This window comes from Arachis hypogaea, chromosome 15 (genome assembly GCF_003086295.3).
Source record: "Arachis hypogaea cultivar Tifrunner chromosome 15, arahy.Tifrunner.gnm2.J5K5, whole genome shotgun sequence".
Taxonomy (NCBI): Eukaryota; Viridiplantae; Streptophyta; class Magnoliopsida; order Fabales; family Fabaceae; genus Arachis; species Arachis hypogaea.
In genome coordinates this window covers 58,708,980-58,781,068 of record NC_092050.1, presented here as the reverse complement: position 1 = coordinate 58,781,068, position 72,089 = coordinate 58,708,980, and the positions used below count along the sequence as shown (strand labels likewise).

The following is a 72,089-nucleotide window of genomic DNA, read 5'->3' as shown; positions in this document are numbered from 1 at the left end:
CTCTCTTTTGCCTTTATGCTTACATTGACAAAATTCTACTTGCCTACTTGCTTTCCTACTTTCGTTCTTCAATTATATCCTGCTACTTCTGCTTTTCAGGATGTCTGATCCCAAAAGTAAGGGAAAAGGCAAGGCAACTACAGGCAAACAGAAAAGAGGAGAATCTTCTACCTCTATCTTGGATCTCCTTCACGACGATTCCTGGCGGGAAAAGAACTTTACCCCGCAGGAAAAGGCCGACCAGCTCCTCACTGCCACAGATCCAGTCAAGTTTGCAAACAAATACTGTGAGCTTAAGTATCCAGTGTTTGCCACTTCCAGGAACCTCTACCTGGAAAGAACTCTTAAAATTCCAGAAGAACTCAACCAGTATACTTCCGAACAGATTAAACAAAGAGGCTGGTTCTTGTTGGAAAGGAACTTGACAGAGGTCAATGCATCCTGGGTCCGAGAATTTTACTGTAACTATTTCAAGACTTCCCTGGATGTAGTGCACCTCAGAGGGAAACAGATTTTAGTCACTGAGGAAGCTATTGAGGATATCCTCCAGCTTCAGCCTAAATCAGATCAGCCTGACGGTTACCAAAAGGCTAAAGAGGATATGAGATACATGAGATTTGACTGGGATGTAGTCAAGCAGAGAATAGCCCTTGATCCTACTGCCCCATGGGTCATGGAAAAGAATACAGTGATGCCTAAGGGAATCAAGCTGATATATTTGAATGATGAGGCTCGACTTTGGCAGCAGATCCTGAGTAACTACGTGATGTCGAGCACTCATGAGACAGAGGTGCCCGCTGCTATGATCACCCTCATCTGGTGTGTGATGGAGGGTAAGGACCTGTATCTTCCACGTTTCATCAGGTATTATATGGCCAGGGTCCATGTCAGAGGCACTCTCCTTTTCCCTTATCTGATCACCCAGCTTGGCCGCCGAGTTGACGTGCCTTGAGAACTTGCTGATGAGAAGCCAACTGCTGCAGACTACAAGAAGATCATACCTCACAGCAGGAAGTTCTAAGCCTTGGGTTATAGGCCACCTTTCCTTATTGACTCTGGTGAGGCAGCCACATCCTCTGCTACTCCTTCTTCATCCACTGCTGCACCAGCTACCACCACTGCACCTCCACCTGCATCAGAGCCCATTTACCACCTCGTGCACCGCCTATTTCAGCAGCTAGACCAGATGGAGTGCCACAACCAGTGGCGATATGAGAGATCTGAGCGTCGTAACAAGTGACGCTATGAGCACTTAAAGTTGATGATTCGATCTGACCACCACGACATCCCCTCTGAGCCTGACACCCCTTCTGAGCCATCTGAGGAGGAGGCGAATGATCATGAGGAGGAGGCCCATGCCCAGGATGCGCAAGTAGGACAGGAGCAGGCTGCGCCACAGCATGAGGAGCAACAGCAGATACAGACCGCAGACCTGGCGATCCCTCTACAGACAGAGCCTCCGCTTTAGCAGTCAGACCCTCCGACACTTATCCAGACTGCAGATCCTCAGATCACCACCGAGACACCTACTGCACACCCTTCTGGAGACGACACTTCTCACACCCAGCTTGAGTAAGCATCGAGGACGATGCTATTATTTAAGTGTGGGGAGGTCGCCATCTCCGGCGTACTCTATTTTGGTGAACCACTTTTCAGACTCTTTTTATTCTATTTTGCTTATTTTTTTGTATTTTTATTTTTTATTTTTATCTTTCAGTACTTGCACACTTCTCTTTTGCTATATTTTTACTGTATTTCCGTATTTTGCACTTTAGTTTATATATTAGATATTTAGTTTAGTCTAGTTGCAATTTTAGTTATTAAGTTGTGATATAGAATATATAGATTAATTAGTTTAGTTTACCCTTTTAACATATGATAATTTGGATTAATCGAAAATAAAAAGAGTAAACTAGAAACTTTAGTATAACAGAATCACAACAATCCACACACTGTATATATATAGCAATAAATGATTGGTTAATTTACACAATATTTTTCAAGGAAGAACACTAAGATTTTAAGAGCCACCCTAAGATTCACATTGAGAATAATGGGAACTCTTGATTTTTACTTGCATGACATACATAACTGATATATGGTTTTTGAGCCAAAGAACACACAACCTGTGAGTCTTTGAGCTTAATTATGTGGTTACATTATTTAACCATAATTAGTTCATTCTTGTGTGTTCGCCCTTCTTTTTTATTCTGGTGATCTTTACTTTGTTTCAATCTATATGTCCAATATAGAATATAGATACATACCAAGAGATGATTGAGGCCATTGTTTAAATTGCTCACTTGTCCCAAATTAGCCTACCTTTTACATCACCTTTGTTAGCCCCTTGAGCTTTTAATCCCCTCTTGTTCTATAACCACATTACTAGCCTTAAGAAGAAAAAAAAACAAATTAAAAATTCCAAGTTGAATCCTTGATTAGCTTAAGATAGAGATTGTGTATCTACTAAGTGTGGGGAAACATGGGAACATGGGTTGATGGGAAAGGATTAATTCAATAAAATAATAAGGATTTTTGAGAGCATGCTCATGTGAAACAAATTTAAATTAAAAATACCATGTGCATTGATATATGTTCTGTTTATAATTAAAAAAAATTGAAAATGCTTTTAGTTAAATGAGTAAATAAGGGGATAAAATTACCCCAATAATAAGCTTAGTGAAGAAATCAATGCACACAAGGTGAAAATCAAAGTAAAGTTAGTACATGAGTATGTAATAAAGTGGAAAACTTTGGGTAGCTAGGTAAAGCATTTTAAAAAGTATATGTTAGGTGAGATCTTAGACTAATCAAGGATTCACTTTGTTAGCTCACTTAGCCTTATATATACCCTTACCCTTACCTTAGCCCCATTACAACCTTGAGAAAGACCTCATGATTTTTGTATGTCTATATTCAATATTTGTTGATTGGTTAGATGAAGAACTAAGTTTTAGAAAGCAAGAATAGAAAAGAATAGAGTGATTAACCCAATAAATACTGAGTGACTAGAGAGTAAACACAAAATCCATTGAGGGTTCAATAGCTCATCGCCATATATCTCTGCTTAATTATTTAAATTGTCTTGCAAGTTTGTGAATTATGTTTACCCAACTCAATTGTGAAAGTGCTTTAACATGATTTAGGTTTGGCTATACATATATGATTCCTTGAAAATATGAATCAAATTAACCACATGTAAGCTCTATATATATAGGTGGATAATAATTAAAATTGCATGATTCATGTAGGTAGTTTGCATTTAGAATAGATTGCATTGCATGAGATTCCACCATTCTAATTTTACCCTTTCTCTTGGATTTAGCATGAGGACATGCTATTATTTAAGTGTGGGGAGGTTGATAAACCCATATTTCATGATGTATTTTGTGCTTAATTTAAGTGATTTATTCAACCCTTCACCCACTTATTCATGTAAATTACATGGTTTTACTTTCCCTTCCTTATTTTATGTTATATGTGAAAAAAAAATATGTTTCCTATGCTTTAAAAATATTAATTTTAATTACCCTTTTATTACCATTCGATGCCGTGATTTGTGTGTTAAGTATTTTCAGGTTTCAAAGGACAAGAATGGCTTAGGGGACGAAAAGGAAACATACAAAAATAGAAGAAAAACACAAAAATGGAGTTTTGAAGAAAAGAGCAGCGACGCGAATGCATGGACGACACGAATGCGTGCCTAGCGCGAAAAGGCATCGACGCGCACACGTGACTGACGCGGACGCGCGCCTTGAGCAGAACGCAAATGACGCGTACGCGTGACCCACGTGAACGCGTGACAGACGCCACGTACAGGAATCTGCAGAAAATGCTCCCAGCGATTTCTGGACCCTTTTTCGACCCAATTCTGAATCCAGAAACACAGAATATAAGCCAGAGAATGGAGGATCAACAACGCATCATACATTCATAATATAGAATTTTAGGAGTAGATGTAGTTTTTAGAGATAGAGGTTCTCTCATCTCTCTTAGGATTTAGGATTAGGATTAGGATTTAGGATTAGAATTTCTCTTAAGATTAGGATTTCATCTTCTCCAATTACAGGTTCAATATTCCTTTTATATTTTTATTTATTCTAATGCTTTTATTCGTATCTGACTTATGTTACCAATTTGGCTTATGAACTCTTTATGTTTAGATTGATTCTCTTTTATTAATGCAATTGAGGTATTTCAAATTTATTATTTTTATTTAGCTTTTTATATTCTTGGCTTTAATTGATTAATTAGAGACTCTTGAGTTATTAAACTCATCGTGATTGATAACTGTTATTTTTGCTAATTGATTTGAATTCCAATAACTCTAGTCTTTTCTTAAGAATTGGCTAGGACCTGAGGATCAAATTAATTAGTCCACTTGACTCTCCTTTGTTGAGCAAGGGTTAATTAAAGTGGGATTAAAATCCAATTCTCATCACAATTGATAAGGATAACTAGGATAGGACTTCTAATTCTCATACCTTGCCAAGAGTTTTATTAATTATTAATTTATTTTTCTTGTCAATTAAATTACTTGTTCAAACCTTTTAAAAACCCCAAAATATACCTTTTCATAACCAATAATAAGAACACCTCCCTGCAATTTCTTGAGAAGACGACCCGAGGTTTAAATACTTTGATTATCAATTTTAAGGGGTTTGTTACTTGTGACAACCAAAACTTTTGTACGAAAGGATTCTCTATTGGTTTAGAAGCTATACTTACAACGCGATTATATTTGTGAATTTCTTTACCGATAGAAAATCCGTTCGTCAATAGGGGCTTAAAAAGAAACTTATTATTTTTCAACCAAGTAGAACATACATGCAAACACTTATTACTATACAATTTATCCTATTTAACAAAAGAAAAACTAAAAAAAAAAAAACCTATTGGTGTTAAGTAAAAGCAATTACCTCCGGAAGTTAGGTACTGACCGACCTCCCCACACTTAAAGCTTGGCACCGTCCTTAGTGCCATCAGTCAGAAACAAATGGGGGCTGGTAACAGCATCTCCACAGTCGGGGCCGTCATGGCTCCCAGTGCTGGTAGGTAAGGTGGAGTTCGGAGTGTCTTGGTCTTCCTCAGGTGGGTGGTTGCCAACAATCAACTCCTTGAGGTATGTAAATCGGTGCTTGTTACAGCGCTTTATTCGCTTTGCCTGCCGGTCCAGCCGGTCCAACCTCTAAAGTATCTAAAGGAGCAGCTGATTTGTGGAAGGTGCTTGTGCTTTTCGTTCCTCTCCTCGCCGGTGGCTTGTTAGAGGCTTTCTCTTTACCTTTCCTGGTGGCCATCCTGAAAAGGGATAAAAGAAAGGGACATAAAATCAAATAGCAATAACCGGGGAGATGGAAAGTACAAGTGATAATCAATGCCAAGGTAAAGAAGAATGTCGTAAACACATGGTCGCGACTCCATGTAATTAGGACATCAATGGAAATATAGCATGATATATTGAGGCAATTAGATGCAAGATGTTTATTAGCATGCCGGTAAAGGCATGTGTAGCATAGATCAAGCATTAATAGCTCAATTTGATTATCAAATGTAACAAACTAACAATCACGTTTGTGTTGACAATTATATTTAATCAATAAAAGATTGCGAGACTTTTGTGAAAAACAGGCGGTAGAGTAGAAGAATAGAATAAGTAAGAATTCACAATGCCATACGGTCTTTTCACAAACACTTGGTATGCATGTAAAATATGTGAGGGAAGGTAGGAACTCCAAACATGCATACAATCCAAAAATTAAAATTAATTATCAAATCACTCTTGATGATATCCACAAGCTCAAGTATAATAATCTAAGACCCAAATAAAGCTCCAACACCAACATAAAAAATGCATGAAGAAAAAGAAAAGAATGGAAAAGAAACCATAAATAACTAAGCATGAAAGAGAAAAATTTTTGAAGAAAGAAAAGTAATTAAATGCAATAAGAATGAAGAAAGAAAGGAGGAGGGGATGAAAAATCGGGACGCGACGCGCTCGCGTGCATCACGCGTACACGTGAAAACTGCACTAACCATGTGACGCATACGCGTCGCCCATGCGTATGCGTGGGTGGTCAGAAGGCGAAAGGACGCGCACGCGTCGGGGACGCGTACGCGTGAGTACCCGCGCGGCTCCAGTACCATGGCATCAAAACTCTTTGTTCAAGTACCTTGTTACGCCGATTTGCAATCCCATGCGTACGCGTCAGGGACGCTTATGCGTCGATTGTCAAAAACGCTGGTGACGCGTACGCGTGCAGCACACGTATGCGTGGGTTGGCTTGTGCGCCAGGCACACCTCCCGTGCGTCTCTCGCGCAACTCTCTGTTCCATTGCGTACACACATACGACGCGCGCGTGTCATAGACGCTTGCACGTCGATTCCCCCTTTTTTTTTGAAAATTGCAGAATGCAGAATACAGATGCTGATGCAGACATTATGAATGAACACTAAGAAAAATAGAATAGAATAAAACTAAGAATAAAACAAAATAAAATAAAACTAAGACTGAAAAAGAACGATCATACCATGGTGGGTTGTCTCCCACCTAGCACTTTTTGTTAGAGTCCTTAAGTTAGACATTCGGTGAGCCCCTTGTTATGGTGGCTTGTGCTTGAACTCATCCAGGAATCTCCACCAATGTTTGCAATTCCAGTAGCCTCCGGGATCCTAAACTAGGCACCTAAAGCCTTCAAGCAAGTTAAAGCAAGTGACAAGGGCCCAAGAGTGTTGATTTCTAGAATGAATTTTGGGGTCCCAAACCTTGCTTTTGCACCCGTCTTTGCCTTGATCATCATTGTTCCAACCGGGTGGCACACAATTTGAATTCTCACTGAGACATCTAAACAGCTTCCTAAACCCATTCAATTGAGAATTGTACCAACCCTTGTAGTTCAATTTGGAGCATGCAACCATTTGAACCTTGCATGACAATTCTTACCACTAACCATTTCCCACCTGCTCTTATAGCCACAAAGAGCTCTAAGTTGCCCATCCGTCTTAAGCAAAGCATATTCAAGTGGGCTAATTAAGCTTAGAGATGAAAGATTTACCCACTTGAATGAAGGAATGGATGGTGATGGCTTTGGGGGAGAGGTCTCCAACAACTTTGGCAAGGTGATTTCCAGATCCATTCCTCTGAGCTCTTCCTTGACAACTTCCACATCCTTGCAAGCTTCTTTAATTTTAACCTCTTCCTCTTGGTAGTTTTCTTCTAATTCGATCTCTTCTTCATTGTTTACCAATGGCATGGGAGGTTGTGCTTCTTCCTCTTTAATCTCCATCTCTTGATTAACCTCTGCAAAGTCTTCAACCATGATCTGCCTTGGAGGTTATACGCCCTCCTCAATATCAACATCAAACACATTAGAAGGAGGCTCTATAACTGGACTTTTCCATGGAGGTTCAACATCTCCTAGGTCTGTAACCACTTCTTCCTCTTCAATAATTGCTGCTGTTCATGCCCTGGGTTGAGCTGTACGACCCAGGCTGACTGAAGACAAGTCAACCGGCCTGTTCAGACCAGGATTACCTAACTTCTTCATAAAAGAGGTCGACCAAACCATTGCAGAGGCCCAAGAAGGCCTAGACAAAGGAACACGGCCCAAATATAAAGGCAGCCAAAGCCTAGAAAGATTAGGACGGTTCCCCCTAAAGATAAGATGACTTCACTCAAAGATAAGATAAGATAACTATCTTATCTCCAGAAAAGATCACTCTACAATATTATAAATACACTGGAGCACCCAGGTATAACTCATACTCTGATTCTACTAAAAACCTGCTTAATACCCTTGCTAACTTAGGCATCGGAGTCCCTTGCAGGTACCACCACCCTCCGGTGACAAAGGATCACTAGCATTGCCAGTCCAACAAGTCGGACACGACAGCTCCGGCCACCACCCACAAGCCAAACACGTCACCTCCGACCAGCACAGAAGATCTCGTTCGAGATCGACCTACAGTTTCAGGTAACCCTTGGAACATTGGCGCTGTTGCCGGGGATCGAACCTGGGTCGCCCGCGTGACAGGCGGGAATACTCACCACTATACTACAATGATGGCACATCAGATCCCAGCCACCATCTCAGTAGTTTTAGAAGTAGAATGTATCTCACTGACGCCTCAGATGCAATTCTGTGCAAAGCCTTCCCGACTACCTTGACAAAAATAGTAATTAAATGGTTCGACAATCTGCCCCTAGGTCCATCTCAAGCTTTGACGACTTAGCCAAAAAGTTTCTAGCCAGATTCTTCATCCAGAAGGACAAAACCAAGCATGCCCCTAGCCTATTAGGGATCAAGCACGGAGATCGGGAAAGTTTTTGCAGCTACATGGAAAGATTCAACAAAGCATGTCTGGATATACAAAATCTGCCAACAGAAGCAGCCATTATGGGTCTCATCAATGGCTTACGAGAGGGACCTTTTAGTCACTCCATATCGAAAAAATATCCCACATCCCTGAATGAAGTGCAAGAACGAGTAGAGAAGTACATCAACATGGAGGAAAACTCTTGACTAGGAGAAACCTCAAAGCCCGGATTCTCCTACTCCTCCTGAGATAAGGATAAAGAGTCCAAGAAAAAAGAAGATCAGCATGGAGAAAAGATCAAGAAATACCACAATTACACTCCTCTTCAGGTATCTCTTGTAGATGTTTATCGAGAAGTATGCCATACTGAAAAGATACCCCCACCTCACCCACTCAAAAGCAAGAAAGGAGGAGGAAATCGGACAGAATACTGTGAATACCATCGAATCTATGGACATCCCACCAACGAGTGCTTCGATTTGAAGAAATGTCATAGAAAAATTGGTGAGAGAGGGGAGGCTAGATCGGTACTTAGCCAGCAAAACAGATGAGCCCAGAAAAAGAAGAAGGGACGAAGAGGTCGGACGAACTGAACGACCACCTCATACCCCGGAGAGTCATGTCCACATGATACACGGAGGATTTGCGGGAGGAGGAATTTCCAAATCATCTCGCAAAAGACATCTTAAAGAAGTATATCATGTCGAGGGAGGAGAAGGAGCACCCGAACTCCCTGCTATCACTTTCACTAAAGAGGACGCAGCTGGTGTCATCTTGGGACATGACGATCCCATGGTCATCACTATCATATTAGCCAACGCTAATCTCCACCGCACACTGGTGGACCAGGGAAGCTCGGCTGACAACTTGTTCAAAACCGCCTTCGACAAACTCGGCCTAGAGCAAAAAGAACTCAGAGTATATCCAAACAGTTTATTCGGACTAGGAGACACTCCAATTCAACCACTTGGATACGTCTCACTGTACACAACCTTTGGAAAAGGAAACCGGTCAAGGATTCTCAACATAGACTACATCGGGGTCAGCGTGAGTTCAGCCTACAATGCCCTAATAGGTCATACAATGCTAAATCAACTCGGCGCAGTAGTCTCGACTCCACATCTGTGCATGAAGTTCCCAACCACAGAAGGGATCGCTACGATAAAAGCAGACCAAAAAATGGCGCGCCGCTGTTACAACGAAAGTCTGAACCTCAGAGTCAAAGGAGAAGAAATCCACACCATCAAACTCGGGGGAGTTCGAGGGCGGAAAGAACTTCGTCCACAACCTGAAGGCGAGATAGAAAAAGTCCAGATCGGAGATATCCCAGATAAAACAACCAATATTGGCACAAACCTAAAAGGAGACGTAAAGGAGTCCCTCATATAGTTCTTAAGAGATAATGTCGACTTCTTCGCATGGAAAACCGCAGACATGTCGGGCATAGACCCCAAGCTAATGTGCCACAAGCTGGCAGTATACCCAGGATCTCGGCCAATATAGCAAAGACGTAGAAAGCTCGGACCAGAACAATCCCAAGCTGTGAAAGAACAAGTACAAGCTCTACTAGAGGCAGGATTCATAAGAGAAGTCAAGTACCCACTATGGCTAGCCAATGTCTTCTTGGTGAAAAAATCAAATGGGAAATGGCGGATGTGCACGGACTACACCTACCTCAACAAAGCTTGCCCAAAAGATCCTTATCCACTCCCAAGTATCGACGCTCTGGTGGATGCCTCCTCCGGATACAAATACCTCTCATTTATGGACGCCTATTCAGGATACAATCAAATCCCAATGTACCCACCTGATCAAGAAAAAACCTCATTCTTAACCCCAAAAGCAAACTACTGCTACGTCGTCATGCCATTCAGACTCAAAAACGCCGGAGCCATTTACCAACGATTAATGAATAAAGTCTTCACAGACCATGTCGGGAAAATCATGGAGGTATACGTGGATGACATGTTAGTAAAGACACAAAGCGAGGAGTCATTACTGTCCGACCTCACCCAGGTATTTGATACCATAAGAAGGCATGGCATGCGACTTAACCCTGCAAAATGCACCTTCACAGTAAAAGCTGGCAAATTCTTGGGTTTCATGCTCACACAAAAAGGAATCAAGGCAAATCCGGATAAATGCCAGGTTATACTCGACATGAAGAGTCCGACCTGTATTAAAGAGGTACAAAAACTCAATGGAAGATTGGCAGCCTTGTCTAGATTTCTAACCGGATCAGCAATAAGATCTCTCCCCTTCTACGCCACTCTAAGGAAGGGAAAGAGGTTTGAATAGACAACGGAGTGCGAGCAGACTTTTCAGGATTTCAAAAGGTTCCTAAGACAACCCTCGGCCATGGGAAGGAGAACCACTTGTATTGTATCTCGTAGTAGGAAATCGGGCAGTAGCCTCAGCGCTGGTCAGAGAGGACGAAAGTGGAGAACAACCTATATATTTCATCAGCAAAGCACTACAAGGGTCCGAATTGAACTACCAAAAAATAGAAAAATTCGCCTACGCTCTCATACTAACGTCTCGACGACTTCGCCCATATTTTCAAGCCCACATCATCAAGGTTCGGACCAACCAGCCCATAAAAGGCATTCTGCAGAAAACAGATTTAGCAGGAAGAATATTACAGTGGGCAATCGAGTTGTCCGAATTTGACCTTCAATATGAAGCTTGGACAGCCATCAAATCACAGTATCTGGCCGACTTCATTGCAGAGTTTACTGACACCCCAGAAATCCCTACAGAATGGAATCTCTACGTAGACGGCTCCTCAAACAAAACCGGAAGTGGCGCAGGTGTGATAATAGAAAGCGACCAGGGAACCCAAATCGAACTTTCCCTCAAATTCAGGTTTCCTGCTTCAAATAACCAAGCCGAATATGAGGCATTACTAGCTAGTTTGAAGTTGGCTAAGGAGGTCGGAGCTCAAAAACTTATCACCTTCAGCGACTCACAAGTAGTCACCTCACAAATAGCAGGAAGCTACCAAGCTAAGGATCCTACCATGAAAAAGTACTTGGATAAAACCAGGGAACAGCTCCAACAACTCAGGAAATATGAGGTCTGCCACATACCTCAGAAACAGAATGCTCGAGCTGATGCACTCTCAAAACTATTCAGCACCAAATCAGGGGGCAACAATAGAAGCCTCATCCAGGAGATACTACAGAATCCATCAATCTCAGAAGAAGAAAAGGTCCTAGCCATAATAGGTCGGGATCAAGGATGGATGACTCCTATAATTAACTACCTCAAAGCAGAAACACGCCCTACATATAAGAAGGAGGCGAAGATGTTAAAACGGGAGGTACAATACTACACCATCATAAACAATACTCTATACAAGAGAGGGATTTCAACACCACTGTTAAAGTGTGTGCCGACTTCCAACACAAAGGAAGTCTTAGAAGAAGTACACAGTGGCATCTGTGGCAACCATCTCGGAGCATAAGCTGTCGCCAAAAAAGTACTCTGAGCCGGATTCTATTTGCTGACTTTGCAAAAAGAAGCAACCAAGCCCGTAAAAACCTGTCCACCATGCCAGAAGCATGCTAATTTTCACATAGCCCCACCAGAGGAACTCATCAGCGTAATGACCGAATCCCCCAAGGGTGTATTGGTAAAGATTTTCTTCAATACGATCATGTTACAAGTATAGCTCTACCAACAACAATCCTCGGGTGTCAAATTTAGAAGAGGGATTTGGTTGTCACAAGTTCAACCCCAATAGAAATAACCAAAGTATTCAAACCTTGGGTCGTCTCACAAGGAATGGGCAAACATGTGCTTCAACATTGGTTAGAAATCCGGGGTTGTGAGTTATAAGCATGAAAATAAATTGTAATCTTAACAAGCAAGTAATCTTAAATTGCAACAAATTAATTCAATTAACTAAGCGAAACATGAGCTATTCCAATGAACAAGTAATATTCCACTTAATTCTATTATAAACCAAACAAGTAACTATAACTAAGGCAAATAGTTGAGAAATTTGGTTTTCAAATATGAATAATAAAAGCAACTCTTGGCTAGGCATGGGAATTGGGGTCACCATCCTTGTCTAACAACCATATCTTGACAATTATGAGGAACCAAGCTCATTAAGTCTACTTCCAAAAGTCTTAAGTACGTAATATCTACTCCTAGACTTGAAGTACGTCAAATGGCTTTGATCACATCAACTCATAAGTCCCAACCTACCTACTAATTAGATTAGTAATGGGTTGGCGTCAATGAGTATCAAATTGACCACCAAGGGCTCCCAAATCATCAAATCCATTAGACCCAATGACTCAAGTTTACCTAATTTCCTTGACCTAGGCCAAGAGTGAAGGAAACTACTCCATAATCAAAGTAAACAATTCATCAAACACATGGTAAGCATTAACAAAAAACATGTTCAAATAGCAATTAAATTGAAATCTACAAGTACCCACTAACAATTATCAACATACAATCATCCAAACAACAAAACTAAACATAGAAATCATCAATGTAACATCAACAAGTCAAGATTCACAACATTCATGAAATGGGTATAAAATGACAATTAACAAGGGTTCATAAAACTATCACTAGATATAAGCAAAATTATAACAAGGAATTCAAATTGAACAATTAAAACTAGTAATTAACAAAATCTAATTCACAATACAACAAGGGAAGATCAAATTAAAACTAGATCTAGAGAGGAACAAGGGTTTCTCTCTCTAGAATAACCAAAGAAAAACCAAAAACTAGCAAAAATTGTGTCTTGTGTAAAAATGATTGATCCCCCCTTTCCCCCTAGCATCCTTAGGTCTTTTCCATGCAGAAATAGCTTGAAATTGGGCCTGATGAGCCTCAGAAATCGCCAGGCATGATTTTCTTTAATGAGGTCACGTGCAGCTTCCCACGCGTGTGCGCCATGCGTGCGCGCGCGCCGATTGATTTTGCGATCCACGCGTGCGCGTCGATAGGAATCTTTTGATCCGTGCGGATGCGTCCATCCTTGCGCGCCGCTTCCAGCCAACCTCATCCACGCGTGCGCGTGGAGTGCACGGGCACGCCGATGCTGCTTCTCCCAAGATTTCAATTCTTCATGTTCCTCCCTTTTTGTACATGCTTTCTCCCTCTCTTCTATGTCATTCCTACCCTATAATTCCTGAAATTACTCAACAAATACATCACGGCATCGAATGGCAATAGAAGAGGATTAAAATATGGCAATTTTAAGGCAAAATAAGCATGTTTTCCATTATGGAGCAATATTGAGAAGTGAACACAAAACTATGCATTTCTTGCGAATAAGTGTGAGAAATATTGATAAAATCCCCCAAAATAAGCACAAGATAAACCACAAAATCAGGGTTTATCAAATCTCCCCACACTTAAACCAAGCATGTCCTCATGCTTAAAATAAAAAGACCAAAGATCATGGTGAGAAAGGGTTTATGAAATGCAAACTACCTAAATGGATGCATGCAACTAATGTAAAATCATCTACCTACTTGGTCAAGAGTTAATCTATCCTCCAAGAATACATGTGAGCATATAGGGTGAAAATAGTATGTAATTCATGAATCCTACCAAATTGAATACCACTAAGGAGTGCATATGACTTGCTAAACAAACGCTTTTGAAAGCCGAGAACAAGCATTGAGCGTCGAACCCTCACCGGAAGTGTATCTGCTCTGTTCGCTCAAGTGTATAGGGTTCGTCACTCAATCTTCTCCTAATCATGCTTTCCAAGATTTGTCTTTCATCTAACAATCAACAATTACTTAATGCATGCTTACAAGTATCATGAGGTCTTATTCATGGATTGTAACGGGGCTAGGGTGAAGGTAAGGATGTATATGGCCAAGTGGGCTTAAAATTTGAGTCCTTGATCAACCTAGGATCCACTAGACACATAGAACAACCTATACTACTACAATACATTACCTAGCTACCCTTGACTTTTACTCTTTTTGCATACTCATGCATTCTTTCCAATTCACACCCATATGCATTGTTTTTGTTACTTTATCTTGGGGTATCTTTGTCCCCTTTCATTGCTTTCTCTCTTTTTTTTTAATCCCCTTTTCTTGGGGTTTCTTTGTGAACAAAAGTTTCAATGCATACAGTTTAATCATTCAACACATGAGTATATTCCCAAATCCTAGAATTTCCAATTACACTATAATTACACACCTATATATCTACCCTAATTTCCCAAGTATACCCTCCTATTTGAATGATACACATCCTAACTTACCTAAGCTAATCAAGGATCCAAATTCAGGGACATTCATGATTTTTTGCTTAGGGCTGTTGATGTGCTCTATCTAAGAACAAAAGGGGGTTTATCATAGGCTCAAAATTGGTTAGCAATGGCAGATAAGAGGGTTAAGGCCATTTGGGAAAAGTGACTATTGAAATGATGGCCTCAATCATGTAAATGCATTCATACACAAAGCAATGGACATATAGAATCAGACAAAGCAAGGATCACAATCATAGAGAGAGAGATATGCACACAAGAATGAAAATAATGGTTAGAAGATGTAACCATGCAATAGGCTCAAAACTTTCATGCTTGTGTTCTTAGCTCAATCACTATGTTCCAAAATACGTTCTTAAAGCAAGTTTACTGCAAAAAAAATTTCAGAATTTTGGTAGGTCACCCAAAACACAGTTTCTTGGAAAGGAAGTTATTGTTTTGACCATGTAACTCTATAGAAACTAACTATCATGCAAAGGGTATTTATAAGCAAAACTAACTACACATGCAATATACTAACTTCTAAGCAAAAATAAATCCATGGGTATCGAAGGGAAGAGATTGTTACCCATGGAGATCGGTCGAACGACCTCCCCACACTTTAGAAATTAGCACGGTCCTCCGTGCTACGAATAATACGCAAGGGACGGTCGGGACCGGAACCTTCACTATCCCCTTCATCAGAACTCCCATCACTTGGGTTTGAGGTGGATGTGAATATTTTGGGTTCCTCCATGCTAGGGGTAACACAGCGCAGAAACTTTTTGATGTAAGTATATCAGCGGTGGTTGCGCCGCTCATATCTATCAAGCTTCTGGTGAAGATCTTCCATCCCTTGATGTGTGGATCTCAGTGGTGGTGATGATGAGCTAAAAGGAAAAAGAAGTGGCGGGGTCATGTCAAGGCTTGGTTTGTTCATGGGAAGGTGTAGGTATTTTCTGCTTAGGACCACATCGTCCTTAGCCAGAACTATAATCTTTTTGTCCTTGGCTTCCCAAGAAACACCCGCAGTAGCAACTAAATCAGATACCAATGCTGAAAATGGTAAATTACCCTGGTCGTGAACTTGACTCATCGCTTGCTTGACAAGAAGCGGAATGTTCACCGGCTTCTCCGTGAGAACGCACCAAACAAGCAAGGCGAGGTCTGCCGTGAGGGACGACTTGTGGGTGCTAGGTAGCACATAGTGAGATAGAATTTGGGCCCAAGCTCTAGCTTCCACAGTGAGAAAGCGAGCGTCAATGCTCTTGGGCCTCATCCGCAGTCGACCATGGATCCAAAATGCCTCTGGTTCAGCAATGACTCGAAGGATCAAATCCCAATCGAATCCAAACTTCTCTCACTGACGTAAGACTTCTTGGTAGCCATCCATGTCACTTAGTACCGGTAGAACATTAAGCGCTTGCTGAATAGCCTCTTCTGAAATCGAGACCTGCTTCCGGCGCATGTATACCAATTGAAGAGAGGGAAGATGGTAGTTAGTGTAGAATTCTTCCACCCAAGAGAGGTTGATTTCCCTTGGTTTCCTCAAGAGAAACTCCCATCCTCGCTATTCAATGCGGGGCAAAATATAAGGAGCAACCTTGTCCGTCGGAGCGAGTAGATGCTCAGGATGATAGTTCCTTACAGCTATGGAGAGGAACATAAGTTCACAGAAGCGGTTGGAGAATCTTGAAGAATCTTTCGCCGGTTTGCCCTAGTCATTCTCATCAATAGGAGCGGGTGTCTTTCCTTTTTTAGATAGGGGTTTGGCTCCTAATGAAGAGCGCGCCTTAGAGTTTGACCTTTGGGGTGCCCTTTTTGCGGCTGGTTTCCTCGAAGCTATCTCCTTGCCTTTCTTGGTGGCCATCCTAAAAAGGAAGGGAAGGAAGGAAAACATTAAACCCAAGAATCAATTTGACAAAAACATACAAGTGACTTGTAGTGCCCATTGTGAATGTAAAAGCAAGGGTCATGACACTTGGCATGGGATGCAAGAGGAAGTAAAGCATGCAATGGCATGAGAAGAGTAATCTCAAGCATCCATAATAAAGAGCAAGTCATGTTCAATTAATATCTAATTGGCAAGTATGAACTTTAAGCACACAAATTAGACTCAATGCATTTAAGAGAAAGCAGGTGAACGAGGAAGGAGCACTAATTTGAAAGTATATGACTAAAATGAACCAAAATGGTATGTGTGGATTTTCTCGAACACATGGCGTGCAATAATCAAGCAATGAGCAATTATGAGATACTAAACCAATTCAAAGTCCAAAATGGAACATCAATCATCACATAAACATCACACATTGGCAAAGATAAGAAAAAGAATGACAAAAGATCTATTAATGCAAATTAAGTTCAAATTCAACATCCATGGAGAAATAAGGAAAAAGGAAAAGTAAGCAAACAAAATGCAAGAAACAGCATCATGCAAGCAAAAGGGAAACTAAGTAAAGCAATAAGAAGCATCTAACTAGAAGAAATAATGCAAGGGAAAATGGAAGAAGTGAAACCTTGAAAAGTATGAAGGAACAAGGTTGAATCTTCTTTTGTGAAGATGAGAGCGAAAATAGGGGAAGTGTAGTGCCACCGGAAAAGGTGGTTGTCGCCGGTGAGTGGCTGGAGACAGTGGTGGTGGGTTAGGGAAGAAGAAGAAGAGAAGGGAAATGATGGAGGGAGAAGGAAAAGAAACTAAGAAAGAAAAGGGTTGAGGAAGAAAGAAAACAGGACCAGGCGCGAAAGTATAAAACTGACTCGCGCAACCGGCGTGCGCGCGCAAGGTGCGCTGGCGCGTCGGTGAGGGTACTAGCAGAGGACGCGTGCGCGAGGGAAGTTGTGCCTCAGGCACAAAAGTGGCACAAAGTTGGTTCAAGTCTCTGGTTTTTGTACCAGAGTGAATCAGGGAGGCAGGCACGCGGACGCACATTTTGCGCCGACACGCACAACGCGCAGACGCATCAGTTTTGGCACAGGGTTGGCCCAATTGTGGCACAACTCTCTGGTTTTTGTACCAGAGAGTCCACATATCTCCATCGGCGCGCGCGCGCACCGTGCGCTTGCGCGTCGATGGTTAAATTGCAATGGTGCGTGCAGGCGGCATGTACGCGAACGCATGGGTGCCTGGCGCAAGTTGAGCACAAAGTGGGCATGACTCTCGGGTATTTGGCCCAAGAGTGGAATTGCGCTACCGGCGCGCGAGCGCACTGTGCGCTGGCGCGTCGGTGCCCTTCTTCAAAGAATTTTTTTCGTTTTCTTTATCTTTTTTCACATCCTATCTATATGAACATCCTATCTATCCAACATAATCAACAAAGCTAGCATTCCTATGCATTCAATCAATCATCAAGAGATCACAAAATTCACAAGAAACTAAGGATACAAATAAGATGGTATAAACAAGGAAGATCTTACCACGGTGGGGTGCCTCCCACCAAGCACTTTTCTTTAACGTCCTTAAGTTGGACGGTCCTTTTCTTAAGCTTCCTCTCTCCTTGGTGCATCCTCCAATATGTACACATCTAGCTCTTTTGGGGGCTTGCAACCATGATACTTCTTTACTCTATGTCCATTCACTTTAAAAGTTGTTTCACTCTTGGGATCAAACAATTCCACCACTCCGTAGGGCTTCATCTCCTTCACCTTGAAAGGTCCTTCCCATCTAGAGCGAAGCTTGCCAGGCATGAATCGGAGCCTTGAGTTGTAGAGGAGGACCTCATCACCTTCTTGGAAGTCCTTCTTCCGGATGTGATGGTCATGGAACACTTTAGTCTTTTCCTTGTAGATTCGGGCATTCTCATATGACTCGTTCCTCAAACACTCAAGCTCTTCTAGTTGTAACTTCTTAGCTTCACCCGCCTTGGCCAAATCCATGTTGCACTGCTTTACTGCCCAATAGGCTCGATGCTCAATCTCCACCGGAAGGTGGCATGCCTTACCATAGACAATCCGGAAAGGACTCATCCCTATCAGAGTCTTGTAGGCCGTTCTATATGCCCATAGTGCATCTCCTAACCGGAGGCTCCAATCCTTTCTTTGCGGATTGACTACTTTCTCCAAGATTCTCTTGATTTCCCGGTTGGACACTTCCGCTTGTCTATTTATTTGTGGATGATAAGAAGTAGCAACCTTATGCGACACTCCATAGCACTTGAGCAATGCTTCTACCTTCATGTTACAAAAGTGGGATCCTTGGTCGCTCATGATTGCTCGTGGCGACCCATAACGGCATACAATGTGATTCCTAATGAAAGAAATAACGGTATTGGCGTCGTCAAGGTGGGTAGGTATGGCCTCTACCCACTTTGACACGTAGTCAACCGCTAACAGAATGTACAGATACCCACTAGAGTTGGGAAACGGTCCCATAAAGTCAATGCCCCAAACATCAAATATCTCACAGAACAACATAGGTTGCTGAGGTATTTCATCCTTTTGGGATGCGTTTCCTGACTTCTGACACTGATGGCAAGACACACACAACCGATTAGCATCCTTGAATAAGGTTGGCCACCAGAATCCATAATCCAACACTTTTTTAGCGGTCCTTTGTGGGCCAAAGTGGCCACCACATTCGGACGAATGACAAGTGGTACGCGAAATTGTTACTTAGGTTGTGAATTATTGTTCGAAATTGATTCCTTGGCGATGGCACCAAAAACGAATGCACAGAACCATGGTCTAAACATATCTTCACAACTTCGCATAACTAACCAGCAAGTGCACTGGGTCGTCCAAGTAATAAACCTTACGTGAGTAAGGGTCGATCCCACGGAGATTGTTGGTATGAAGCAAGCTATGGTCACCTTGTAAATCTCAGTCAGGCGGATATAAAATAGTTATAGAGTTTTCGAAATTAATACTAAAATAAGGATAGAAATACTTATGTAAATCATTGGTGAGAATTTCAGATAAGCGTATGGAGATGCATTCATTCCTCTGAACCTCTGCTTTCCTGCTGTCTTCATCCAATCAGTATTACTCCTTTCTATGGCTGGCTTTGTGTAAGGATGTCACTGGTGCCAATGGCTACTTTCAATCCTCTCGGGAAAATGGTCCAAATGCTCTGTCACAGCACGGCTAATCGTCTGGAGGCATCACCCTTGTCGTTGGTTGCATCCTATTCCTCTTTGTGAAAATGGTCCGATGCGCTGTCACTGCATGGCTAATCATCTTGGAGGTTCTCGATCATACTGGAATAGAATTTACTATCCTTTTGCGTCTGTCACTACGCCCAGCACTCGCGAGTTTGGAGTTCTTCACAGTCATTCAATCCCAGAGTCCTACTCGGAATACCACGGACAAGGTTTAGACTTTCCGGACTCTCATGAATGCCGCCATCAATCTAGCTTACACCACGAAGATTCTGATTAAGAGATCTAAGAGATACTCATTCAATCTAATGTAGAACGGAAGTGGTTGTCAGGCACGCGTTCATAGGGAATGATGATGATTTTCACATTCATCACATTCAGGTTGAAGTGCGAATGAATATCTCAGAAGCGAAATAAGATGAATTGAATAGAAAATAGTAGTACTTTGCATTAATCTTTGAGGAACAGCAGAGCTCCACACCTTAATCTATGGAGTGCAGAAACTCTACCGTTGAAAATACATAAGTGATAATGGAGTTCATTGGTCTCGGCCCCAAAGGGGAACCGGAGTAACCAAGACTCTGAATACAATGATAAAAAGTTCTATTTATAATAAACTAGTCACTAAGGTTTACAGAAGTAAGTAATTGATGCATAAATCCACTTCCGGGGCCCACTTGGTGTGTTCTTGGGCTGAGCTTGAAGTCTACACGTGGAGAGGTCATTCTTGGAGTTGAACGCCAGCTTTTGTGCCAGTTTGGGCGTTGAACTCCACTTTGCAACTTGTTTCTGGCGCTGGACGCCAGAATTGGGCAGCGAGCTGGCGTTGAACGCCAGTTTGCGTCGTCTAAACTTGGGCAAAGTATGGACTATTATATATTGCTGGAAAGCCCTGGATGTCTACTTTTCAATGCAATTAAAAGTGCGCCATTTTGAGTTCTGTAGTTCCAGAAAATCCATTTTGAGTGCAGGGAGGTCAGAATCCAACAGCATCAGCAGTCCTTCTTCAACCTCTGAATCTGATTTTTGCTCAAGTCCCTCAATTTCAGCCAGAAAATACCTAAAATCACAGAAAAACACACAAACTCATAGTAAAGTCCAGAAATATGAATTTAATATAAAAACTAATGAAAACATCCCTAAAAGTAACTAGATTCTACTAAAAACATACTAAAAACAATGCCAAAAAGCGTATAAATTATCCGCTCATCACAACACCAAACTTAAATTGTTGCTTGTCCCCAAGCAACTGAAAATCAAATAGGATAAAAAGAAGAGAATATACTATAAATTTCAAACTATCAATGAAACATAGCTCCAATCAGATGAGCGGGACTTGCAGCTTTTTGCCTCTTGAATAGTTTTGGCATCTCACTTTATCCATGGAGGTTCAGAATGATTGGCTTCTATAGGAACTCAGAGTTTAGATAGTGTTATTGACTCTCCTAGTTCAGTATGATGATTCTTGAACACAGCTATTTTATGAGTCTTGGCCGTGGCCCTAAGCACTTTGTTTTCCAGTATTACCACCGGATACATAAATGCCACAGACACATAATTGGGTGAACCTTTTCAGATTGTGACTCAGCTTTGCTAAAGTCCCTAATTAGAGGTGTCCAGGGTTCTTAAGCACACTCTTTTTTTGCTTTGGACCTTGACTTTAACCGCTTAGTCTCAAGTTTTCACTTGACACCTACACCCCACAAGCACATGGTTGGGGACAGCTCGGTTTAGCCGCTTAGACCAGGATTTTATTCCTTTAGGCCCTCCTATCCACTGATGCTCAAAGCCTTGGGATCCTTTTTATTTGCCCTTGCCTTTTGGTTTTAAGGGTTATTGGCTTTTTGCTCTTGCCTCTTGGTTTTTAAGAGCTTTTGACTTTTTCTGCTTGCTTTTTCTCTTTCTTTCTATTTTTTTTTCGCCTATTTTTTTTTCTTTTCTTTTTTTTTTCTGCAAGCTTTGTTCTTTGCTGCTTTTTCTTGCTTCAAGAATCATTTTTATGATTTTTCAGATTATCAAATAACATGTCTCCTTGTCATCATTCTTTCAAGAGCCAACATATTTAACATTCTTAAACAACAACTTCAAAAGACATATGCACTGTTTAAGCATACATTCAGAAAATAAGAAGCATTGTCACCACATCAATATAATTAAACTAAGTTCAAGGATAAATTCAAAACTCATGTACTTCTTGTTCTTTTGAATTAAAACATTTTTCATTTAAGAGAGGTGATGGATTCATAGGACATTCATAACTTTAAGACAAAGTTACTAACTACTAATGATCATGTAATGAAGACACAAACATAGATAAGCACTTAACATAGAGAAAACGAAAAATAGAGAAAGTAAGAACAAGGAATGAGTCCACCTTAGTGATGGTGGCGTTTCCTTCTTGAGGAACCAATGATGTCCTTGAGCTCTTCTATGTCTCTTCCTTGTCTTTGTTGCTCCTCCCTCATTGCTTTTTGATCTTCTCTTATTTCATGAAGGATGATGGAGTGCTCTTGATGTTCCACCCTTAGTTGTCCCATGTTGGAACTTAATTCTCCTAGGGAGGTGTTGATTTGCTCCCAATAGTTTTGTGGAGGAAAATGCATATGAGGCATCTCCGGGATCTCATGGTGATGAGCTTCCTGCGCCTCTTGAGCTCCATGAATGGGCTCTCTTGCTTGCTCCATCTTTTTCTTAGTGATGGGCTTCTCTTCCTCAATGTGAATGTATCCTTCTATGGAAGCTCCAGCTGAGTAACATAGATGGCAGATAAGATGAGGAAAAGCTAACCTTGCCCTAGGAGAGGGCTTTTCGGCTATTTTATAGAGTTCAAGGGAGATGACTTCATGAACCTCTACTTCTTCTCCAATCATGATGCTATGGATCATGATGGCCCGATCCACAGATCGGTTGCTAGTGGGGATGATGGAGCGTTGGATGAACTCCAACCATCCTCTAGCCACAGGCTTGAGGTCCAATCTTCTTAGTTGAACCGGCTTGCCTTTGGAGTCAATCTTCCACTGAGCTCCTTCCACACATATGTCCATGAGGACTTGGTCCAACCTTTGATTAAAGTTGACCCTTCTAGTGTAGGGGCGTTCATCTCCTTGCATCATAGGCAAGTTAAACACCAACCTCACATTTTCCGGACTAAAATCCAAGTATTTCCCCCGAACCATTGTAACATAGTTCTTTGGATCCGGGTTCTTACTTTGATCATGGTTCTTGGTGATCCATGCATTGGCATAGAACTCTTGAACCATTAGGATGCCGACTTGTTGGATGGGATTTGTTAGAACTTCCCAACCTCTTCTTTGAATTTCATGTCGGATCTCCAGATACTCATTTCTTTTGAGTTTGAAAGGGACCTCGGGGATCACCTTCTTCTTGGCCACAACATCATAGAAGTGGTCTTGATGAGCTTTGGAGATGAATCTTTCCATCTCCCATGACTCGGAGGTGGAAGTTTTTGTCTTCCCTTTCCCTTTTCTAGAGGATTCTCCGGTCTTAGGTGCCATCAATGGTAATGGAAAAACAAAAAGCTTATGCTTTTACCACACCAAACTGAGAATATTGCTCACCCTCGAGCAAGAAAATAAAGAATTAGATGAAGAAGAAGAAGAAAAGATGGAGAAGAGGGGGAGGTGTGTTTCGGCCAAGAAGAGAAGAGAGGGTTGTGTTGTGTGAAAATGAGGAAGAATGGAAGGCTTTATATAGGGAAGGGAGGGGGGGTTAAGGTTCGGCTATATGGGTGGGTTTGGGTGGGAAATTGATTTGAATTTTGAAGGTAGGTGGAGTTTATTGGGTAGGTTTATGGGGAAGAGTGGGTGGATGTGAGTGGTGAAGGGTTAATAGGGAAGAGAGATGGAGGTGATAGGTGAAGGGTTTTGGGGAAGAGTGTTTATTGGGAATAGAGGATGATTGAGAAGAGAGAAGAGAGTGAGTGGAGGTAGGTGGGGATCCTGTGGGGTCCACAGATCCTGAGATGATTCTGTGGGGTCCACAGATCCTGAGATGATCCTGTGGGGTCCACAGATCCTGAGGTGTTCAAGGATTTACAACCTTGCACCAAATTAGGCATGTAAAATGCCCTTGCACACAACTCTAGGCGTTCAGCGCCAGGTTGGTGCCCATTTTGTGCGTTCAATGCCCATTTGTTGTCCATTTCTGGCGTTGAACGCCAGAACCATGCTTGCTCTGGGCGTTCAGCGCCAGCTCTTCTCCAGGGTGCAATTCTGGCGTTCAGCACCCAGATGCTGCCCATTTTGGGCGTTCAGCGCCCAGATACTGCCCATTTTGGGTGTTCAGCGCCAGAACCATGCTCTGTTCTGGCGTTGAACGCCAGACAGGTGCTTCCTCCAGGGTGTGATTTTTCTTCCGCTGTTTTTGATTCTGTTTCTAAATTTTTCGTTTATTTTGTGACTCCACATGATCATGAACCTAAGAAAACATGAAAAACAAAAATAAAATTAGATAAATAAACATTGGGTTGCCTCCTAACAAGCGCTTCTTTAATGTCAATAGCTTGACAGTGGGCTCTCATGGAGCCTCACAGATGTGCAGAGCTTTGTTGAGACCTCCCAACACCAAACTTAGAGTTTGGATATGGGGGTTTGACACCAAACTTAGAGTTTGTTGTGGCCTCCCAACACCAAATTTAGAGTTTGACTATGGGGCTTTGGTTGACTCTACTTTGAGAGAAGCTTTTTCTGCTTCCTCTCCATGGATGCAAAGAGAGATCCTTGAGTTGTAAACACAAGGTTGTCCTTATTTAATTGAAGGATCAATTCTTCTCTGTCCACATCAATCACAGCTCTTGCTGTGGCTAGGAAAGGTCTTCCTAGGATGATGGATTCATCCTCTTCCTTTCCAGTATCCAGGACTATGAAATCAGCAGGGATGTAAAGGCCTTCAACCTTTACTAACACGTCCTCTACTTGTCCATAAGCCTGTTTTCTTGAATTGTCTGCCATCTCTAATGAGATTTTAGCAGTTTGCACCCCATAGATTCCCAGTTTCTCTATTACAGAGAGGGGCATGAGGTTTATTCCTGAACCAAGGTCACACAGAGCCTTAAAGATCATGGTGCCTATGGTACAAGGTATTATGAACTTTCCAGGATCCTGTCTCTTCTGAGGCAATGTCAATTGATCCAGATCACTTAGTTCATTGGTGAACAAGGGAGGTTCATCTTCCCAAGTTTCAATACTAAATAATTTGGCATTTAGCTTCATGATTGCACCAAGGAACTTGGCAGCTTGCTCTTCAGTAACATCCTCATTCTCTTCAGAAGAGAAATACTCATCAGAGCTCATGAATGGCATAAGGAGGTTCAATGGAATCTCTATGGTCTCTAGATGAGTCTCAGATTCCTTAGGTTCCTCAGAGGGAAGCTCCTTATTGATCACTGAACGTCTCAGGAGGTCTTCCTCCTTGGGATTCACGTCCTTCTCCTCTCTTGTAGGTTCGGCCATGGTAATTAATTCAATGGCCTTGCACTCTCCTTTTGGATTCTCTTCTGTATTGCTTGGGAAAGTACTAGGAGGGATTTCAGTGATCCTTTTACTCAGCTGGCCCACTTGTACTTCTAAATTTCTAATGGAAGACCTTGTTTCATTCATGAAACTCACAGTGGCCTTAGATATATCAGAGACTAAATTTGCTAAGCTAGATGGATTCTGCTCAGAATTCTCTGTCTGTTGCTGAGTGGATGATGGAAAAGGCTTGCTATTGCTAAACCTGTTTCTTCCACCATTATTAAAGCCTTGTTGAGGCTTTTGATCCTTCCATGAGAGATTTTGGTGATTTCTCCATGATGGATTGTAGGTGTTTCCATATGGTTCACCCATGTATTTTAACTCTGCTATTGCAGGGTTCTCAGGATCATAAGCTTCTTCCTCAGAAGATGCCTCTTGAGTACTGTTGGATGCAGCTTGCATTCCATTCAGACTCTGAGAAATCATATTGACTTGCTGAGTCAATATTTTATTCTGAGCCAATATGGCATTCAGAGTATCAATTTCAAGAACTCCCTTCTTCATAGGCGTCCCATTACTCACAGGATTCCTCTCAGAAGTGTACATAAACTGGTTATTAGCAACCATGTCAATGAGTTCTTGAGCTTCTGCAGGCATTTTCTTTAGGTGAATGGATCCACCTGCAGAAGTATCCAATGACATCTTTGATAGCTCAGATAAACCATCATAGAATATATCCAGGATGGTCCATTCTGAAAGCATGTCAGAAGGACACTTTTTGGTCAGCTGCTTATATCTTTCCCAAGCTTCATAGAGGGATTCACCTTCTTTCTATCTGAAGGTTTGAACATCAGCTCTAAGCTTGCTCAGCTTTTGAGGAGGAAAAAACTTGGCTAAGAAAGCCGTGACCAGCTTATCCCAAGAGTTCAGGCTGTCTTTGGGTTGAGAGTCCAACCATATTCTAGCTCTGTCTCTTATAGCAAAAGGGAAAAGCATGAGCCTGTAGACTTCAGGATCTACTCCATTAGTCTTAACAGTATCACAGATCTGCAAGAATTCAGTTAAGAACTGAAAAGGATCTTCAGATGGAAGTCCATGAAACTTGCAGTTCTACTGCATCAGAGAAACTAGCTGAGGTTTCAGCTCAAAATTGTTTGCTCTAATGGTAGGAATGGAGATGCTTCTTCCATGTAAATTGGAATTAGGTGCAGTAAAGTCACCAAGCATTCTCCTTGCATTATTGTTGTTGGGTTCGGCTGCCATGTCCTTTACTTGTTCGAAATTTTCAATAAGGTTGTCTCTGGATTGTTGTAATTTAGCTTCTCTTAGTTTTCTCTTCAGAGTCCTTTCAGGTTCTGGATCAGCTTCAACAAGAATGCCTTTTTCTTTGTCCTTGCTCATAAGAAAGAGAAGAGAAAAAGAAAAGAAGAGGAATCCTCTATGTCACAGTAAAGAGGTTCCTTATTGTTAGTAAAAGAAGAAAAGGAATAGGGGTGAAGAAGAATGAAGAATCCAAATACCAAGGTGATGATAGGAGCAGAGACGTGAGATGAAGAGAAGTGTTAGTAGATGAATAAATAAATAGAAGGAGATGAGGGAGAAGGATTTTTGAAAATAATTTTTGAAAAAAAGTTAGTGATTTTCGAAAATAGTTTTTGAAAAAGGTTAGTAGTTTTTCGAAAATTCAAATAAAAAATAAAATAATTAGTCTAATTAAAAAGAAATTTTGAAAAAGAGGGAAGATTTTTTCGAAAATTAGAGAGAGAGAGTTAGTTAGGTAGTTTTGAAAAAGGTAAGAAACAAACAAAAAGTTAGTTAGTTAGTTGAAACAAATTTTGAAAAGATAAGAAGTTAGGAGGTTAGAAAAGATATTTTGCAATCACTTTTTTGAAAAAGGTAAGATAAGAAGATATTTTTGAAAAGATATGATAGAAATTAGTTTTTGAAAAAGATTTGATTTTTAAAATCTCAATTAATGACTTGATTCACAAGAAATCACAAGATATGATTCTAGAACTTAAAGTTTGAATCTTTCTTAACAAGTAAGTAACAAACTTGAAATTTTTAAATCAAAACATTAATTGATGATGTTATTTTCGAAAATATGATGTAAAATTAAGAAAAATATTTTTGAAAAATATTTTTGAAATTTTCGAAAATAACTAAAAAAAATTGAAAAAAGATTTGATTTTTGAAAAAGATTTTGAAAAAGATAAGATTTTTTTTAAATTGAAAATTTGATTTGACTCATAAAAACAACTAGATTTTAAAATTTTTTGAAAAAGTCAAATCTAATTTTCGAAATTTTAAGAGAGAAAAAGGGAAAGATATTTTTTTGATTTTTGAATTTTTATGATGAGAGAGAAAAATAAGAAAAATGATGCAATGCATGAAAGTTATGGATCAAAACAATGAATGCATGCAAGAATGCTATGAATGTCAAGATGAACACCAAGAACACTATGAAGATCATGATGAACATCAAGAATACATTTTTTAAAAATTTTTAATGCATAGAAAACATGCAAGACACCAAACTTAGAATTCTTTAATGCTTAGACATAAAGAATTCAGGAATGCATATGAAAAACAAGAAAAGACACAAAACATGCAAATGCAAAGATCAAACAAGAAGACTTACCAAGAACAACTTGAAGATCATGAAGAACACTATGAATGCATGAATTTTTTTGAAAAATGCAAGGTGAACATGCAATTAACACCAAACTTATAACATGACTCAAGACTCAAACAAGAAACACAAAAAATATTTTTGATTTTTATGATTTTCTAATTTTTTTGTATTTTTTCGAAAATTATTTAAAAAACAAAAATAAGGATTCCAAAATTTTTAATATGAATTCCAGGAATCCAACATTCTTAGTCTAAAGCTCCAATCTGAGGGTTAGGCATGGCTTAATATCCAGCCAAGCTTTAGCATATAACATCAGAGAATATACTGCTCATTAATTATCAAAGTAACTTGCCTCTATGCTGATGGTTTGGAAGCCCCAATCCAAAAGAATTTAGACATGGCTTTATAGCTAGTCAGGCTTCAACATGCTTCATGAAACACTATAATTCATTCTTAAAAATTTTGAAGAAAATATATTTTTGAAAACATTTTTTTTTTCAAAAACAAAGGAGAAATTTTTGAAAGATTTTTGAAAACTTTTTGAAAAGAAAACAAAAAGAAAGTTACCTAATCTGAGCAACAAGATGAACCGTTAGTTGTCCAAACTCGAACAATCCCCGGCAACGGCGCCAAAAACTTGGTGTTGTTGCCGGATCAAACTTGGCACTGATGTTACCGGACCAAAAGCTTGCCGAAAACTCGAACAATCCCCGGCAACGGCGCCAAAAACTTGGTATGCGAAATTGTTACTCAGGTTGTGAATTATTGTTCGAAATTGATTCCCTGGCGATGGCACCAAAAACGGATGCACAGAACCATGGTCTAAACATATCTTCACAACTTCGCATAACTAACCAGCAAGTGCACTGGGTCGTCCAAGTAATAAACTTTACGTGAGTAAGGGTCGATCCCACGAAGATTGTTGGTATGAAGCAAGCTATGGTCACCTTGTAAATCTCAGTCAGGCGGATATAAAATAGTTATGGAGTTTTCGAAATTAATACTAAAATAAGGATAGAAATACTTATGTAAATCATTGGTGAGAATTTCAGATAAGCGTATGGAGATGCATTCATTCCTCTGAACCTCTGCTTTCCTGCTGTCTTCATCCAATCAGTCTTACTCCTTTCTATGGCTGGCTTTGTGTAAGGATGCCACCGGTGCTAATGGCTACTTTCAATCCTCTTGGAAAAATGGTCCAAATGCTCTGTCACAGCACGGCTAATCGTCTGGAGGCATCACCCTTGTCGTTGGTTGCATCCTATTCCTCTCTGTGAAAATGGTCCGATGCGCTGTCACTGCATGGCTAATCATCTTGGAGGTTCTCGATCATACTGGAATAGAATTTACTATTCTTTTGCGTCTGTCACTACGCCCAGCACTCGCGAGTTTGGAGTTCGTCACAGTCATTCAATCCCAGAGTCCTACTCGGAATACCACGGACAAGGTTTAGACTTTCCGGACTCTCATGAATGCCGCCATCAATCTAGCTTATACCACGAAGATTCTGATTAAGAGATCTAAGAGATACTCATTCAATCTAATGTAGAACGGAAGTGGTTGTCAGGCACGCGTTCATAGGGAATGATGATGATTGTCACGTTCATCACATTCAGGTTGAAGTGCGAATGAATATCTTAGAAGCGAAATAAGATGAATTGAATAGAAAACAGTAGTACTTTGCATTAATCTTTAAGGAACAGCAGAGCTCCACACCTTAATCTATAGAGTGCAGAAACTCTACCGTTGAAAATACATAAGTGATAATGGAGTTCATTGGTCTCGGCCCCAGAGGGGAACCGGAGTAACCAAGACTCTGAATACAATGATAAAAAGTTCTATTTATAATAAACTAGTCACTAGGGTTTACAGAAGTAAGTAATTGATGCATAAATCCACTTCCGGGGCCCACTTGGTTTGTGCTTGGGCTGAGCTTGAAGTCTACACGTGGAGAGGTCATTCTTGGAGTTGAACGCCAGCTTTTGTGCCAGTTTGGGCGTTGAACTCCACTTTGCAACTTGTTTCTGGCGCTGGACGCCAGAATTGGGCAGTGAGCTGGCGTTGAACGCCAGTTTGCGTCATCTAAACTTGAGCAAAGTATGGACTATTATATATTGCTGGAAAGCCCTGGATGTCTACTTTCCAATGCAATTGGAAGCGTGCCATTTTGAGTTCTGTAGCTCCAGAAAATCCATTTTGAGTGCAGGGAGGTCAGAATCCAACAGCATCAGCAGTCCTTCTTCAACCTCTGAATCTGATTTTTGCTCAAGTCCCTCAATTTCAGCCAGAAAATACCTGAAATCATAGAAAAACACACAAACTCATAGTAAAGTCCAGAAATGTGAATTTAACATAAAAACTAATGAAAACATCCCTAAAAGTAACTAGATTCTACTAAAAACATACTAAAAACAATGCCAAAAAGCGTATAAATTATCCGCTCATCAACAAGCTTCAAGAATTGGTTGGAATTCAGACTCCGGGACACATCTTCGAATTACTTGGTCCATGTCCCTCTTCCACAAGTGAGGGTCATCCCAAATATAGTATTTGGAATTACTCCTCAACTTGTCCCTTTGGTTTTTTGAAAAGTTGGGAGGGAAGATTTTTGCAACCAAGTAGTTCGCCTTCGGGGCAAACCAAGGAAAGCTATCCGACACAGCATGCAAACTATCCAATGGGAATGAGTCATTGATCGGAAATGGATCAATTTTTAAATTCTCAATGCGGCTTAAATGATCCGCAACCAGGTTTTGAGATCCACTCTGGTCCCTAATCTCAATGTCGAATTCTTGCAAAAGTAAGATCCAACGTATGAGTCTAGGCTTTGACTCATTCTTTGTCAATAAGTACTTTAAAGCTGCATGATCCATGTATACCACTATCTTTGAACCTAGCAAATAAGATCTGAATTTATCTAAAGCATGAACAATAGCTAGGAGTTCTTTTTCAGTAGTGGTATAGTTGGATTGTGCTGCATCTAGTGTCTTAGAAGAGTAAGCAATGACAAAGGGGAGTTTACCATCGCGCTGTGCAAGCGCGGCACCTACAGCATAGTTTGACACATCGCACATTATCTCAAATGGCAACGTCCAGTTGGGGCCTCGCACAATTGGTGCCGTGGTAAGAACTCTCCTTAGCTCTTCAAAAGCTTTTACACATTCACTATCAAACTCAAAATCCACATCTTTTTGGAGTAGGCGCGATAATGGCAAAGCAATCTTGCTGAAGTCCTTGATAAAGCGCCTATAAAATCCTGCATGTCCCAAAAACGAGCGAACCTCCCTCACGGATGAGGGGTGAGGCAAAGTGGTGATAACATTGACCTTGGCCGGGTCTACATAAATGCCTTCATGAGATACTACATGTCCTAACACTATACCTTGTCGTAATATAAAGTGACATTTTTCAAAATTTAAGACAAGGTTAGTGTCAATACATCTAGCTAGGACCTTGGCCAAGCTCTCTAAACAACAATCGAATGAAGTACCATAAACGCTGAAGTCATCCATAAAGACTTCCAGACAATTCTCCATTAGATCGGAGAAGACACTCGTCATGCACCGCTGAAAAGTAGCGGGTGCGTTATATAGTCCAAATGGCATCCTTTTATAGGCAAAGGTGCCAAATGGACAAGTAAACGTGGTCTTCTCCTAATCTTCAGGAGCAATATGTATCTGAAAGTAGCCAGTAAATCCATCAAGAAAGCAGTAGTGAGATTTACCTGCCAAGCGGTCTAGCATCTGATCGATGAAGGGTAAGGGGTAATGGTCCTTCCGTGTGGCGGCGTTCAATCTTCTGTAGTCAATACATACTTGCCACGCATTTTGTACTCTTTTAGTGACCATTTCACCGTCGTCCTTCTTGACCGTTGTGATACCCGACTTCTTGGGGACAACCTGAACCGGGCTCACCCACTCACTATCGGAGATTGGGTATATGATATCCGCATCCAGTAATCGGGTGACCTCTTTCTTCACTACATCGAGGATGGTTGGGTTGAGCCTCCTTTGCGGTTGCCTAACCGGCTTAGCTCCATCTTGGAGAAATATCCTATGCATGCACTTGCGGGGGTCAATTCCTACAATATCCGCTAGGCTCCATCCTATTGCTTTCTTGTACTTTCTTAGAACATCTAGGAGTTTTCCCTCTTCTTCACTTGAGAGCTCACTAGCAATAATGACCGGAAACCTTTGGTTATCCTCTAAGAAAGCATACTTCAAATGAGATGGAAGGGGCTTCAGTTCACTTTTTGTCTCAAGATGAGGTTCCTTTTCATCAAGCTCATGGGACTCATTCTTGACAACTTCCTCATGTTCAACCTCTTGGTCATCCGTCTCCTCAACAATGGGGTAGCACAACTTGTCATGGTCTTCTTCTTGCACTTCCGCTACCACTTCATCAATCACATCACATCGGAGCACGGAATGTTCTTCGGGAGGATGTTTCATGGCATCCTCTAAATTAAACTTGATAATCTTGTCTCCAACCCTAAAGGAATATATACCGGTGAAGGCATCTAACTTGAATTTGGAGATTTTGAGGAAGGGTCTACCTAGTAGAACGGAGGATGAGCTTCTATTTTCTGCTGGAGGCATTTCAAGGATGTAAAAGTCAACCGAAAAAACCAAATCCTTAATTTCCACGAGTACATCTTCCGCTATCCCCATCACTGTGATCACACTTTTATCGGCTAAGGCAAACCTCGCCGCCGACTTCTTCAATGGAGCTAAATTCAACCGCACATAGATAGAAAGTGGCATGATGCTTACACAAGCTCCTAAGTCACACATACAATCATGAAAAGTGTGTCCACCGATACAACAAGACACTAAGCACGGCCCAGGGTCACCACATTTTCTTGGAATAGGTTCCATCAAGGAAGAAATTGAACTACCCAAGGATAATGTCTCCAATTCTCCTATCCTATCCTTGTGTGTGCACAAGTCTTTCAAAAATTTTGCATACTTTGGAATTTGTTGAATAGCATCAAGGAGTGGTATGGTTACCTCAACCTTTTTGAACACTTGAAGCATGTTCAAATCAAATTCCGGTGTTTTCTTCACCTTCTTCACCATGGAAGGAAATGGGATAGGAATGGACTCATCCACTATAGCTTTCTTCTTGGGTTTCTTGAGGTTAACTCCCTCTTCCTCATGCCTTTTGTCTACTACCTCTTCTTCATGTGGAGCTTCGACAACTACCTCTTCCTCATGAGTTTCTCCCACGACCCTTGGAGGTATCTCCTCTAATGTAGTCCCCGACCGTAGAGTGATGGCGTTGAGACCGCCTCTTGGATTTGGTTGGGGTTGGGATGGAAGGTTAGAGGAACTTGAGGGTTGGTTGGTGTTGTTATTAGGGGTTGGTGGTTGGCTTGACATGTTCATCTTTGAAAGCATGTTAGCGAGGTTGGCCAATTGAGTATTCAAGGCCTCGAATTGAGCCTTGTTGCTCTCATCTCATTTTTCCATGGCGGCTCTAAGCTCATCAACTTGATTGTTGGAAGATGGAGGAGGTTGGTTTTTTTTTGTTGTCAATAGTGTGGTGCTTGGTACTTGGTGTAGTTGTTTTGGTTTTGGTTGGAGTGGCCTTGGTTGGCTTGGTAGTTGGTGTTGTTATGGTGGTATTGGAATGAAGATTGGTTGTTGTTGTGATGAGAAGGAGAGTTGTTCCACCTTTGGTTTTGATTACTTCCTTGTGCATTATCCCTCCACCCTTGATGTTGATTACCACCTTGATAGTAATTGTTTTGACCTTGAGGAGGGTAGGGTGGACGGTTATTGTAATTCACATTGGCCACCACAAGAGCATGTTCCTCTTGAATTTGATGGCATTGGTCGGTGTAATGTGTGGTACTAGAGCACAAACCACAAATCTTAGGAGGGCCTTCAAGTTGAGCAACCGGAGGTGGGGCTTGGACGGCTTGGATGGAATAGTATTCCTTTTGATCCCTTTGGATTTGTGTAAGGATGGTGGTCATATCCCCAAGTGCTTTGGTTAGACTTGATTCGGAAGGGGATGGTTCTACCACACCCTTGAGAGGATTACTTCTCACCCTTGTGTGTTGTGTAGCTTCGGCAACATCCTTTATCAAATTCCAAGCTTCTCCCTCCGTATTGTTTTTCGAAAGGGAACCGCCACTAGAAGCGGTGAGCAATCTTCTATCTTCCACACAAAGGCCTCCGGTAAAGTAGCTAATGAGCAAGTGAGTGGTCATTCCGTGGTGTGGACATGACTCCAATAGCCTCTTGAACCGAGACCAATACTCGTACAAACTCTCTTGGTCTCTTTGCATTATACCCGAAATCTCTTTCCGGATGTAGTCGGTCTTCTCCGGTGGAAAGAACTTATCAAGAAACTCTCTTCTTAAGAAATCCCAATTAGTCACAATCTCATCTGGTAGCGAATATAACCATGTTTTTGCTTGCGCTTCAAGAGAGAAAGGGAAGGCAAAAACCATGATAGCTACCTCATCGGCTTCATGCCTTCAAGCCGTAGAACAAGCAACTTGAAAATCCTTCAAATGTCGTATGGGGTCTTGACCCGGCAACCCATGATACTTAGGAAGTAGATTTATCAAGCTACTCTTCAACTCAAAGTTTAGATCAAGGTTAGGATACCTTGCTTGCAACGGTTGAAGTATGATATCCGGAGCTCCTTGCTCATGCAAAGTGATCCGGCGTGGCTCCGCCATGTGTGGCTCACCTGTAGGGTGCAAAGATGTATTAGTAGTGCCAACAGAAGAATAGGAAGTAGCGGACTCCAAGTCACTCTCGGTGACGTCTAGTGATTTGGTATTTTCCTCAAGAGAGGCCGAAGTACTAGGCGTATAGTCCAACCGCCGTCTAGCTTGCCGAGTGTGTAACAAAGTTCTTTCAATCTCGGGATCAAAATTGGCTAAGCTAGAATTCGGTTGAGACCGAGTCATCAAACTTGAAAGTCTGATGCACAGAAACTTGTCTCTCAACAATTTTCCTTCGGCAAGTATACCAAATTGTCGTCAAGTAAAAACTCACAATAGAGTGAGGTTGAATCCCACAGGGATTGATTGGTCAAGCAACTTTAATTAGAGGAATGTTCTAGTTGAGCGAAGCAGAATTTGATTTGAGATTTGCAGAAAATTAAATGGCGGGAAAGTAAATAGCAGAAAATGTAAATTGCTAGAAATAAAGAGCTGAATGTAAATGGCGGAAAGTAAATTACAGAATCTTAAATGGGAATGGGGAAGATGCTCATAAAAATAAATTGCAGAAATTAAAGAGAATGGGTAAGATCAGAAATGGGGAATTCATTGGGCTTAGGAGATGTTGCATTCTCCGGATCAAGTTCATTTTCATCTCTTCCTCAATCAATGCGTTCATTGATCTCCTTGGCAATCTTAAGTGATCGAATTACAATTCCTTGTAATTCAAACTCTCAAATCTTGATTAATAGCCAATTCCTTGGTCAATTGCTCACGAGAAGAGATGAAGTATGGTCACTAATTATACCACATGCATTCCCAAATCAAGTGTTGGTAGAATTATAGTCACCATATCCATCCAACCCCAATTTGGTCCAACATGAGAAAGCATTTCTAGCATGATCTCTTCATTCCTCTTCCAAGGTTCAGAAGAGATCCAAGTATGAATAGCTTCTTTTCCAAGATAACTACCCAATTGGATGAAGATTGAAAGCTTTCTAGTAAAATCAAGAGAAAAGATAGAAGAAGAATAATGAAAACTAATATTGATCCATCAAATTACAACAGAGCTCCCTAACCCAATGAAAGGGGTTTAGTTGTTCATAGCTCTGGAAATCGAAAACAAAGATGGAAAATACATTATGAAAAGTAAAACTAGAAGTGCAGAGAAAGTAAAATTATATAGAGAGTAGTTCTCTAATTTCCAACTCCCCAAAAAGCTCTTTTCTAATTCAAAACTACCCCTATATATACTACTCTTCTGATCTTCTAGTTGGTTCTTCAAGTCTTGGATATGGGCCTTTGGATCTTGAGTTTGAAGCAGTTATCCTCTTCAGTGGGCTTAGCTTTACTTTCAGAGAGAAAGTGTGAAGTAGGCAAGGTGTTTACCTCAGGACGTTAGTGGCGTTAACGATAAGTGAGAGTGTGGGTTCGAGAACGTTAGTGACAATCACCTTTTTTACTAACGTTCCTAACCCAGGGATGATCCACGTTAACTTCAACGTTAGTGGCACCAACGTGCCCACTAACGTTGCCTCTTGGTCCTTCGCACACGTTATTAGGACTCACCTTTTCCAATAATGTTGAGAGTCCTCCCTTCCCCCTACATTAGAGTCCACGTTAACTTAGTTAACATGGCTCTTAATGTAGGCTTGCCAATCCTTCGAGAACTTTAGTGACACTTACCTTTGTCACTAACGTTCCAAGATGCCCCTACTTCCCACGTTAGAGTCCATGTTAACTAGGTTAACGTGGCTTCTAACGTGGTGTTGATAGCCATCTCCAATGTTAGTGACAAAGGTGAGTGTCACTAACGTTGGCTCATCATCTCCTTTATCCACGTTAGCTTACTTGTTAACTAAGTTAACGTTGGAGCTAATGTTGCTCATAGTGGCTTGTGGTGGTACATCCCAACGTTAGTGACAAAGGTAAGTGTCACTAACGTTGGCGATCACTTGCTTTCTCCACGTTAACTAAGTTAACGTGGCAACTAATGTGGCTTATTGTGGCTTGGCCAACGTAAGTGACAAAGGTGAGTGTCACTAACGTTGGCTTTTCTTTTGCTTCCCAACGTTAGAGTCCACGTTAATTGAGTTAACGTGGCTCTTAACGTGGCCACTTATGAGTTTGGACCAACGTTAGTAACAAAGGTGAGTGTCACTAACGTTGGCCTTATTTCTTTCTTCCACGTTAGAGTTCACGTTAACTTAGTTAACGTGACTCTTAACGTGGGCTATTATGGCTTTCGAGGACGTTATTGGCGATTACTTTTCTCATTAACGTTGCAAGTTAGCTCCCATTCCACGTTAGTAGTCACGTTAGTTAGACTAACGTGGCTACTAACGTGGTTCTTCCTTGCTTCCTTTGTCCTGAAATCAAACAAGAAAGTGCATCAAAGTTCTAATCCAAGTCATGAGACATGCATCATCCAATTTGTCATATAATTCATGCAAAATTCTCATGAAATCATGTAAAGTGCACCATATTTGCTTGAATCAAGATGTAAGTGAAATTTTACCCAAAACTTGCTTATTTCCTAAGAAAATGCATGAAACTACCCTAAAACAGTAAAGAAAAGGTTAGTGAAACTGGCCAAAATACCCTGGCATCACAACACCAAACTTAAAGCTTGCTTGTCCCTAAGCAAGTACTGGAACAAGAGAATGATGAATGAAATGCCAAGAGAAATGAGTCATTATTGTGGAAGTCATGTCCTTGTTTTTATGGTGGTTTCATGCATAGCAACTTAGGTTCATTCCTTCACTGGCTTTCAGACCTTTATCATGTCCTGGAATATCCACTTGACTGCACCTTATGAAACTTTTATTCATTGATCCTTTTTGTCATTTCAGGGCTTATTTGTGTTCTTAGACTAGGTGCTCTGTGAGGAGGCGACTCTTTAAGATAAGCTTTTAGCCAGCACTCCCGAACCAGTTGGTTCAAGGTGCTAGGTGTTAAGACACCCCTAAGGACTTACTCCCTCAAGTCTCTTTCCCCCATACATACACACCACAGGCACATGGTTTGTTATTTTCTTTCTTGAGACCTTGGTGTCCAGCACCTCTTTCGGTTACTAAGCGTTCTGTAGCAAAGGTTACTCTTGATAGTGGACTTTCAGCTGATAATCCCGAGTTAGTTAACCCAAGTTACCAAGTGATAAGGCACCCCTAAGAGCTTATTCATCCAAGTAAATCCCTTACACAGGAACACCACAGACACTTGCCTCAAGATTCAAACCCTTGGTGCCTAGCCTTATTTCTTACTCTTTTTCTTTTATTCTTTAACTTTCATTTTTCTTTCCCTTTTCTTTTATTGGGATCTTGTTATTTGGCTAGTCTCATGGGGTGTGTTTTAAGCATATGATTCAGGACAGATAGTTGTCTTCCCACCTTATTGGTGAACCAACTTAGCTAATCTATTATCACACCATAAAATTAGGAACTTACTCCACAATATGAATTCCCCTCTGGTCTTTGATAACACACATTCTCTTTTTTATTTGATTAAAAAGGAGGCAAGCAACACAATAAGCAAGATGGAATTGAAAACAGGCAATTTGACTAGCAATCACAGACCTAAGCGATGAGAATACTAAAAACAGAATTGAAAATCCTAAACTACCATGGAAGCATGTTCTATTTCATACATGATTTTCCTTATTTAAAACTTGAAAAAGATGGGACAATGAAGGAACTCCACCACCTTTTACTCATGGGGTTGCCCCTGCTCTCCTTCTTGTTTGTCCTCTTTGTGTCTACTTGTGCTTCCTTGCATCCCTGCTAGTCTGACTCTTTTCCAGTCTTCAAGTGCCTTCTTTACTGATTCATGACTCTTCTCAACCCTTACTCTTTCTTCTCGTGCTAACTCATCCTTCACTTCGTCATATTTTGTGATTCCCGGATGTACATTAGGTAGCTGTCCAACTAAGTATCCAAGCCTTGCTAGCATGTTTACATTATTTCCACTTTCACTCATGTAAACCCCTTCAGAGAATGCCCTGTGCTCGTCAAAGAGTTCTGCTTGTTCTATTTGTTTTCGATGCATCTCATGTAGGTGTGCACCTTGATGTGCTTGGATGTTGATTAGCTTCTGGACAAATTCTTGTTGTTCATTTTGCCTTTGTTCTATCCTGTGGAAAGATTCACCCCATTGTTTTCCTTGTTCCAATTGCTGCTCCATCATTTGCTTCTGCCACTCCCCTTGTTGATTCGTCCATCTAGAAAATGATTCTTCTTGGCGGTTCATCATTTGTAGCTGGAGCTCCTTCTGTGCCTCTTGATTTTCCCAATATTGCCTAGATAAGCCATCAATAGCTTCTTGTAATTTGTGCATGTTCAAGGTGGCTGGGGCTTGCTCTTCTAGGTCTTGTCCTTCTACTACTTGATGGGCTGGCCTCTTCCTAGGCTTCCGTTGAGGTAGGGGAGATGCAACAGCATTCATCCATCGGACCGTAATTAGAATGCCCTCTTTTATCCACTCAGGGTCTTCATCTTCAAACACCACTCCAGCCCTGTCGCATAGTCGGAAAATAGTGCTGGGGTAGCCTAACTTTCCTCTAGAATCGCTATTCTCGGCCCTCTTCCTGATGCCTTGGGCTATGAGTTCATGAACCTTGATCTCTCCTCCTTTGAGTATACAGTGCACCATTGTGGCTCTCTTGAGATTCACCTCTGAGTTGTTCCCGGCGGGGAGGATGGATCTCCTTAGAGTTTCGAACCACCCCTTTGCTTCGGGAGTGAGGTCCCCTCTCTTAATGAACTTGGGTTTCCTTTCGAAATCTCGCACCCAGTCAACTCCTGGTACACATATATCTTGCACAATCTGGTCATAATTGGGGTTGTTATCAATTCTTGAATGATAGCTCTCTTCCTCAAACGATATAGACCGTAACTTTAATGCCCTCATGACGCTCATGGGACTGAAATCCACGGTCTTTCCTCTTACAAAACTTGTGTAAGACTCATCTGCCTTATCATATCGGACAGCATTTGCATAAAACTCTCTTACAAGGTTTGCATTTACCCTAGTGACCGGATCAGTAAGGAGCTCCCATCTTCTCTTTTCCACCTTCTTTGTGATTTCGGGGCACTCAGTCTTTCTGACTTGAAATCCTAGCTCATATATGATCTCTTTATCAACCATCCACCCATACTGCAACGCATGGTGAAGGGTTCTAAATTTCTTTTCATCGAAAGGGCGTTGCTCCACAGGCTCCTTTCCCTTTCTTCTTTTAGAGCTTGATGATGCCATCAGTGATTTTGGCTATGTGAAGGTGTTGGATTTCGAGAGTGAGAGGTTTGAAGAAGTGGTTGTTGGAATGTGGAGTATAAAGGATGGGAATTTCGAATGTGGAAGGGGTACGGACTAAAATCACTTATATAAGGAAGTGGTAAGTGAATGAAAGGTTTGGATTGATGGAGTGGTTGTGTGATGAACGGATGGGGTTTTGCATGGGGTGAGCACAAGGATCACCAACTTTATGAATAGATTGGTTCAGTTTCCAAGCTTGTTCTTCTTCCAATGTTGCATGGCATCCATTCCCAATGCATTCCCCCTTGAGACACGTGTGAAATACTCACCTTTTGTGGTGGCCGAATCTTCCTTTCAATTGTCCATCAATTTTCCTACGAAACAAGAAAAAGTGTAATTATTAATTGTGTGGATAGTGGCGGCAAACTAAAAATGGGAACAACTACCACTTTTTTTTTAGTTTTTGCTTATAACTAACTAAGTAGTATTCATGAATGCCAACCAACTGATTAACTGAATATCCATGTCTGCAACATTGGCGAAACCAAACTTAGTTTGGTGCATTGTGGTGTAAAAGATTTGTTCAAGGCCCCTAAGAGTGACATGATGTGGGTTACATTCATGTTCTCTTAGTGTGCCTTGAACATCAAACTTGTTCCTCACTACATGTTGCACACAATGATTCATTCAAGTGCATATCAAGTTGATTTGAATTTCATGAACCTTGATTTATTAACTATTTTTAAAAGCATGTAAAACATGGGTTGCCTCCCACGAAGCGCTTCTTTAGCGTCACTAGCTTGACGTTCTGCCTTTATCAGGGTGGTTGGTAGTGCTTCAAGTCCTCCCCCTTGCAGTAAATCTATCTCCATTGGCTTCATCAAGGATCTCCATATGTTCCAAGGAAAGGACTCTGTTGATGGTAAAAACTTTAGGTAGCTGAGATGGGATAGTGGGGAGATCGGGGGGAATGGCTGGGAAGTAAGCTGAGATTACTTTATCCCCTGGAGAGAAGTCCTCTGTAGGGATCTTCTTGTTCCTCCACCTCCTTGGTGCCTTCTTCTTTGTCCCTTTTGATGTTGCCTTGCTTTTTATGACCTCCTCTTCCAAATAGGTTTTGTTGCTGGTCTCATATAGCTCTGGTGGTTTAGGTTCCTCCTGATTTTCTTTGAGCTGTGACAGCTGCTGATTGCCTTGTTCCTCAACTAAGGAGATTCCCAGATGTGCTGGTTGTGCTTCAGTACTTGTTTCTTCCTTTAGTATCTCACTGTGATCTTTGCTTGGTTCTTTATTCTCTTGATCTGTTTCTTGTGAGGGCTTGAAAACATTGAAGGTGAGTTGTTCATCATGGATCCTCAAAATTAGCTCCCCTCGCTCCATATCTATAAGTGCTCTGGCTGTAGCCAGGAATGGTCTTTCCAATATGATTGGGTGCAAGTGACTCTCTTCCATGTCCAAGATGACAAAGTCTGTGGGCAGGAAGTATTTTCCAACCTTCACTAGCACATTTTCAACCACTCCTACTGCTTGTTTTTGAGTTTTGTCAGCCAGCCTGATTACTACATCTGTGGGTATTATCTCATTGATCTGTAGCCTTTTTATAAGTGATAAAGGCATTAAGTTGATGCTTGCTCCCAGATCGCAAAGTCCTTTATCAAACATTGTTTCTCCTATGGCACAGGGGATGTAGAAACTCCCTGGGTCCTTCCTCTTTGTAGGCAGCTCTGGTTGAATGAGAGCACTGCACTCCTTATTCATCACTATGGTTTGTCCTCCCTTGAGTGAGCTTTTCTTGGTCAGCATTTCCTTCATATACTTAATGTATGAGGGCATTTGTTAGAGGGCCTTGATGAATGGTATGTTTACATGGAGAGATGCAAACATGTCAAGAAACCTTGAGTATAGTCTCTTCTCTACACAGCCATTTAGTAATTGGGGAAAGGGTGCATAGAGTCTCAGTAGCTCCTTCTGTGTCAGCTCTTTCTGTGTAATTATGGTTTCTTGATGATTCTCCCCATGCTTTCCTGCTGAAGTGTCTTCAGGTTATTCTAATGGGTTGTTCAGCTCTACCTTAGTCTCCTTATCACTTATAGTAACCATCTTGCAATCTTCCCATCTGACTTTCTTTGCTTCACCTCTCGGATTTTTCTCTGTGTCACTTGGGAAGCTATCAGTAGGTTTGGGGATCTTCTCAGATAAGTATCCCACTTGAAATTCCAGCCTCTTGATGATTTCTCCCTGGTTCTTGATACTGGCTCGCACCTCCTCTTTGAACACCTTGTTATCTTGAATTTCTTTGCATATGCTTTCAAGTATATTCTCAATCCTTGAGAGTCTATCTTCAGATGATGATGAGTCGAGGTTGGATGGGTGAGTTGGGTTATTTTGGTTTTGGTATGGATGTGGAGAGGTGTTGTTAGGGTGGTATTGATATGATCTCTGTGTGAAATGTTGGTTAGCTGCATGGTTGTTGAGGTTGTGACGTCTCTGATCTTGGCTTTGATCTTGTTGATTTTCCCACCCAAAGTTTGGGTGATTCCTCCAACCAGGGTTGTAGGTTTTGGAGTATGGATCATAGGTCTTCCTGGATGAGTTTCCAATGTAGTTGGCTTGTTCTTGCTCATCCTCTGCCCCTGCATTTACTCCCTCTTGGGTTGCTGATGAGGTGGTGATTGCTGCTACTTGCTTCCTCTCCAGCTTCTTGGTGAGGTCAGCCAGCTGGTTGGTGATAAGCTTGTTTTGGGCCAGCAGTGCATCCACATTGTTTAGCTCCATCACTCCTCTAATGTTGCCTCTTTCAGAAGCATAAAAATAGTCATTCTCTGCTACAATCTCAATGACATCTATGGCTTCTTCAATGGTCTTCTTCTTGTTCAGAGATCCCCCTGATGAGTGGTCTACTTCCTTCTTTGATTCATAAGAAAGACCTTCATAGAAAATGTGCAGCTACACCCATTCGTTGAACATATCTGGTGGACACCTTCTTGTCAGGTCCTTAAACCTCTCCCATGCTTCATATAGAGTCTCACCATCTTGCTGCCTGAAGGTTTGTACCTCAGCTCTTAGCCTGTTGATCCGTTGAGGAGGATAGAATCTTGCCAAGAACTTGTTCACCACCTCTTCCCATGTTGCTAAACTTTCCTTTGGGAAGGATTCCAGCCATTTAGATGCCTTGTCCTTGAGTGAGAAACGGAACAGAAGTAGTCTATAGGTGTCAGGATGAACACCATTAGACTTCACAGTATCACATATCCTCAGGAAGGTGGTTAGATTTTGATTGGGATCTTCTTGGACACCTCCTTCGAATGAACAATTGTTCTGAACAAGGGTGATGAGCTGTGGCTTTAGTTCAAAGTTGTTGGCATGTATGGTTGGCCTTTGGATGCTACTTCCTTAATTTTCTGGGTTTGGATTGATGTACGAACCCATAACTCTTCTCTCTTGCCCAGCATGATTTGCTAGACCTTCTCTGCCATGGTTGTGAGCCTCTTCTTCATGATGGTTCTCCATATTCTCATCTATATCTGGTTCAAAGTACTCCTCCTCTTCCTCAGCACCAACTACTCTTTTTCCTCTTGCTTTCCTCCTTAATCTAAGGAAGGTCCTCTCAGGTTCAGAATCAAAAGAAGTTGAAGCCCCACTTCTTCTTCCTGTCATACAACCAACAAGGCACAAGCAAGGAAATAGATGCAGAAAGTAACTTCTACAGAAATACTGTTAGTGTGAGTGATGCAATATATCAAACAGTTAGTGGGTTAGTGGACTGAATTGTAAACAACTAAGAAAATGGGTAGGTGAAGGGGAAGAAAATAACTGAACAGAAAGTAAATTACTCAAATGAATATAAATCAAAGAAAAGAAAAATGTTCAATCTAGTTATCCTCCAATTTAATCATTGTTAATACAAAATCAATCCCCGGCAACGGCGCCATAAACTTGATGCACGGAAACTTGTCTCTCAACAATTTTCCTTCGGCAAGTATACCGAATTGTCGTCAAGTAAAAACTCACAATAGAGTGAGGTCGAATCCCACAGGGATTGATTAGTCAAGCAACTTTAATTAGAGGAATGTTCTAGTTGAGTGAAGCAGAATTTGATTTGAGATTTGCAGAAAATTAAATGGCGGGAAAGTAAATAGCAGAAAATGTAAATTGCTGGAAATAAAGAGCTGAATGTAAATGGCGGAAAGTAAATTGCAGAATCTTAAATGGGAATGGGGAAGATGCTCATAAAAGTAAATTGCAGAAATTAAAGAGAATGGGTAAGATCAGAAATGGGGAATTCATTGGGCTTAGGAGATGTTGCATTCTCCGGATCAAGTTCATTTTCATCTCTTCCTCAATCAATGCATTCATTGATCTCCTTGGCAATCTTAAGTGATCGAATTACAATTCCTTGTAATTCAATCTCTCAAATCTTGATCAATAGCCAATTCCTTGGTAAATTGCTCATGAGAAGAGATGAAGTATGGTCACTGATTATACCACATACATTCCCAAATCAAGTGTTGGTAGAATTATAGTCACCATATCCATCCAACCCCAATTTGGTCCAACATGAGAAAGCATTTCTAGCATGATCTCTTCATTCCTCTTCCAAGGTTCAGAAGAGATCCAAGTATGAATAGCTTCTTTTCCAAGATAACTACCCAATTGGATGAAGATTGAGAGCTTTCTAGTAAAATCAAGAGAAAAGATAGAAGAAGAATAATGAAAACTAATATTGATCCATCAAATTACAACAGAGCTCCCTAACCCAATGAAAGGGGTTTACTTGTTCATAGCTCTGGAAATCAAAAATAAAGATGGAAAATACATTATGAAAAGTAAAACTAGAAGTGCAGAGAAAGTAAAATTATACAGAGAGTAGTTCTCTAATTTCCAACTCCCCAAAAAGCTCTTTTTTAATTCAAAACTACCCCTATATATACTACTCTTCTGATCTTCTAGTTGGTTCTTCAAGTCTTGGATATGGGCCTTTGGATCTTGAGTTTGAAGCAGTTATCCTCTTCAGTGGGCTTAGCTTTACTTGCAGAGAGAAAGTGTGAAGTAGGCAGGGTGTTTAGCTCAGGACGTTAGTGGCGTTAACGTTAAGTGAGAGTGTGGGTTCGAGAACGTTAGTGACAATCACCTTTTTCACTAATGTTCCTAACCCAGGGATGATCCACGTTAACTTCAACGTTAGTGGCACCAACGTGCCTACTAACGTTGCCTCTTGGTCCTTCGCACACGTTATTGGGACTCACCTTGGTGCATTAAAACTGCCAGTATTATGGACTTCCTCATAAAGATCCAAATCAATTTATTTCTGATTTTCTGTAGATATGTGATACTGTGAAGACAAATGGAGTGATCCCAGAGGTGTACAGACTCATGCTCTTCTCGTTTGCTCTGAGGGATAAAGCAAAGCTATGGCTAGATTCCCAACCAAAGGAGAGTCTGAATACTTGGGAAAAGGTTGTTACAGAGTTTCTCACTAAATTTTCTCCACCAAAGAAGTTGACTAAGCTTAGGTTGGAGGTTCAGACCTGCAGGCAGAAGGAGGGTGAAACTCTTTATGAAGCTTGGGAGAGATTCAAGCTACTGACTAGGCAATGCCCTCCAGACATGTTCTCCAAATGGACTCAATTAGATATCTTTTATGAAGGCTTGGGTGAGATGTCCAAGATGAGCTTAGATACTTCTGCAGGCGGTTCATTACACAAGAAGAAGACACCTGAGGAGACTATTGAGCTTATTGAATTGGTTGCAAGCAACCAATATTTATACTCATCTAACATGAATCCTGTGAATTTTGAGACCTCTCAGAAGAGAGGCGTGTTGGAAGTAGAAGCTATGAATGCTCTTCTTGCTCAGAACAAGCTTATGTCTCAGCAAATAAATCTACTTACTCAACAGATGGGTGGCATGCAAGTCTCAGCTATCAACACCCAAAATCCACCACAAGAGACCTTATATGACATGGCAGGTAACTTTGTGCAAAATGATAATTATGATTATGCTCAACCCTTTTTTGAACAGGTCAATTACATGGGGAGTAGTCCTAGGAATCCCAACAATGATCTATATTCTAAGACATACAATCAGGGGTGGAGAAATCACCCAAATTTTGGATGGAGGGACCAACCTCAGAGACCTCAGAACTTCAACAATAATTCTCAGGGCGGTTTCGAACAGAACAATTACAATAACCACCAATTTCAGTCTCAGCAGCAACAACCACCTCAGTAGGCAAATCCTAAATCCCAAGAAGATTCTAATTGGGAGATGATGAGGAGTTTCATGCAGGAAACCAGAGCCTCCATTAGAAACCTGGAAGTGCAAATGGGCCAACTAAGCAAGCAAATACCTGAGAGGTCTGCAAGTATATTTTCAGGTGATACAGTGGTGAACCCAAGAGAAGATTGCAAGGCTATTCAGTTGAGAAGTGGTAAAGTAGCTGGCTCTGAGACTAAGGCCAATGAAGAGCTAGTTGAAAAGGGAGCTCCAGAGGAGAAGAAGGGAGATGTAGAGCACGCCCCTCCTAAACATGCAGACAACCCGTTTCCTGACTCTCTTGACACTTATCCCACCTTGCCAAAGGCTCCTGAGTACAAGCCAAAAATGCCAAATCCTCAGAGGCTTCAGAAGGCATCCAAAGAAAAGCAATTCTCTAAATTTTTAGATGTCTTCAAGAAGCTGCAGATCAACATTCCTTTTACAGAGGCTCTGGAGCAAATGCCCCTCTATGCTAAATTTATGAAAGAATTGTTGACACACAAAAGGAATTGGAAGGAATAAGAGACAGTGGTGTTAACTAAGGAATGTAGTGCCATAATTCAACACAACCTTCCTAAGAAGATGCCAGACCCTGGGAGTTTTGTCATTCCTTGCACCATTGGAGATGTCGGCATTCAGAGAGATTTATGTGATCTTGGAGCTAGCATCAATCTAATGCCACTTTTAGTGATGAAAAAGCTTCAAATTAAGGAGGTAAAATCCACTCGTATTTCTCTTCAACTTGGTGATCTTTCTATTAAATTATCTGTGGGTGTGGTTGAGGATTTACTTGTTAAAGTAGGACCATTTATCTTCCCTGTTGATTTTGTTATATTAGACATGGAAGAGGAGGTAAAACCCTCTATTATACTTGGTAGACCCTTTTTAGCTACAGGTAGAGCTCTGATTGATGTGCAAAAGGGCGAATTAACCCTGAGGGTCAATGAAGAACAAGTGGTCCTAAATATTTTTGAAGCCCTCAAGCACCCTAATGATTCTGAGGGGTGTATGAAAATAGATGTTATTGAACCACTTGTTCAAGAAGTACTAGAAACTGAGGTACTTGATGATGTTCTGGATCCTACTTCCGAGTATGAATTAGTTGAAGTTGATGATTCACCACCCCAAAAGGAGCTGATGAACATGCCAATAAAGGAGGAGGAAGTCCCCAAGCTTGAGCTCAAACCTTTACCTCCTTCTCTAAAATATGTGTTCTTGGGTAGAAATGATTCATATCCAGTGATTATTAGCTCTTCTCTGAAGCCTGAAGAAGAAGAGGCGCTTATTTCAGTGCTCAGAAGCCATAAAACAGCTCTTGGGTGGACCATTAGTGACTTGAAGGGGATTAGTCCAACCAAGTGTATACACAAGATCCTTCTTGAAGATGATACTAAACCAGTTGTGCAACCATAAAGGAGACTCAATCCAACTATGAAAGGGTTGTCCAAAAAGAGGTAATGAAATTATGGAAGCAGGTATTATTTACCTTATTTCTGACAGTCCTTAGGTAAGTCTTGTGCAGGTAGTTCCCAAGAAAGAGGGATGACAGTGATTAAGAATGAAAAGAATGAGCTTATTCCTACAAGAACAGTCACAGGATGGAGAATGTGCATAGACTACAGGAGGCTCAACACTGCTACAAGGAAGGATCATTTCCCCCTGCCTTTCATTGATCAGATGCTTGAGAGGTTAGCTGGTCATGCTTTTTATTGCTTTCTAGATGGATATTCTAGATATAATCAAATTGCAATGGACCCTCAAGATCAAGAGAAGACAGCATTCACATGCCCCTTTGGAGTATTTGCCTACAGGAGAATGCCATTTGGACTTTGTAATGCTCCAGCAACTTTTCAGAGGTGTATGCTTTCAATTTTTTCTGATATGGTTGAAAAGTTTATTGAGATATTTATGGATGACTTTTCTATTTTTGGTAATTCTTTTGAATCCTGCCTTAAGCATTTATCTCTTGTCTTGAAACGGTGTCAAGAATCAAACCTTGTTTTGAATTGGGAAAAATGCCATTTTATGGTCACAGAAGGCGTTGTTCTTGGACACCGGATTTCAAGTAAGGGGATTGAGGTTGACAAAGCCAAGGTGGAAGTAATTGAAAAATTACCACCACCAACTAATGTTAAGGCAGTTAAGAGTTTCTTAGGTCATGCAGGATTTTATAGAAGATTTATAAAGGATTTTTTTAAAATTGCTAAACCATTGAGCAACCTGTTAGTTATTGATGTTCCTTTTGTCTTTGATTCTGATTGTCTGCATGCTTTTGAAACTCTGAAAGCAAACCTTACCTCTGCTCCCATTATAGCTCCTCCTGACTGGGATCTACCATTTGAATTAATGTGTGATGCTAGTGATTTTGCTATAGGAGTTGTTTTAGGACAGAGGCATGGTAAGCTTGTACATGTCATTTATTATGCCAGTCGTGTGTTAAATGATGCTCAAAAGAATTACACAACTACAGAAAAGGAATTATTAGCTGTTGTGTATGATGTTGATAAGTTTAGGTCCTATTTACTTGGTTCTAAGGTTATTGTTTATACTTACCATGCTGCTTTGAAGTACCTTCTAACCAAGCAGGATTCTAAACCAAGATTAATCAGATGGGTGTTGCTCTTTCAGGAGTTTGATATTGAGATAAAAGACAGGAAAGGGTCAGAAAATTAAGTAGCTGACCATCTCTCTAGGATTGAGCCTGAAGCAGGAGTACAACCACCCACGGCTGTGACTGAGATGTTTCCAGATGAGTAATTGTTCCTCATTCAGTAGGCTCCATGATTTGCAGACATTGCAAATTATAAGACCATGAATTTTATCCCAATAGAGTACAGCAGGCAACAAGTAAAGAAGCTACTGACTAATGCCAAGTATTACATTTAGGAGGAACCATACCTTTTTAAAAGGTGTTCAGATGGTATAATCAGGAGATGTGTCCCAGATAAAGAAACACAGCAGATTCTTTGGCACTGTCATGGTTCTGAATATGGAGGCCACTTTGGTGGTGAAAGGACAGCTACAAAGGTCCTTCGGAGCGGGTTCTACTGGCCTACTCTCTTCAGAGATTCAAGAGAATTTGTGAAGCATTGTGATAGATGTGCAAAGGCCACGAATCTCCCTGCCAACCATAAAATGCCACAGCAGGGAATTCTTGAGGTTGAGTTGTTTGATGTGTGGGGTATTGATTTCATGGGACCTTTCCCACCCTCACATTCAAACAACTATATTCTAGTGGTAGTTGATTATGTGTCCAAGTGGGTGGAGGCTGTAGCTCTACCCACCAATGATGCCAAGGTGGTAATGAGTTTTCTTCAGAGATATATCTTTAGCTGGTTTGGTGTCTCAAGGACACTCATTAGTGATGGTGGAAGCCACTTCTGTAACAGACAGCTGGACTCTCTTCTGCATAGATATGGAGTCCGTCATAAAGTGGCAACCCCCTATCACCCTCAGATAAGTGGACAGATTGAAGTTTCCAATAGGGAACTTAAGAGGATTCTAGAGAAGACCGTCAGTGTTTCAAGAAAAGACTGGTCAAGGAAGCTTGATGATGCTCTCTGGGCATACCAGACAGCTTACAAGACTCCTATTGGCATGTCCCCTTATCAGTTAGTCTATGGCAAAGCCTGTCACTTGCCAGTTGAGCTGGAGTACAAGGCTTACTGGGCAATCAGGTACCTGAATCTTGATTCAGAAGCTGCAGGAATTAAGCAGATGCTTCAGTTGAATGAGCTTGATGAATTCAGATATTCAGCCTATGAGAATGCCAAGCTCTATAAGAAGAGAACCAAGCTACTGCATGACAAGAAGATTGCTATTAGAATCTTTGACCCAGGACAGAGAGTGCTTCTATATAATTCAAGGCTCAAATTCTTTCCTGGGAAGCTGAAATCCGGTGGTCAGGACCGTTTGTGGTTCCTAGAGCTTCACCATATGGTCATGTGGAAATACAGGAAGAGAATTCTGACAGAAAATTTACAGTGAATGGCCAGAGGTTGAAGCACTATCTTGGAGGCGATATTGATCGCCAGAGGTCCACTCATCTACTGAACTAGCAAAACTGACCGTTAAGCTAGTGACGTTAAAGAAGCGCTTGTCGGGAGGCAACCCGATATTTCGTATCCTTAGCTATTTTTTTCGTAGTAGTAATTTTCTTCCTTCTTTGATTTTTATTGAGTTCTTACTAATTTTCTGATTATGCAGCTATTTTAGAATAGGAACCGGAAAAAAAAAAGGCGAGCACATGATGTGCAAGCGTCACTGATGCGTACGCGTCATATGCATGTACGTGAAAAATAAAATTTGACAGATAGTTGAGCGGGAGTAGCGCTGGAAGCATGCTGAAAGCATAAGCCGCATCACGCGTACGCGTAACCCACGCGTGCGCGTAACCCACGCGTGCGCGTAACCCACGCGTGCGTGTCGTTTGCACTTTTTGCCTTCCACGCGTGCACGTCACTGACGCGTATGCATGACCTTAAAAATCGGCGTAAATGAGTGATTAGGCAGAGAGTTGTGCTGACTTGGGGATGGAAGTGTGCTAGAGGCACAAATTTGGTCACGCCTACGCGTCCCTGACGCGTGCATGTCATCTGCATAAATGGCCATCCACGCGTGTGTGTGAATGACGCGCACGCGTCGTATGAAAATATTGGTTCCCAAGCCACGCGAATGGAGAGTTACACATGCGCGCAGCTGGCTTTGCACGAATCGCACAAAACCCAGGGCACGCAGACGCGTGCCTGACGCTTACACGTCATTAAGAAAATCTCGCGACCACGCGTACGCGTGCCGTATGCGTACGCGTTGCCTACGCCGCACAATTACACTTGGTCGCCGCCTAGTTTTAATTTTATTTCTCCCTCTCCCAATCCTAATTCTCTCTTGTTCTTTTATCCTTTTCTTTTTCTTTCATCATAATATTTGTCTCTTTCTATTTTCAGTTCTTCTTTGCTTGAGGACAAACAAACCTTTAAGTTTGGTGTTGACGCTTCGATTAAGGGTTTTCTGTTTATACCTATGGCACCAAAAGGGAGGCGAATCATCTTCACTGAGGAGCACAACCTAAAGAATAAAACAACCGCTAGGATAACTAAGGTGGTTGAGTTCCTTTCATTTTTTATTCCTCCCCTCTTTTTCTATATTATGTTCCGGTTTTCTGCTATTTTTGCTTTGTTTGTTGCATGATCCTTTATTAGTTAGAATCCTAGGTCTAGTTTAGTTTTCTCTTAATTTCTTTAATTCTAAAAAGATGTCTCATGTATTACTCACTGAGCTTGAATTCAAATCAAAAATACAGAAGTGATGTATTGCATGAGAAATTGAGTAAATTTTAAGAGTAGTCTTATTTACTTAGATGTGGTGGCAATACTTTTTGTTTTCTGAATGAATGCTTGAACAATGCATATTTTTTATAGTGAAGTTTATGAATGTTAAAATTGTTGGCTCTTGAAAGAATGATGAAAAAAGAGAAATATTATTGATAATCTGAAAAATCAAAAAATTGATTCTTGAAGCAAGAAAAAGCATTGAAAAACACGAAGCTTGCGAAAAAAAGCAGAAAAAGCCAATAACCCTTTAAACTAAAAGGCAAAGGGTAAAAAAGAATCCAAGGCTTTGAGCATTAATGGATAGGAGGGCCCAAAGGAAAAAAATCCTGACCTAAGTGGCTAATTCAAGCTGTCCTTAACCATGTGCTTGTGGCCTGAAGGTGTCAAGTGAAAAGCTTGAGACTGGGCGGTTAAAGTCGTGGTCCAAAGCAAAACGAGTGTGCTTAAGAACTCTGGGCACCTCTAACTGGGGACTCTAGCAAAGCTGAGTCACAATCTGAAAAGGTTCACCTAATTATGTGTCTGTGGTATTTATGTATCCGGTGGTAATACTGAAAAACAAAATGCTTAGGGTCACGGCCAAGACTCATAAAGTAGCTATGTTCAAGAATCAACATACTGAACTAGGAAAATCAATAACACTATCTGAATTCTGAGTTCCTATGGATGCCAATCATTCTAAACTTCAAAGGATAAAGCGAGATGGCAAAACTATTCAGAATTGCAGTTGTAAACCCCACTATAAGAAGAGACATGAGCTTAATCAAACTCTCATTCTCATGCAAATTCACATCCTAAGCTTATATTAGTTTTGGTTGCTTGAGGACAAGCAACAGTTCAAGTTTGGTGTTGTGATGCGTGAGCATCTTTCTTATCTTTTTCTAGTGAATTTGCATCTAATTTGTTGAGTTTTATAAAGAATTAATTATCTTTTAGCCAATATGGATGCTACTTTGAGTCTTTTGCAACTTTGTTTATTTTAGGTAGCGTTCGGCTAAATTTGATGGAGTTTTTGTAGCACGAGAATCAAAGGAGATGGCAGCGAGGAGCGACGCGTACGCGTGATTGACGCATATGCGTGATATGGCGCTTTCCAAGGCGACGCGTGCACGTGACTGACTGATGGACGAGATTTGCTCGATGGTTTAGATTTCCTTCTTATAGAAAGAATAACTTTGTTGTAAGCATATCTCCAAACCAACAAACAATTCCCACATCAAAAATTTGAGTTGTCACAAGTACAAACCCCAAATGAAAATTAACCGAAGTATTTAAACTCCGGGTCATCTCACAAGGAATTGCAATGAAGTGTATGCTTATTGGCTATGGGTTATATTTTGGGGTTTTTTATGAGAAACATGAAAAGTAAATGGCAAGGAAATTCAAATAACAAAAGGCCTTGGCAAGGGTTGGTGGTCAAGGATCTCTATCCTAATCACTAACCACAACATGAGAATTGGCAAGGATCAACCCCATTAAGTCATCCTCTAACTAGTAAAGGAAAGTCAAATGAGCTATGTCAATCCAAGTCCATAAGTCCTAGTTCTCCACCAAATCAATTAGTGAGATCTAGAGTTAATGGCTCCCAATCGTCAATCACTTGGACATTAGTAACTCAAGAGTTCCTAAGTTACCTTCCCAAGTCAAGAGCATTAAAATCTACTCTAAAATCCAACCAAGCATTTTGTCAAACACTTGGTGGGCATAAAAGGAAAGCATAATAAATGACAAGAAATAGTAAAATCTACCAACTACCAATAGCAAGGAAAGTAAGATCTCAACTCAAATCAACAATAAAAAGAACATCAAACATTAAATTTCACAAAATGTAAATCAAATCCTACATGAGTATCCATGAACATAAAAGAGACATAAAAGCAAAATTGACAAGAGAACTAAGAAGAATAGAGTAGTAGAAACAAGAAATTGTAAAGGAAACAAGATGAAATTAAACATGGATCTATGATGCAATTAACCTAACCTAACCTAATTCTAGAGAGAAGAGGGAGCTTCTCTCTCTAGAAACTAACCTACACGATGCTAATGCTACAAAACAAGTGCTCTCCCTTGCCCAAGCTTGAATTCCACATGAAATAGCATCAGAAATGAGTTGGATTGGGCCCAAAATGCTCTAGAAATCACTGGCCACGATTTCTCTTAAGTGACCCACGTGCTCAATCAGCACGCACGCGTACATGGCGCATTCGTGCCCCTATACGTGAAGCAACATATGACGAGTTTTATATTATTTCGAAGCCCCAGATGTTAGCTTTCCAACGCAACTGAAACCGCCTCATTTGGACCTCTGTAGCTCAAGTTATGGTCGTTTGAGTGTGAAGAGGTCAGGCTTGACAGCTTTATGGTTCCTTCATTTCTTCATGAGTTCTCCCACTTGCATGCTTTTCTCCTCACTTCTTCCATCCAATACTTGCCTTATGAACCTGAAATCACTCAACAAACATATCAAGGTATCGAATAGAATTAAAGTGAATTAAAATCACCAATTTTAGGACCTAAAAAGCATATTTTCACATTTAAGCACAAATCAAGGGAGAATTGCAAAACCATGCTATTTCATTGAATAAATGTGACAAAAGGTGATAAAATCTCCTAAATTAAGTACAAGATAAACCACAAAATCGGAGTTTATCAAATCTCTCCACACTTAAACTGAGCATATCCTCATGCTAAGAATAAAGAAGGACAAGAAAAGGGGTATGAACATTTATTCAATGCAAAGAAACTATATGCACCTATCTATATGAATGCAACTAAATGCAAAATGATTCTACCTACTTGGTTAAAAGTAAATCAATCCCCAAGAACACATATGTACATGTAGGGCTAAGTAGTGTGATGATTCATGAATCCTACCAATTTGAATATCAAAATAAAGTACAGATAGACTTGCAAGAAGAAAGCTCATGAAAGCCAGGAACAAGGAATTGAGCATCGAACCCCCACCGGAAGTGTATCCGCTCTAGCTGCTCGAGTGTATAGGGTCGATTCACTCAATTCTCTTCTACTCATGCTTTCCATGATTTATTTTTCATCTAACAATAAACAATTATTCAATGCATGCATACATTCATCATGAGGACTTCTTCATAGGTTGTAATGGGGGCTAGGGTAAAGGTAAGGATGTATATGGTCAAGTGAGATTGAAATTTGTATCTTTGATTAGCCTAAGCTCTTACCAAACACATATGACAACCTATACAATTCTAATACACAACCTAGCTACCCATGATTCCCACTTTTCACATACTCATGCATTCTCTTTAATTCACATTCCATATGCATTGATTTTTATTGAACTTTACCTTGGGGCATTTTTGTCCCCTTTTTATTTCTTTTTCTCTTCTTTTTTTTCTATATTATTTTTTTCTTTATATATATATATATATATATATATATATATATATATATATATATTCTTTTTCTTTTTCTTTATCATTTTTTTCTAAAGTATATACAAACATATCAATGCATATGGTTTTACATATAGTGCATAAGTATGTACCCAATTCCCAAAAATCTTCGACAAAAATACAAAATTACACTTTTACCTCAACCAATGTCCCAAGTTTCCCATACCCAAATGATACACACCCTCACTAGCCTAAGCTAATCAAAGATCCAAATTAAGGACATTTATTGTTTTTCACTTAGGGGTAATGATGTGCTAACATTAAGAACAAAAGGGATTAAATAGGCTCAAATTTGGCTAACAATGGTTGATGAAAGGTAGGCTATTTGGGTAAGTGAGCTAAATGAAATGATGGCCTCAATCATATAAATGCATGTATACATGGAATAATGGACATAAAGAATCAAACAAATCAAAGATTACAATCATAGAAAGAGAACAATGCACACAAGAATGGGCATAAGTGGTTATATGATGTAACCACACAATTAGGCTCAAAACTCACATACTTGTGTTCTTAGCTCAAAAACCATGTTCCAAAATAAATTCTTCAAGAAAGTTTGTCACAAAAAAAAAATTTTTTCAAATTGGTAGGGTGCCCTAAAAACAATTTTTCTTGGAAAAGAAGTCATCACCTGGTGCGGTAATTTACAACCACACTTACTAACCGGCAAGTGCACCGGGTCGTACCAAGTAATACCTTACGTGAGTAAGGGTCGATCCCACGAGGATTGATGGACTAAGCAACAATAGTGATTGATAGGCTTAGTTAGACAAACAAAAATTGGTGTTGAGATGCAGTATAAAAGACATTAAACAATATCAAAAATATTGAAGAAGGGCAAGTAATTAAGTTGGGAATAATATATGGAGAAGGCAGTTAAGGTTTCAGAGTTATCTATTTTCTGGATTGACTTTTCTTATTAACTATTTTAATCATGCAAGATTTAATTCATGGCAAACTATTTGTGACTAGACCCTAATTCCTTAGACCTTCCTAGTCTCCTCTAAAATTCATCAACTGCCAATTCCTTGGTCAATTAATTCCAATTAGAGGGTGATGATCAAATTCTAGTTTATATGCCACAAGAATCATAATTATCCAAAAATAAAGGGATTATATGTCACGTATCCCGTTAAATACAAACAATTAGAAATTCAGGATAATATGTTTTCAAGCTATTGTTCAAGTAAAGAGCTTTTCCAAGTTTTACAAGAACTCAAATAGAACATGGGTCATACTTCTGTTCCACCCAGATTCATAAAATAAAGAACGAAAACAATTATTGAAATATAAATCAAAACATGAATTAAAATAGAAAAATAATATTATCAACACATACAATAGACAGAGCTCCTAACCTTAACAGTGGAGGATTAGTTGCTCATGGAATACGGAATATAAATTTGTATGGAATAATGTTGTGGAATCTCTGTTGTTTTTGGAACCACCCTATTGGGATCCCTTTTATAACTAATCCTAATAATTTAAAAATCAAATTTCTAAAATAAAAATTAAAATAATATCTCTTCCTAAAATAAGATTTGAATTTAAATTCGAATTAATTAACAAGTCTTCAACTGATGGGTGGGACCACTTGATTTGTCCATTCTGCAGCTTCTAATCTATGATTTCTGGGCTAAGAACTGGATCAAAACAGCCTAGAAATCACCTCCAGCGTTTTTCTACATTTTCTGCACGTAGCGCATGTGACGCGTCCGCGTCGTCCATGCGTTCGTGTCATTTGTGCAGATTCCAGTCCATGCGTTCGCGTCAGGCACGCGATCGCGTCATTGCGATTTCCTCCATTCCGCGCAGTCGCGTGAACCATGCGTCCACGTCGGTATTCGCTGGTCATCTCCTTGGCTTCTTCTCTTTCTCTGCAGAAACTCCATCAAAATTCCGCCAAATGCTACCTAAAATAAATAGTATTGTACAAAACTCAAAATAGCATCCATAGTGGCTAAAATATAATTAATTCTTAATTAAATTCAACAATTTAGATGCAAATTCACTAGGAAAAGATAGACAAGATGCTCACGCATCACAACACCAAACTTAAAATGTTGCTTGTCCTCAAGCAACCAACACTAATATAAGCTTAGGATGTGAATTTGCATGAGAATGAGAGTTCGATTAAGCTCATGTCTCTTCTTATAGTGGGGTTTACAACTGCAATCCTGAATAGTTTTGGCATCTCACTTTATCCTTTGAAGTTCAGAATGATTGGCATCCATAGGAACTCAGAATTCAGATAGTGTTATTGACTCTCCTAGTTCAGTATGTTGATTCTTGAACACAGCTACTTTATGAGTCTTGGCTGTGACCCTAAGCATTTTATTTTCCAGTATTACCACCGGATACATAAATGCCACAGACACATAACTGAGTGAACCTTTTCAGATTGTGACTCAGCTTTGCTAGAGTCCCCAGTTAGAGGTGCCCAGAGTTCTTAAGCACACTCTTTTTGCTTTGGACCACGACTTTAACCGCTCAGTCTCAAGCTTTTCACTTGACACCTTCACGCCATAAACACATGGTTAGGGACAACTTGATTTAGCCGCTTAGGCCAGGATTTTATTCCTTAGGGCCCTCCTATCCATTAAAGCTCAAAGTCTTGGATCCTTTTTACCCTTTGCCTTTTAGTTTAAAGGGTTATTGGCTTTTTCTGCTTGCTTTTTCTTTTTCTTTTTTTTTTGTTTTTTTGTTTTTTGTTTTTTTTCGCAAGCTTTATGTTTTTCACTGCTTTTTCTTGCTTCAAGAATCAATTTTATGATTTTTTAGATTATCAATAACATTTTTCTTTTTCATCATTCTTTCAAGAGCCAACAATTTTAACATTCATAAACTTCACTATCAAAAATTATGCACTGTTCATGTCATGCATTCAGAATCACAGAAAATACCACCACATTTAAGTAAATAAGACTATTATTCAATATAGACCCACTTTCTCATGCAATATATCACTCTTGTATTTTTTTTATTTGAATTTAAGCTCAGTGAGTAATACATGAGACATCTTTTCAGAATTAAAGAAATAGGGAGAACTAAACTAGTCCTAAAATTCTAACTAATAAAGGATCATGCAGCAATTAAAGCAAAATAATAGGAAACCGGAACATAACATAGAAAAAGAGGGGAGGAATAAAAAATGAAAGGAACTCAACCACCTTAATTATCCTAGCGGTCGCTTTATTCTTCAGGTTGTGCTCCTTCGCGAAGATGATTCGCCTCCCTTTTGTATTAGAAAACCTATAAGCGCAGCGTCAACACCAAACTTAAAGGTTTGCTTGTCCTCAAGCAAAGAAGAACTGAAAATAGAAGAGACAAATATTAAAATGAAAGAAGAAATAAAAGGATAAGAGAATAAGAGAGAATTAGGATTGGGAAAGAGAGAGAAAGAAAACTGGGCGGCGCAAGCGACGCATTCACGTCAATGACGCGATCGCGTACGTCGCGCATTCTTCATAATGACGCGATAGCGTCAGGCACGCGTTCGCGTGGATGGCCATATATGCAACTGACGCGAACGTGTCAGTCACGCGTCCGCGTGACCAAATTTGTGCTTTTAGCACACTTCTTGCCCCAAGCTGGCACAACTCTCTGCCCAAACGCTCTTTTACATCGAATTTGCAGGTCACGCGATCGTGTCGGTGACGTGACCGCGTGAATAACGAAAATCACAAACGACGTGAACGCGTGAGGTACGCGATCGCGTGGGATCGTTTGTGCGAAAGGCTCCATTCTAGCGCCACTCCCACGCAACTCTCTGTAACTTTTTATTTTTTCTCACACCCCTAGATGACGTGTTCACGTCGATGACGCTGGCGCGTCGGGTGCTTCTTTTTTTTTTTTTGAAATATAGCTTGAGGTGTTCGGTTCTTGGAAGAACGTAGCTGCGTGATCAAAAAATTAGTAAGAACTCAAAAAATAAAATAAAATAACTAAGAAAACTACTACTACGAAAAATAGCTAAGGATACGAAATTATCGGGTTGCCTCCCGACAAGCGCTTCTTTATCATCACTAACTTGACAGTCAGCTCCTCTAAAGAGGAGGATCATAGGGGCTCAGATCTTCACCCCTTACTTTGACCTTCTTTCCTGTGTCTCCATAACGTAGCTCAATATGCTCCAGAGAGAGGATTCTGATTACTGTATAAACCCATGCTAGATTGCTGGTCAACACCACCTTCATTCCTGGGGAGAAACCTTCAGTGTGGATTTTTTTGTTTCTCCATCCTCTGAGTATTTCTTTTCTTTTTGGGGACCTCCTCCTTAGTGGATAATGCAGTTCCAACACCAAACTTAGGTTTGATGTCAGGCAGAATTTTATCGGTTGTCACCACAGGAGGTTTGAGTTGCAATTTTTGCTGTGCATCATCAGGGGGTTCTTGAAGGTTTGGATCAATAAGCTCAGCCTGTATGCACCTCTCTTCTTTACCTATTGAATGTACATCTTTGAAGACATGAAAGACCAGTTGCTCATTATGCACTCTAAGCACTAATTCACCCACTTCTACAACAATTAGAGCTCTTCCAGTGGCTAGGAATGGTCTTCCTAGAATTATAGAGACATTCTCATCCTCTCCTGTGTCAAGAATCACAAAGTCTGCGGGGAGGAAGAACGTACCCACTTTAACCAAGATATTTTCCACTAATCCGTATGCAGGCTTCATAGATTTGTCTGCCATCTGTAATGCTATCTTTGTGAGAGTTGTTGGGAAAGCTTTGCAGTGAACTGCATCTGAGGCGTCAATGAGGTACATTCTACTTCTAAAATTGCTGAGGTGATGGTTGGGATCTGTAGTGCCATCGTACAAAGCCATATTCGGAAGTTTGAAGTCTTTAGGGATTTTGGTCCTCATAATCTCCCTAGTGAATGGATCTTGATCCTTGCGAGAGTTGTCCTCAGGAGTGGACCGAGTAGCTTTGGCTTTGAGATCGGTTTCGAGTTTTAGAAGTTTGTCTTCTAATTCTCGGCGTCGCCTTACCTCCTTTTGTAGATCTTTCCCAACTTTTCGTTGATGCTGGCTTTCTTTTTCAAGTTGCTTTAAATGATCTTGAAGCGCTTCTATCACTCTCGGATTTGATGAGTTTTTGTCCCTGTTAGATTCTGGGGTATCTTTCAGTGTATTGCCCGCGTTTTTGTGCGGTGTTCTATCCTCTAGATCTGAATTGTGGTTGTTGTCATGGTCGTCCGCCATGGTGATGGGATGACTTCCAAGTTCCCCGGCAACGGCGCCAATGTTCCAAGGGTTACCTGAAATTGTAGGTCAATCTCGGACGAGATCGTCTGTGCTGGTCGGTGCTGACGTGTCCAGCTGGTGAGTGGCGGCCGGAGCTGTCGTGTCCGACTTGTTGGACTGGCTGCACTGCTGATCCTTCGTCACCGGAGGGTGAGGGGTACCTGCAAGGGACTCCGATGCTTACGTTAGCAAGGGTATTAAGCAGGTTTTTAGTAGAATCAGAGTATGAGTTATACCTGGGTGCTCCAGTGTATTTATAATAGCGTGGGCTGACCTTTTTAGATAAGATAAGTTAGTTATCTTTATCTTATCTTATCTTATCTTTGGATGAGGTCAGCTTATCTTCAAGGGAACTGCCTTTATCTCTATAGGCTTGGACTGCCTTTGGATTTGGGTCGTGTTTCTCTATTTGGGCCCTTTACTGGGCTTTCCTGGCAGTTTGGCCGAGTTCTTTGAGAAGAGGTCGGATAGTCGGATCTGTCGAGGTCGGTTGCCTTGTCGGTAAACATCTCGGGTCGGGTACCTCGACCCAGGATATAAACAGCAGCCTTGTCCAGATTTCTAGCCGGATCAGCAATAAGATCTTTCCCCTTCTACGCCACTCTAAGGAAAGGAAAGAGGTTTGAATGGATAATGGAGTGCGACCAGACTTTCCAGGATTTCAAAAGGTTCCTAGGCCAACCACTTATTCTAACTCGACCACGGGAAGGAGAACCACTTGTATTGTACCTCGCAATAGAAAATCAGGCAGTAGCCTCAACGCTCGTCAGAGAGGACAAAAGTGGACAATAACCTATATATTTCATCAGCAAAGCACTACAAAGGTCTGAACTACCAAAAAATAGAAAAATTCGCCTATGCTCTCATACTAACGTCTCGACGACTTCGCCCATATTTCCAAGCCCACATCATCAAGGTTCGGACCAACCAGCCCATAAAAGGTATTCTATAGAAAACAGATTTAGCAGGAAGAATATTACAGTGGGCAGTCGAGTTGTCCAAATTCGACCTTCAATATGAAGCTCGGACAGCCATCAAATCACAGTATCTGGCTGACTTCGTTGCAGAGTTTACTGACACCCCGAAAATCCCTACAGAATGGAATCTCTACATAGATGGCTCCTCAAACAAAACTGGAAGTGGCGCAGGTGTGATAATAGAAAGCGACCAGGGAACCCAAATCGAACTTTCCCTCAAATTCGGGTTTCCTGCTTCAAACAACCAAGCCGAATATGAGGCATTACTAGTTAGTTTGAAGCTGGCTAAGGAGGTCGGAGCTCAAAAACTTATCATCTTCAGTGACTCACAAGTAGTCACCTCACAAATAGCAGGAAGCTACCAAGCTAAGGATCCTACCATGAAAAAGTACTTGGATAAAACCAGGGAACAGCTCGAACAACTCAGGAAATATGAGGTTTGCCACATACCTTGGGAACAGAATGCTCGAGCTGATGCACTCTCAAAACTAGCCAGCACCAAACCAGGGGGCAACAATAGAAGCCTTATCCAGGAGATACTACAGAATCCATCAATCTCGGAAGAAGAAAAGGTCCTAGCCATAACAGGTCGGGATCAAGGATGGATGGCTCCTATAATTAACTACCTCAAAGCAGAAACACTACCTACAGATAAGAAGGAGGCGAAGAGGTTAAAACAGAAGGCACAATACTACACCATCATAAACAATACTGTATACAAGAGAGGGATTTCAACACCACTGTTAAAGTGTGTGCCGACTTCCAACACAAAGGAAGTCTTAGAAGAAGTACACAGTGGCATCTGTGGCAACCATCTCAGAGCACAAGCTATCGCCAAAAAAGTACTTCGAGCCGGATTCTATTGGCTGACTTTGCAAAAAGAAGTAACTGAGTTCGTAAAAACCTGTCCACCATGCAAGAAGCATGCTAATTTTCACATAGCCCCACCAGAGGAAATCATCAGCGTAACCTCATCCTAGCCATTTGCAAAATGGGGACTCGACCTCTTTGGGCCCTTCCTTCAAAGATCAGGACAGGTCAAATTCCTCATCGTAGGGGTAGACTATTTCACAAAATGGATTGAGGCAAACCCCTAGCTAACACCACTGCCCAAAGAAGTCGAAAATTCCTATATAGAAACATTGTCACAAGGTTTAGGGTTCCTTACTCCATTACCACAGACAATGGTACTCAATTCACAGACGCAGGCTTTAGAAAATTAGTTGCCGGCTTGAAAATAAGACACCAATTCACTTCTGTAGAATATCCCCAAGCTAATGGACAGGCAGAGCAGCCAATAAAATCATATTAGCCGGGCTAAAATGGGGATTATAGGATGCAAAAGGAGCCTGGGCTGAAGAGCTCCCACAAGTCCTATGGGCATATCGGACAACTCCACACTCCATGACGAGGGAATCTCCCTTCCGACTAGCTTATGGAATGGAGGCAATGATCCCAGTGGAAGTCGAAGAGGGGTCTCCCAGAACAATCTTCTACAATGAAGAGCTCAACCCCCAACTTCAAAAGGAAGAACTTGACTTACTTCCAGAAATACGGGAAAGAGCTCGGATCAGGGAAGAGGCATTGAAATGTCGAATGGCCTCAAGGTATAATAAAAAGGTAATACAGCGAAGCTTCACCAACAATGACCTCATTCTAATCCGAAATGACATCAGAACAAGTCGACCCAGAGAGGGGAAGCTAGCGGCTAACTGGAAAGGACCCTACCGAGTCACAGAGGTATTGGGAAAGGACTACTACAAAGCATCCGAACACGAGGGGCGAGTGCTACCAAGGTCATGGCACGCCTGTAACCTAAGAAGGTATTATAGTTAAAAGGTAATAAAAGATCTTACGACAAAGGTTCACTCTTTTTCCTGAAAAAGGTTTTTTAATGAGGAACCAAGCCAAGACCTACAAATTACCTAACTTAAGAAGGGTGAGCACCCACATGTATATATTTGCATATTTTCTATCTTGAATAAAGTTTTTTCAGATTTTCTACAAACTCTCTTTATCAAGACGCATTAATCTTAAACGCAAAAATTCATCGCCCGATTATAAAGCTACAGATCGACAAAGTGAAAATCAAATTCACTGCTCGATCACGATGAAGTCGACAAAAATGAAAATCGAATTCATCAAAAATCGGCCAAGTAAGGATCAAAATCGGCAAGATGAAAAGCGACAAAACAGAATAATGCAAGAAGTTATCAGAAGTGATCCATAAGAAAGGACCTGACGAGGTCTTAATAAAAATGGGTTGCTAAAAATAACTTAAAGACGGACCGACACGAAGAAGTCGGACCAGTCAAACAGCAAAAGTTATAAAAAAGTAAATTCATAGGAAAGAGGCCTGGCCAGCCCTGAAAATGGATTACTAAAAATAACTTAGAAAGGACCGACATGATGAAGTCGGCCTAAAAAGCTACAAAGTTATAAAAAGTCATCCATAAAAGAGACCTAACAAGGTCTAAATAAGATGGATTACTAAAAATAACTTAGAAAGGACCGACATGATGATGTCGGCCTAAAAAGCTACAAAGTTATAAAAAGTCATCCATAAAAGAGACCTAACAAGGTTCAAATAAAATGGATTACTAAGAATAACTCGAAAGACTCAACAAAAGGAGCCAACGCGACAGAAGGCGTGCACTAAAAGGGACGCAAGCTCGACCTACAGAAAGCCACGAAAGAGGTCGGACAACAAGATTCCAACACTCTAAAGATTCCTAAAAAAGGCTAAACAACGCTGCAGACAAGCATATTGCAAAGGAACAAAGCTACTATGACAAAAGGCTCAAGAGGCCACCCAAGAGTCGACCTCAGAGAGCTCAAGAAGCTACTTTGTTATTCTACATAGAGTTGCTATAGAAAAGCAACCAAAATATCCAAGTCAAAACCACAAGTTACAAAAAATAAAGAGTTCAAAAGCCCACAGACCGGGTTGTACAAACATCAAATAAAAAGATCCAAGTTTCCATCGGGAGCAGCATCCTGAGTCGATGAAGGATAGATGATCCTCGTAGGAATTGCATCTACAGTCCCATCATTCCGGTTCAAGATCTGGACATCAGGGTCGGACTCGGGGTGGCCAACCTCAGTAGTAGGAGTTGAAGAAGCCGGGGCAGCAGAGGCTTTGGCAGATGGCACATGAGGAGGGTCTACATCTACATCATCATCATCATCATCCGAGCCATCAGGGACAATCTTACCGTCTACTACAATATTGTCCAAGCTGAATAGGGTGAGATCGAGTTCAGGCGCAAGAACCCGAACCTGAGCCTTTAAATTCTCATAAGCAGTATTCACGCTACCTACAAGATGACCCTGGAGCTCGGCGTAGTTGGCCTGGGCAAATTTCAACCTCTCCCTAAGCTCTATCATCTCACCATAGGCCAGGACATAGCTCTCCTTATGCTTATGCGCCATCTCCTCAGCCAAGTTCGCAGAAGCCAAGTTCACCATCTTCACCTCGAGCTCCTCCTCTAACCCCTTGATTCTGTCAAATTCCGACTTGGCCTCCTGCATAAAGGCCTTTGTCGCGTGAACTGGAACATCCTGGGCAGTCCGAAATAATGCTGCCCCCATGTGTGCCATTTTTATACTGCTCCGAGTAATGAAGTCCAAATGACGAAGAATGGATAAATCGTCAGTAGGAACAATACCATAAGGAGCAATTTGTTGATCAACAAACTAGACAGCATTAAAGTCGCGGGCATCCTGATTGAAAGGCTCGACAGTCCTCTGTCTTTTCGGAGGAGGGACGACAGCAGGAGAAGAGGTAACAGCAGAAGCCTGGGGAGGATCAATCAAGTGGACCTAAGGAGTAGGAATCATCTTCCTCGGCCCAGAAGAGCTCGATATCGGCTGTTTTGGAGGAACATGAGAAGATCCTTCCCCAGCCGCCTTGGCCGAGATGTTCTGGGCAGCTGTAGCCTTTTTCGCCTTCTTAAAGGCCCTCATGGAGTTATTGTTTTTAATCATCTCTGAAAATATACAGCAAGAAACCAAGTTATAAATCGGAAAGAAAAGGAATGAACTCGACAAAATAAACAAGCACAATAAATACAAAAGAAGTCGACCACTACCCAGCTCTGCTCAGAGAAGAGAGGGATCTCCTAGGAATTTCTTTGTATCAAGATAGGGAGGCTGCCCCCAGTTCTCTTCCAGCACAGTCACAAAGGCTTGCTCAATCTCATCCAACATCTCCCAAGTATACCTAGACACCACTACATTCTTTTGCCATTCTAAAGGAAAGCTGGGCTCGCCATTCTCATTCAAAGAGAAAGGTCGGGCTCCTTCAACAGCTCGGACCTTGAAGAAATAGTTCTTGAAATCACAAAAAGATTCATCATACATTGAAAAAACTTTTTTTCCCTGGGCAGCACGGATAGATACCCAAGTATCCTTCTTCTTAGCCACCCCAGGCTTAGTCAAAACAAAGAGGTAAAGAAAAAGGGTTTGAGATAGTTTAACATCCAACTCTTGATACAGTAATTGAAAGATCTTAAGGGAGCCCCATGAATTCGGGTGAAGCTGGGAAGGAGATACATTGCACGACCACAATAAATTGGTCTCAAAAGGAGTAAAAGGAAAAGTAATGTTTAGCTGGCTGAAAAAATAGTCATAGGCATAAAAGAAGGGACGCTCCCCCTGGACCGAGGTTGGAAAACAAACCCTCTCATCAGAATCAGGCGCTACTAGCTCATAATCTTTTTCCTGTTCCCGACTACTACAAATCCTGTGATGTTTCCTCAGCTCTACATAGTACTCAGCATTTACCACAGAGACACACATCAACACGAGGGAGTCCAGCCAGTCCGACATGCCTTCAAGGACTTTGGAAGAAGTCTCGACAATATTTTTTCGAGAAGACATGGGTCAACTAGTCCTACAGTAAGAAAAGGAAAAAAGGTGTTACTAAACAGCTCGGACAAATCAAAAAACATCTCAGACAAATATGGATACAACTCGGGATAAAGCATACAAACAGTAAAAGGAGACCCCAGGACTCACACCAAGGTCCAGGGGCATCCTTTGGAGGCAGTAACAGAGTAAGGTTTCAGGAAAAATCTACGACCTACATCCCTCAAAACAAGGAAGCAACCCTCCTTCAACAACAACATCCCACAAAAACACAAAATAATCTATCAAAGTCATCACCTTTTTTAGCCTATCAGAAAAATCAAGCATCAAAGCATGCAAAGGGGTAATCATCAAAGGCGCAAGTTTTCTCAAGGTCAAACGGTTCAGCATTTCAAAAGGGAAATCATCAAAGGCACAAATCAAGAAGAGGCAATCAGAAACAAATACCAACATTCAAAACTTTAACTAGTAGGAAACACGAAAAGTCATACACATCAAAAAAACCCTCAGAGCACACATTTGATCAGATGCACGATAAAGGCAAAAAAGATTCAAACTTTCCAACAAGAATTCAAGCAAAGATCAAAACTTTCTCATAGGCAAGCATAAAAAGACAAATACGGGAAGTAAAAGACGAAAACTAACCTGTAGAAGAACGAGACAAAAAACTGCTCGTAGAACGAAGGGATGACAAGCCCACACCAACAAATCACTTCCAAAAGCAGGAAGATAGAATGCACAGAGAAGTGAAGGTTGCAGTGAAGCAAGAAGGGGAGAAACAGACAAAAAGAGAGGTTAATGAGCATTTAAAACCCTCGCACGATCCCAAGGCCATGTGAAAACGTGAGCTACAAGGAGAAACGTTCCGCATTTAAAGCTACTAAATCAAAGTTCTACAACAACAAATCCAACAAAATGCTCAAGCTCGGCTTCTCAAGAAGAGGTCGAAAGACCAAAAGGACACGACCTCAAAAGGAAGACCACGCTCAAGCAGGGGCACTATTCATGCCCTAAGTCGAGCTGTACGATTCGGGCTGACTGAAGACAAGTCGACCGGCCTATTCAGACCAGGATTACCCGACTTCTTCATAAAAGAGGTCGACCAAACCACTGCAGAGGCCTAAGAAGGCCCAGATAAAGGAACACGGCCCAAATCTACGGGCAGCCAAAGCCTAGAAAGATAAGGACGGTTCCCCTTAAAGATAAGATGACTTCACTCAAAGATAAGATAAGATAACTATCTTATCTCCAGAAAAGATCACTCTACAACATTATAAATACACTGGAGCACCCAGGTATAACTCATACCTGATTCTACTAAAAACCTGCTTAATACCCTTGCTAACTTAGGCATCGAAGTCCCTTGCAGGTACCACCACCCTCCGGTGACAAAGGATCAGTAGCATTGCCAGTCCAACAAGTCGGACATGACAGCTCCGGCCACCACCCACAAGCCGGACACATCACCTCCGGCCAGCACAGAAGATCTCGTCCGAGATCGACCTACAGTTTCAGGTAACCCTCGGAACATTGGCGCCGTTGCCGGGGATCGAACCTGGGTCGCCCGCGTGACAGGCAGGAATACTCACCACTATACTACAACGACGGCACATCAGATCCCAGCCACCATCTCAGTAATTTCAGAAGTAGAATGTATCTCACTGACGCCTCAGATGCAATTCGGTGCAAAGCCTTCCCGACTACCTTGACAAAAACAACAATTAAATGGTTCGACAATCTGCCCCCTAGGTCCATCTCAAGCTTTGACGACTTAGCCAAAAAGTTTCTAGCCAGATTCTCCATCCAGAAAGACAAAACCAAGCATGCCCCTAGCCTATTAGGGATCAAGCAAGGAGATCGGGAAAGTTTTTGCAGATACATGGAAAGATTCAATAAAGCATGTCTGGATATACAAAACCTGCCAACAGAACTAGCCATTATGGGTCTCATCAATGGCTTATGAGAGGGACCTTTTAGTCACTCCATATCGAAAAAACATCCCACATCCCTGAATGAAGTGCAAGAACGAGCAGAGAAATACATTAACATGGAGGAAAACTCTCGACTAGGAGAGACCTCAAAGCCCAGATTTTCCTACTCCTCCCGAGATAAGGATAAAGAGTCCAAGAAAAAAGAAGACCAGCATGGAAAAAAGATCAAGAAATACCACAATTACACTCCTCTTCGGGTATCTCTTGTAGATGTTTGTCGAGAAGTATGCCATACTGAAAAGATACCCCCACCTCACCCACTCAAAAGCAAGAAAGGAGGAGGAAATCGGACAGAATACTGTGAATACCATCGAATCTATGGACATCCCACCAACGAGTGCTTCGATTTGAAGAATGTCATAGAAAAATTGGTGAGAGAGGGGAGGCTAGATCGGTACTTAGCCAGCAAAACAGATGAGCCCAGAAAAAGAAGAATGGACAAAGAGGTCGGACGAACTGAACGACCACCTCGTACCCCGGAGAGACATGTCCACATGATACACGAAGAATTTGCGGGAGGAGGAATCTCTAAATCATCTCACAAAAGACATCTTAAAGAAGTATATCATGTCGAGGGAGGAGAAGGAGCACCCGACCTCCCTGCTATCACTTTCACTAAAGAGGACGCAGCTGGTGTCATCTCGGGACATGACAATCCCATGGTCATCACTATCATATTGGCCAACGCTAATCTCCACCACACACTGGTGAACCAAGGAAGCTCGGCTGACATCTTGTTCAAAACCGCCTTCGACAAACTCGGCCTAGAGGAAAAAGAACTCAGAGCATATCCGAACAGTTTATTCGGACTAGGAGACACTCCAATTCAACCACTTGGATACGTCTCACTGCACACAACCTTTGGAAAAGGAAAATGGTCACAGACGCTCAACATAGACTACATCGTGGTCAACGTGAGTTCAGCCTACAATGCCCTGATAGGTTGGACAATGCTAAATCAGCTCGGCACAGTAGTCTCGACTCCACATCTGTGCATGAAGTTCCCAACCACAGAAAGGATCGCTACGATAAAAGCAGACCAGAAAATGGCGCGCCGCTGTTACAACGAAAGTCTGAACCTCAGAGGCTAAGGAGAAGAAATCCACACCATCGAACTCGGGGGAGTTCGAGGGCGGGAAGAACTTCGTCCACAACCTGAAGGCGAGATTGAAAAAGTTCAGATCGAAGATATCCCAGATAAAACAACCGATAGTGGCACAAACCTAAAAGGAGACGTAAAGGAGTCCCTCATACAGTTCTTAAGAGATAATGTTGACCTCTTCGCATGGAAAGCCGCAGACATGCCGGGCATAAACCCCAAGCTAATGTGCCACAAGCTGGCCGTACACCCAGGATCCCGGCCAGTACAACAGAGACGTAGAAAGCTCGGACCAGAATAATCCCAAGCTGTGGAAGAACAGGTACAAGCTCTACTAGAGGCAGGATTCATAAGAGAAGTCAAGTACCCACTATAGCTAGCCAACGTCGTCTTGGTGAAAAAATCAAATGGGAAATGGCGGATGTGCACGGACTACACCGACCTCAACAAAGCTTGCCCAAAAGATCCTTATCCATTCCCAAGTATCGACGATCTGGTGGATGCCTCCTTCGGATACAAATACCTCTCGTTTATGGACACCTATTCAGGATACAATCAAATTCCAATGTACCCACCTGATCAAGAAAAAACCTCATTCTTAACCCCAAAAGCAAACTACTACTACGTCGTCATGTCATTCGGACTCAAAAACGCAGGAGCCACTTATCAACGATTAATGAATAAAGTCTTCACAAACCATGTCGGGAAAATCATGGAGGTATACGTGGATGACATGTTAGTAAAGACACAAAGCGAGGAGTCATTATTGTCCGACCTCACCCAAGTATTCGATACCATAAGAAGGCATGGCATGCGACTTAACCCTGCAAAATGCAGCTTCGCAGTAAAAGCTGGCAAATTCTTGGGTTTCATGCTCACACAAGGAGGAATCAAGGTAAATCCGGATAAATGCCGGGCTATACTCAACATGAAGAGTCTGACCTGTATCAAAGAGGTGCAACAACTCAATGGAAGATTGGCAGCCTTGTCCAGATTTCTAGCCGGATCAGCAATAAGATCTCTCCCCTTCTATGCCACTCTAAGGAAGGGAAAGAGGTTTGAATGGACAACGAAGTGCGACCAGACTTTCCAAGATTTCAAAAGGTTTCTAGGACAACCACCTATTCTAACTCGGCCATGGGAAGGAGAACCACTTGTATTGTACCTCGCAGTAGGAAATCAGGCAGTAGCCTCAGCGCTGGTCAGAGAGGATGAAATTGGACAACAACCTATATATTTCATCATCAAAGCACTACAAGGGTCCGAATTGAACTACCAAAAAACAAAAAAATTCGCCTATGCTCTCATACTAACTTCTCGATGACTTCGCCCATATTTCCAAGCCCACATCATCAAGGTTCGGACCAACCAGCCCATAAAAGGCATTCTGCAGAAAACAGATTTAGCAGGAAGAATATTACAGTGGGAAGTCGAGTTGTCCGAATTCAACCTTCAATATGAAGCTCGGACAGCCATCAAATCACAGTATCTGGCCGACTTCGTTGTAGAGTTTACTGACACCCCGGAAATCCCTACAAAATGGAATTTCTACGTAGACGGCTCCTCAAACAAAACCGGAAGTGGCGCAGGTGTGATAATAGAAAGCGACCAGGGAACCCAAATTGAACTTTCCCTCAAATTCGAGTTTTCTGCTTCAAACAACCAAGCCGAATATGAGACATTACTAGCTGGTTTGAAGCTAGCTAAGGAGGTCGGAGCTCAAAAACTTATCATCTTCAGCGACTCACAAGTAGTCACCTCACAAATAGCAGGAAGCTACCAAGCTAAGGATCCTACCATGAAAAAGTACTTGGATAAAACCAGGGAACAGCTCGAACAACTCAGGGAATATAAGGTCCCACATACCTCAGGAACAGAATGCTCGAGCTGATGCACTCTCAAAACTAGCCAGCACCAAACTAGGGGGCAACAATAGAAGCCTCATCCAGGAGATACTACAAAATCCATCAATCTCGAAAGAAGAAAAGGTCCTAGCCATAACAGGTCGGGATCAACGATGGATGGCTCCTATAATTAACTACCTCAAAGTAGAAACACTCCCTACAGATAAGAAGGAGGCGAAGAGGTTAAAATGGGAGGCACAATACTACACCATCATAAACAATACTGTATACAAGAGAGGGATTTCAACACCACTGTTAATATGTGTGCCGACTTCCAACATAAAGGAAGTCTTAAAAGAAGTACACAGTGGCATCTGTGGCAACCATCTCGGAGCACAAGCTCTCGCCAAAAAAGTACTCCGAGCCGGATTTTATTGGCCGACTTTGCAAAAAGAAGCAACCGAGTTCGTAAAAGCCTGTCCACCATGCAAGAAGCATGCTAATTTTCACATAGCCCCACCAGAGGAACTCATCAGCGTAACCTCATCCTAGCTATTTGCAAAATGGAGACTCGACCTCCTTGGACCCTTCCCTCAAAGATCAGGACAGGTCAAATTCCTCATCATAGGGGTAGACTATTTCACAAAGTGGATTGAGGCAGAACCCCTAGCTAACGCCACTGCCCAAAGAAGTCGAAAATTCCTATATAGAAATATTGTCACAAGGTTTGGGGTTCCTTACTCCATTACCACAGACAATAGTACTCAATTCACAGACGCATGCTTTAGAAAATTGGTGGCCGACTTGAAAATAAGACACCAATTCACTTCTGTAGAACATCCCCAAGCAAATGGACAGGCAGAAGCAGCCAATAAAGTCATATTAGTCGGGCTAAAATGGAGTTTACAGGATGCAAAAGGATCCTGGGCTGAAGAGCTCCCACAAGTCCTATGGGCATATCGGACAACTCCACACTCCACGATGAGGGAATCACCCTTCCAACTATCTTACGAAATGGAGGCAATGATCCCAGTAGAAGTCAAAGAGGGGTCTCCCAGAACAATCTTCTACAATGAAGAGCTCAACCCCCAACTTCAAAAGGAAGAACTTGACTTACTTCCAGAAATACGGGAAAGAGCTCGGATCAAGGAGGAGGCATTGAAACACTGAATGGCCTCAAGGTATAATCAAAAGGTAATACAGTGAAGCTTCACCAACAATGACCTCATTCTAATCCAAAATGACATCGGAACAAGTCGACTCGGAGAGGGGAAGCTAGCAGCTAACTGGAAAGGACCCTACCGAGTCACAGAGGTATTGGGAAAGGGCTACTACAAAGTGTTCGAAC

The 72,089-nt window shown here is 41.3% G+C and overlaps 1 non-coding gene across 1 annotated transcript; it reads left to right on the top strand.

Moving 5' to 3' along the window:
* Positions 1 to 42,651: 42,651 nt before the first annotated feature.
* Positions 42,652 to 42,758, top strand: LOC112752833 (small nucleolar RNA R71). The gene has a single exon (XR_003177246.1). It is a non-coding gene; the product is annotated as a small nucleolar RNA R71 (small nucleolar RNA).
* The last annotated feature ends 29,331 nt before the right edge of the window (positions 42,759 to 72,089 follow it).